Genomic DNA, 72089 nt, shown 5'->3' with positions numbered 1-72089 from the left:
TTACTTAACGATCAACTTTGAATGGCAGAATCTGAAAGCTCCTCTTAATATTGTGATTACATGCACTACATGCTTTCAAGATATTAGATTTTAGTTGTGATGAGCAGTGTTGTTTTTACAACACAAATAAATAATTTTGCAATCAAAGGGCTGTGGATAGCTCAAAAATGTTATTTTAAATGTATGCCAGTTTTAATCCTGTTCCCATATTTTCCCTTGTGTTTCTTCTTCTCCCTCCCTCCTTCCATAATCATCCACTATCAATTCAGTCCTTCTTTTATTTTTCCACTTAATAATTCATTATTGATACATACAATTTCCAACAAATTTTTCATCATTCATTAATTTTAATCTTTAAGAAATATCTCAGATTCCATGAATTTGTATAATATGTAACATGGAAATGCAAATCAGTTACTACAGGTTACCAAAATTTCACTGTGCCATTACTGTTGTTGTTAATCTTACATTTCATTTGTGTAATGTAGCCTTGATGGTTGTAATTTTACCGTTGGTTAACTGGAATGTAGCATTTTAAAAGTTAGCATCTTGGGGAACAATTTTTTGTTGGCCATTCCTTCCCTGCGTGATGCTCATCCTTGTTATGAGGGGACTTGGTGTTTGTGTTGTAATTATCATCTCATCATCATTTGGCTAGCGATGAAACTGGAAATGGAAAGTGTTGTGGTTGGCAAGAGAGCCAACCCGGTACTACTAGAGGAAGCCGAAAAGCACGCGTTTTAGCTCACGCAGGCTGGCGTGGGGTCTGGAACAGGACAAGGAAATTAGACTTAGCAAAATACGTACGTTGTGGCTGGAATACTTAACTTTAATCCATAAACAGTGAACATCGCTCTTGACGGTAGATGTTTTACAGTATCAATAGTAACTGGTAATGGCACCTTGCTAGGTCATAGCAAATGACGTAGCTGAAGGCTATGCTAACTATTGTCTCGGCAAATGAGAGCGTATTTTGTCAGTGAACCATCGCTAGCAAAGTCGGTTGAACAACTGGGGCGAGTGCTAGGAAGTGTGTCTAGACCTGCCATGTGGCGGCGCTTGGTCTGCAATCACTGATAGTGGCGACACGCGGGTCCGACGTATACTAACGGACCTCGGCCGATTTAAAGGCTACCACCTAGCAAGTGAGGTGTCTGGATTCCTCCCCCACAAATCAGCACACGGTTGTGGCATAAGGCGGCTGCCCACCGTGGGGAGGACCCCATGTTGACGTATGCGATGAAGTGGGGAGCCTAACTACAGGCGAGGCTGTGCCACCCGCACCCTGCCATTCGGACCGAGGGGAGCTAGGAAACGCCTGAAAACCTGCTCCAGGGTGCACGCCAACATGCGGTGTATGCGCACGTAGAGAGAGAGGAGGGGCTGAGGGGTTGACCTCCATCGGGCCGGGGCACGCGACGGGTGAAGACGACATATGGTCCAGAGCGGGCAAGAGTTCCATGGCGGAGGACAACTGGTCACGGGAAGTGATCGGCGGTGCGTGACCCAGGGAGGCGCCCGGCGGTTGCAGCGACGCATCCACTGCGGGCGTCGCCGGCGGGAGAACAGGCGGCGGCAGCGGCGCGTCGCCATGGGGCAAAATGGAAGGCAGCGTCAGTAACACCTGGGGCTGAGGCGAGCCAGTAGATGGGTCCCCAGGGCGCTGACCGGACGGCACCGTCGCTGAAAGCAGACGGGGAGCGGCAGATCCCGTGCGACGACAGAGGCGCAGCTGATTGAGATGCTGACGCACCTCACCAGAGGCCCCCAAAACCAGATACATAGGGCGGCCGAGGCAGCGAAGAATGCGCCCTTCGAGCCAACGCCGTGAACCTCAATAGTTGCGGTAGTAGACAAAGTCGCCTGGGGCAAAAGCAGGTGTCTGCCGCTGCACAGGAACCTGATGCGGCGGATGTAGCAAAGACATCAAGGTTCGATGAGGACGACCGTGGAGCAACTCAGCTGGCAAGCGATCATCTAGAGGCTGAGAGCGATACGAGGACAAAAAGAGCAATAACGTGTCCTCCCGAGAATGCGACTCTTTCAACTTCAACATCTGTGACTTGAAAGTCCTGACCAAACGTTCAGCGGCATCGTTTGACTGTGGCGAAAACGGCGCGGACATCAGATGTTGAATACCATTGGCCTTGCAGAATGACTGAAATTCTGCGGACATGATTTGTGGGCCATTGTCGGAAACAATAGTCTGTGGAAGAGCCTTCAATGCGAAAGATAGCAGATAACGCTTGGATGGTGGCAGATGATGTCGTGGAAGACGTCCAGACAACAAAAGGAAAATAACTGAATGAATCTACCACAACCAACCATCGAGCATTCCAGAATGGACCAGCAAAATCGATGTGTAGGCGTTGCCAAGGGGAAGTGGCTTTTGGCCATGCAAAGAAGTTCCGCAGTGGTGCTGAGTGTTGTTCGGCACACACCATGCAAGAAGAGCACATATTCGTAATCGCGGCATCGATTCCGAACCAAGTACAGTGCTGACGAGCAAGTTGTTTCGGTCTCACTATACCCCAATGTCCTTGGTGGAGAAGCTGTAAGACAGAGGACTGTAACGAACGTGGGACCACAACCCTGGACTGATCATTATCAGAACGCAACAGCAAAACACCATGTCGTACAAAAAGTCTCCTGGTGAGCAAAAAATCGGCGAACCAACGGATCCCCGATCCGTGACTTTGACCAGGGCCATTGCGTGGTAACAAAACGCAGAACGGTAGCAAGGACAGGGTCGGCAGCTGTGGCTGTAGCTACACGACGAAAATCAATTGGAAACGATTCGACCACGTCATCAGTTTCCGAATCAATGAACATGCAAGCAAGTTCAGAGGAATCGAATGCTCTATCCTCAGCAACAGGCAAACGGGACAAAGCATCGGCGTTTCCGTGCTTAGCAGTGGACCGATACAAGATATTGTAGCGGTACTGCGAGAGGAAAATTGACCAGCGAATGAATTTCTGCGCTGTACGTGGAGGTACAGGCTTGGTCGGATGAAAAAGCGATGTCAAAGGTTTGTGGTCTGTGATGATGGTAAAGTGACGACCATACAAGAAATCATGAAACTTTGTAACACCAAATACGAGAGCCAATGCTTCTTTCTCGATCTGTGAATAATTTCTTTGCACAGACGAGAGTAATTTGGACGCAAAGGCAATAACGCGATCGTGCGAACCATCTTTGTGCGCAAGCACAGCACCTATCCCGAAATCCGATGCATCCACCATCAACAAAAGGGGCTTCCGGGGATCAAATGGCGTAATGCAAGTATTGGAAAGCAACGCCGATTGCAACTGGCGAAAGGCGTGTTCGCATTCCGTCGTCCAGACGAACGGAACACCTTTACGGCGTAAGTGATGAAGCGGAGCTGAAATGGAAGAGGCATGTGGAACATATTTGTTATAGTAATTTATTTTTCCCAGCACACTCTGTAGCTACTTCAAATTCTGTGGCGAAGGCAAGTCTTGTATGGCACGGAGGTGCTCTGGACTGGGATGTATGCCTTGGGCATTGAGTACATGTCCCAGATAGGGTAAGTCACGAGCAAAAAACACATTTGTCCTTCCGCAAGCGAAGACCATTTTGTCGCAAGACCTGAAATAATGTTCTGAGATTGGCTAAATGTTCTTCTTCCATCTGTCTGGAGACCACAATATCGTCCAGATAGTTTGCTGCAGTAGGGACCGACGCACAAACAGTTTGTAGATATTGCTGAAACAATGCAGGGGCGGATGCACACCCGAATGGCAGTCATTTGAATCGATACAAACCAAGATGCGTGTTAACCACCAAAACGCGCTGGGATTCTTTGGCCACCGGTATTTGCAAGTACGCATCTGCGAGGTCCAACTTCGAAAAATATTTACCCGGGCACAGTTTGTCAAAAAGATCTTCTGGGCGGGGTAAAAGAAAAGTTGCAGTCACTAGTTGTGGATTCACTGTTGCCTTGAAGTCCACACAAAGTCTCAGTTTTCCGGAAGGTTTTTGCAAAATTACTAAGGGTGATGCCCAGAGAGAAGCCTGCACACGTTCATTGACACCTTGTAATTCCAAATCGTGTAATGCTTTTGCGACCTCATCACGCAATGCGTGGGGAACATTGCGCGCTCTGAAAAAAGTTCGGTTGCGCGTTTACTTTCAGTTCCAAATGTGCTTTATAGTTCTTAGCGCAACCGAGGCCCGGTGCAAAAATGTCTGCAAATTCTTCACATAGACGAGAAACACGGGCTGAAGGCACAGTCTGGTTCACTGATAGGACCTGATTTACTATAGACAAGTTAAACAACTGAAATAAATCGAAACCAAACAAGTTCACTGCAGCAGAATAACGAAGGACGTAAAATGACACAAGTTTTGTTTGTCCCTTGTATGTTGCAAGAAGGCTGCATTGTCATAACACAGGGATATGCTGACCTAAATAGGTACTTAACATTTGCGGCATGCAACGGAGGTGTGCCCAGCAGTTTGTAAGTGTCTTGATTGATCAGTGAAACTGCAGCTCCGGTATCAAGCTGGAATGATATCACTTTGCCGTTAATGTCAAAGTCCACAAAAAGTTTATTGTCCTGCTGACGACAAGAGCGACTGTCTCGTGCAACGTGAACTGACACTGGTACAAAATCACATGCGACTTGACGGGAGTTCCTGCGATGTCGACGCACACTATTTGTGGGACGAACACAGTCACTGTTAGAGAGAGTGGCACTGGGCGGAGTGGCATGAACTATATGTATTTCCATGGGCAAAGTTTCACGAGCCTGAGTATCCTTGGTTTGATTCCGATTCCGGCGCGAAGCAAAGGGCCTGGAATTGTTTTGAGCTCCCGATCTGAGCTGTTTCTGGCAAACACTTTGAACATGTCCTTTTTTATTACGGTAAAATCAAATAGCTTGGCGTGATGGACAATTCTCACGCGAATGTCTAGTAGCACACCGCGAGCATGATTTTAGCACTGCATTTGCTTGCCAGTGCAGTACACGTGGCTGAGAGTTTGGCGTCAGCGGCGCGGTCGGGCGCGATGACTGTTTACTGTTCCGTGCAGCTCGCCTGGCGGGCCGGTTAACCTGACACATGGGTGGCAAAGTTTCAAATGATTCCTGAGCAAAGTCAAGTGTGTACTGATCCAATATGTCCATCACTTGTTGAAGGGAGGGATTGACTAGTTTCAAAATCTGTTCCCGTATATGAACATCAGAAACGTTCTGCGCAATTGCATCACGCACCATAGTATCTGAATAAGGGAGTCCACATTGACACTCAAAAGCACAATCCCTAGTAAGACCTTGCAAAGTTGCAACCCACTCCCGATTAGTCTGACCTGCCATACATTTTGTACGAAAGAAGGTATACCTTTTCGCAACTACATTGACTGATTCTTTGAAATAGGCATCTAATGCAGACAAAATTTCGTCGTAGGACAGAGTTGCTACATCGCATCGGGGAAATAATTTGACTATCACATGGTACGTTTGTACCCCGATGGAGGAAAGGAGAAAAGGCTGCCGCTCGTTACTTTGAATTCTGTAGGCGGCGAGATGGAATCCAAATTTGCGTGACCACTCCGTCCAGCTTTCCAGTGCAGCATCAAAAGGACGAAAAGTTGGTGCAACTGCGTGTTGTGGCTGCGTTAGCGGTGGAGCGGTGGCTGCCGCATCGTTTTGCAGTGCACGTTGATCCTGGATGAGCTGTCCAAGTGCATCTAGTAAGGCCTGCGTCTGCTGATTCTGTAAGCGATAAAATTCGGACAGTACATCTGGAGATGGTGGCGAAGCCATTACACAAGTAAATCAAGGCAGTATAGTTACGAACGTGGTGTGGCCTCGTCACCAAATGTTGTGGGTTGGCAAGAGAGCCAATCCGGTACTACTAGAGGAAGCCGAAAGGCACGCGTTTTAGCTCATGCAGGCTGGCGTGAGGTCTGAAACAGGACAAGGAAATTAGACTTAGCAAAATACGTACGTTGTGGCTGGAATACTTAACTTTAATCCATAAACAGTGAACATCGCTCTTGACGGTACATGTTTTACAGTATCAATAGTAAATGGTAATGGTGCTTTGCTAGGTTGTAGCAAATGACGTAGCTGAAGGCTATGCTAACTATCGTCTTGGCAAATGAGAGCATATTTTGTCAGTGAACCATCGCTAGCAAAGTCGGTTGAACAACTGGGACGAGTGCTAGGAAGTGTCTCTAGACCTGCCGTGTGGCGGCGCTTGGTCTGCAATCACTGATAGTGGCAACACGCGGGTCTGACGTATACTAACGGACCGTGGCCGATTTAAAGGCTACCACCTAGCAAGTGTGGTGTCTGGCGGTGACACCATAGAAAGATTGGAACTTGTGTGGGTGGTGAGTCCCCATGAATCAGCATCATCATCGTCATCCCTGTTACGCAGTTTTACTCTTAGTAATGGACTTAGCAACATGCAAGTGCTCCCCATTTTCCAATATAATGACTGTATTGCACAAAATGTGTTTTAAAAATTTGTTTTATAAATTGTATTCTAAATTTCATGTTTTCTTTCTGATGTAAATATTTATACAACATAATTGTTTTATTACATTCTTGTCAACACTATACCATGGCCTTAGTGCCACCTAGTGGTTTATCGCACTTTGTATGATCCTATAAGTCAGTTTACACTCATCTGTTGTGAAGGAATGCTAACCACACACTATGTATCCATTTGGACAAGTTTCCACTCTCTCATAGTAACAACCTTAAGCATTTGGTACACTGAAAGCAATATCTGTACTTCCCATATTACAACTACACTTAATTGTTGAAAATTTAACATACCTTGTATTTCTACAGATACCAGTTATGTCTTTGTATTTTTTTAAATAACCTTTGATAAAGACTTAATGTAAAAATGCATAAGGCATATTGGAATAATAAAATTGTGGTCAAGACATCTCAATGCACTGAGTGCATCCAATGACCACTTTATCCCACAGAGCTTTTATGCATTATGTACTGAATTGTTTTATTGGTATCCTGGTATTGTTGTTCTTAATTGTACTTGTTTTTGTGTGTTGTGCAGATTTGGATAAGGGTTCTGCAATGGCAGAGTAGCAGACACTGGGTGTTTCTTAATAGGAGGCAATTAAGTTATTACTAAATCAAGTAGTCCAATTGTCAGCAGACAATGTGGAGATGCATAGGCAAATGATTGCTCTGAGAGAGGATAGGGTATCGTTCAATTTGGCCTCTCCATTGCTAGATTCTTCTGCCTCTAGTTTGGATACCCATTTTAAAGTAAGTGAATTGAGGATGGGTTGTCTTTCCTGAATGATCTGCTGGCAGTGGTGGAATCTTGTGTTTAGTTGGCTGATCACCTGTTGCAAATGGCTAAGTTATGGTTGGCAGGAGAATCAAAAGCATTTTTTAGATGTCATGAGTGTCTGAGGAATGTGCTTGCATTTGAACGACAAAACTACAGTCTCCTGCAATGCAATAAGAGGCAGCCTAGTGTGAGATTTCTTTGTGAGCAATTGAGAGGGGTATCACGGAAACAGAATGAGTCACTAGAGAGCTTCATGGACAAGATGTAGAAAATCAATGTGCATACTCGTGAACTGACAAAGAACAGTGATGTGAGTAAGATTATCCTTCAAAACGCAAAACATAGCACACTGGATACCTTACTGGCATGTCAAGTACAGTGTAGGCAGTTACCCTGAAATGCCTAAGTGCTTCTATGGAGATAGCTATGGAGCTGGAGGAAATAGACATAGCAACGGGGGTATGCAATAGACAGAGAGTTATCTTTGTTGACTTATCCCAGATAGCACAGTAAGCCGGTTTCAAACTTGTTTCCAGATGTAAAGTTCAAGTATATAAGCTTGATCAAAGCTGGAATATTCAGGCCTGTTAGTTGGATTCAAGCTCGAAACAAACATCAAAGTTGGCAGAGTTCAAGCTATATTTCAAGCTTGACTTATCAAGTTTGGCTCCAGCTGTATCCACACATGTGGAATACAGCCTGGTATTTACAGCTTGTTTTAAGCTATATAATTATTAATCTGAATTTATTGAACCTAATTAATTAAATAGATATCAGAATAAAATGGTGTGAAAAAAATTATTAGGACATGTATGTTTAAAATTTTTTATTTTCAAAGTGTTTAAAATTGTTTTATTTTAAAATTTAATTATTCTGAAGCCCCTCTGGCCCCAGCACACAGAACAGAGCAGGATCAAATATCCCTGACTTCTGCCAAAATAATGATCCTGTAACAGGTAAATGAAAATGTTAGTCATACCTAAACATAAAAAATGTAAAAAGTTGAAACTGATCAACCTAAATATAATTTATGCTCAAGATTAGCAAAATAACTTCAAACTCACTGATGTAGTAAGAATCATTAACTAGTACAAACATCACTGAATAAGCAGCTGCTTCTGGTGACTTCATTCCAAAGAGTTTTAAAGTAATTTGAAATAACTTTTTGTTTGAAATTTTTAAAGTAAAGATGACACTTGGGTAACATTGCGATGACTTCATGAAGAAGCCACACATCACTATTTCTAACAGTTTCAGGGCCATTTAACCTGAATTATAAAGAAACAATTACTTGAAATCATATACACCTCATACTGTAAGCTTATAAGGAATCTACTGTTTAGAAAAATGTAGACGTTTTATTCTATCCACAATTATTTTTTGGTGAGTAAAACTGAATCAAAATGAAATAAAAGATGAAATTGAAATGAATTTAAGAATTTACCAGTTCAGTGGAACTGAAATGTAAAAAAACAAAAAAAGGCAAAATTTAAAAAAGGTAAAATAACATTAAGTTTTAATTTATTGGTGCCACATACTAGAGAGCTAGTCTAAAATGACCTCTATTTGCTGAACAACTTGTAATATGTATTCTTAGCTGGTAATCCATTTCACTTTCATCCAGGCTCAATTCTTCTAAGGAAAAGAACATGATATTTCTTTACGTTACATAATAATATTTAACATTTTTAATATTAATGTACCACTAGAGAAAAATGTACCAAGTACCTGTAATACACTATATATCCTCTTCAGACCCGGTGTACCAGTAAGGCAGGAGATGCCACACACTTACCGAACTATTTTACAGTATAAAACAAACTTCACAACAGTCAACAATCGTTAACGCACGTCACGCAGGTAAAATGGCTGTAAACCTAGCAGAGTCAGTGCAAGGCTTATAAACGCTTGTGGCGCTTCCCGCGGATGACTATGGAAGCTATGCTGTGCGCGCATCTGCTTACAGCCTTCCAGGGAAATTACAGTTTATTTCAAGCTTGGGAAAATTATTTTAATTCAGGCTGAATTTTTACAGCTTGATGTAAACTGTGTAACAGGTTGATTTTTCAGTCTTGAATTTTCAACTGAACCTAAACTCAATATCCACCTTGAAATAAGCTGTGTAACAGGTTGATTTTTCAATCTTGAATTTTCAACTGAACCTAAACTCAGTATCCACCTTGAAATAAGCTTGAGTGCTAGCTGGGATGGTGTTTAGATGTGGAGTTTGGGTCATGTTGAGAGGCAGTGTCACCAACCACAATATGGGAAGAGTGGTGTGGTTGGGTGCCAACAGCAGGATTGTAGACATAGGAGGCAGAGTGGGAAACAATAAAATAGTCAGATGTTAAATGCAAACATGAACTCCAAGTCCATTAGGTGGCAATCCTAGTAAAAATCAGTGGAATGAAGATACATTCAAAAGTGGATGGTTGCTTAGTACAGGCTGTAGAGGGTAAGAAGCCTAGATTTTTGTTTGACCCAGGGGAGTATGTGGCAGTCGCAAGTCTGAATCTTGCAGCTTGAAAACAGTGAAACACGCCATGCTATGGATCACATTGGGTAGATGATAGCGATGTGAAGTCAATAGGTTCACCAATATTGAGTTTCCAGGTTAGGGCAGAACTTTTTCAAGAGTGTGTGAAAGTTGTGCCTCACATAGCTGAAGGGTCTTTGCAGTCCTAGGGCTAGACTTTCTGTTCAGTCACCATGCCAAAACAGTGACCTACAGTGATGCATGGTGAAGCACAGTGGACAATGTTCCACCTGGGGGAAACTGTCACCAGTGAAATGTTGTTACAAAGTTGTGTCATGAAGCACAAACCAGTTAAACTGTGGACAAAACTACTAAGTGAAGCACTGTGAAGTTGCTTTGTGTGAACATGGGATCAGGACTGCTTGTTAACGTGTTATGTGTAGTAAAGTCACTGGAGAAGAATGATGTATTGGGTGCATCACGTGTTTTATATGTGGAGTATCATACGCATACAAGAAACACACAGTGAGAGAATGATATTCATCAGTTTAGATAACTTCAGCATTGATGAGGTTAAGTTAACCAAAGGGTTGTTGTTACTGAATTTAGTCATTCTACAGAAGGATTATCTGGATACCACCATGTGTGGGCCATAATCATTAGCAGACCACAAATACATCTACATTACTGAAATTCAAGGACCTGTTTAATTCTCAGGGCCCATTACCAGCAATTCCCATAACATGGCAGAAAATTCTGACAGGGGATGATACACCTGTACACAAGAAAATGTATTTCATACCTCATAATTTATATCCAGTTAAGGAGAACTTCACTAACCAACAACTGAGTAATGGCATAATAGAAGAGAGCTGTAGCACTTGGAGAGCAGCTGTCATTGTTGAACAAAAAAAAAAAAAAGAAAAATTGTGGATGGCACAGGATGTACCGATTTTGATCAGCAAATGCCTTTTGGTTTTAAAAATGCACCAGCCATGTTTCAGCAGTTGTTGAAGGGAGTATTAAGGGGGTATGAACACGCAGCAAGACATTGGTTTCCTCAACAATGTTATTGTGTTTTCAAGGGATATCAAGGAGCATATACAGTGGGTAAGGGAAGTTTCTAAGCAGTTACTGAAGAAGGGTATAGAATTACAGTGGGCAATGGAATCTCAAGTCACATTTGAGAAGCTTAAATGGGCTTTGCGTCCAGTGTTGATCTTCCTGGATTATGAAAAGGAGTCTGTACTTTCATGTGATACTCCAAACTAGGCATTGGGGTGTATTTTGAGTCAAGCAATATTTATTGAGGAACATCCAGTTGCTTACCCCTCATGGCAGTTTAACAAAGCTGAGTATAAGCAACCCAAAACAGAGGAGGAGATGTTGAACTTTACATACAGGTTTAAATACTTCAGGTGCTATGTGTATAGAACAAAGTCCAAGGTAATAAGCACTCATGCAGCATTAAAGTAACTTTTGAGGTTGAAGGATCATTCAAGCAGACTGGCTGAGTTTGATTTTGAAGTGATTTGTAAACCACACAAGAAGCATGGGAATGTGGATGGTTTTAGCAGGAAGGTTTGGTTATGTGAGCACTAGGTCACAGCCTTTCAGAGTGGCAGACAGCATAAGCAGTTGAAGCAGACATCTAACTGTTTACAACAAAGCTGGAGTTCATTGTGTGTCATTGTTACGTAGGTCAGCTAAGTTGGGGCCACATATAGTAATGCCTACTGAGTTGAAAAAAGATGTATTGAAGGAAGAGCACAGTCATTTACTATCTGGGCATGGAGGTCATAGGGCAATTGATTAAAGAGTAGAAAAGCGTTGATGGTGGAAAATGAGTAAAAAGCACATAGACTAGTATTTAAGAAATTGTGTAGTGTGTGCACAATGGGAATGTTTCAGCCATTGGCAAGTATTATTATAAAGGTTACCAGAGGCAACCAAACCTATTGAGATTATTGGAATTATTATTTCAGGACCTTTTAGCCAAACATCAGTGGGAACCCACTATGTTCAGATGACTGCTGATCGTTTCTCACAATATACTGCAATGATTGCCATTCCTAATCAACAAGCAACTGTGATGGCACAAGCCTTGGTAAATAACTGGTTGCTGAAGTTTTGTCCCTGAGATGATAATTACAGACCACTCATCACATTTGATGAAGCAGTGAGTTCAGAAGCTATGGATTAGCCCAGTGCGTCTAAGGCTAACAGTAGAACAGAATGCATACATCATACTACTAGTAGGATGTTTAGCTACTATGGAGCACACAGTTCCAAAGTATACACCAGCACTTGTGTTTCTCCACATGAGCTGGTATGTGGGAGGAAGCTGACTTTGCCATTTGATATCATCAAACAGAAAATCAGGAGGAACAGGGAGCCGGTCCTCAAGGACATTGAAGAAAATAGGTTAATGTGTACAAAGGGTGAAGACCAGGAAAAGATAGGTAAACATACAAGGAAACTGCCAGAGTATAGAGTAGGGCAGTGAGTGATGCCATTAAGTCCTACCCTGAAGCTACAATTGCCAACTCAAACAACTCAAGTAAATAAAATTTATCTGGTATGTGACCAGATATTCAAAGTGTAAAATTCTCTGATGTTTTTGCCACTATTGCAAATGGTCTGAATGTTGGAGAATTTTACACATTGGCAGTGTAGTCACATACCCAGAAGAATTTTATTGACTGTGAAAATGGCCACAGAAATCAATTCTTACACAAATAACTACAGTTCACATCAAACAACTGCAACTATTTTGAGGTGATCTGGATTCCTTGTCATAAGTATCAGCACCAACTGTTAAGAAGAGAGAGGGATGAAATAGAAAGAGTGGAGATTATGGGGATACTGCACCATCTGTAAATCAGATACCATATGGGTTAAGGTCATGGAAGGAGAATGGAAATTATTGGGTATTATTTTATTATGTTTTTAAATTGGATGGTGTGTAAGATTATTTGAGGATATAACATGATTTTAGGTGTTATTGTTCTGCAGACAGGGAGGACAGTTAGTAATTGCATAACAGAGTGTAGTTATTTTGAAGCACATCATGCTGCTGCCAGACTATAGTTTCTTTCTGACTATCATTAATTATTAATCAAATATGCAACATATTTTTCCTTTTTTCCCCGATTAATTCAAGATCTGATATCAAAATGAGTTATACCCGATGACTGCAGAGATCAAGCCATAACTCTGTAATGTAAATCTGATTGTCTCTGAGTAGTTAGTTTACATATAGTACCTGGTTGGAAAATTTGGTTGAATGTTGGGAGTCATCAGTATAGGGACAACTTGATATTCATTGGCCAGAGAGGTTTGCACAGAGGACAGCTCATCCTGATATATGGAAGAACCTCACCACATGGTGCAAAGTGAGGCTCCAGAGGAACTGAGGAACTGGTCATGTAAGCCAGTAGTCAGCAGGCAAGTACTATTGCGTATATGGCTTCATAGTGGCATGGCCCACTGGCTTTTCAGAATAACTGAGGAGGCACCAGGTGGACAGGCATCATCAAATGGCTCTTAGAAATGAGTGCTAAAGAGAAAGATGGGATTGTACAGGATCTGCACATTTCTTTATGGGTGCCCAGTTCAGCTAAATCAGTCCATGGGGGGCTTGCTGACTGCAGGCCAAAACACTAATCATAAAAGAATGATGTTAGAGTGTTCAGCTAGATAAGACCATATTTGGCTCGTGAGCATTCAGAACTAGTATTTGGGAATGGAATGTCAGCCATGGTTTGTAAAGAGTAGGTTTGCCAATATTCTGCTAGCAGGGCATGGAGTTTGTTGCCTCTAGCACTACAGGAATTAGTGGGCAGAATAATGATTGATTAATATTTAAAAAGAATAGATTATGGGGACTGGGGACTGTTTTCTGAGATAAGCAAATGCGGGTCTGCTTGCTTAGGTTAGTGCAGAAACTTTTCTCAAGAGTGGGAGACTGTTGCTAAATAGTTAAGATTTTGCCATCTTGGAAATATAAGAGGCTGGTTGGATTTTAAATAAATTTGGTTGAAGGGGAGATGGCAAGTTTTGCTAGGTGTCCTATTGCAAGAACGACTGGAAAACTTTTATATTGGAGGAGGATTGTGTTTTGGTGGGGTTCCTGCAAACAACTGGAAGCAAAGAGGATTTTTCAATGACTTTGGAGGTGAGTAAGAATGAGCAGAAGACAAATCATCCACTGGCAGAGGTGTCATAGCAGCAGGAGGAGATGATAGCAACAACTGTCCAGTGATGCACAGATGGGAGCTGGTAAGGTAGGTTACTAGTCTGTCATGCACTTTGAACATAAACAGCTTAAACACCATGCACTCCTAATACTATTGGACGATCACCAAGAGCCATCTGTTCCAATGGCCAAATTCTCATGTCCAGACTGCAGTGCTTGGGTGGAACTTGGGCGTTGGCAATGCTGGAAACAGGCTCAGGGCTAACACCAGCGGGTGAAGCAGTGGGCATGGCTGGCGAGTATGCAGAAACTCTGCTGGACTCTTATACCCTTGGGTCTAGTTGTGTAAGAACTTAAAAATCAAGTTAAAGCATCATCTGCCACACTGTCACTGATGTATTTGATCATTTGAGATTTAAAAGTGTATACCAGGTGCTCAGCTTTAACTTAGATTATGGGTGAAAAGGTGGATGCTATTTGCAGCACAGAAAATATGGAAGGTTTGCAAATGAAATTGGAGACCACTGGGTTTCTAAGGTCTGGGGAAGGCCTCCAATGGAAAATTTTTTCAATAAGGCTGTAAAGGTACTTTCCCCTGTTTGGACCTGAGGCTCACTATATATGGGAAGCAGGAATATTTGTCCAAAGGTACACTGCCTTATCGGAGATACCTCCAGTACCAGGTGGGAGGGTTCGCGTGCCCCAGCAAAGTTGAGGGCTATGCCGGTGGTAGTGTGGCTATTGGCAGGGTCAACCAAACCCCACAGGCCTCAATGGAGGAGCCAGATGAACTGTGTCCCACCTAGGGAAGGTGGGTCTCTATAGGTGTGGTGAAGCCAACCCCCTAGGGGAGTAAACCCTGATATCAAATCCTGCTCCTCCAAGTTGGGGGTTGGGTCAATGGGCCAGCACCAAAATTTCATCCATTTTTGGTCTGGAGTTGATAAACATAAATCAACAAAAGCAGGAGTTTACATTCTAATTAACAAAGCTGTGAATGCCTACATCAAGGACTATGCATTTATATGTGAATGAATTGTCACTATTACCATCAGGTTATATGGCATTGAAACAGTTATAATAGGGGTGTATGCACCAAACAACAATGCAGCACAACAAACCAAAGATCATTTCTACCAGAAATTAGACCATCTACTCAACCAAGTCAAAAAGCACCAAGAAGTAACAATAGCAGGAGATTTTAATGTGAGGGTTGGCTCACAAGTAAATGATCCAGTAGTAGGAAGATACGGAGAAAATGTCATTAATAGTTCTGGAGAAAACCTTATAGAATTTTGTACCCAATATGACTTGAAAATTCTGAAAATCATTAAAATGGATGGACATATGATAAGAATGCCAGATCATCAGTGGCCAAAGAAAGTTTATAAATGGAAACCACCCAGCAGATGTAAGCGCGGAAGACTACGACGCTCTTGGACAGACCACATAAATGGAGTAATGGAACATTGTAGCATCAACAAGGAAAATGCGCTGGATAAAGAGGCTTGGTGGAGGATAACAGGAATAGAACAAGGTGTCATTATTAATTTTTGTATTCAATTAATCCTGCAATAATAATAATAGGTATATTTGCCAGCCACAATGAGCCAATTTGTTCCTTGAAAACGGCACATAAAATCCAAGTGGACCCATTTCCATGGGAGCGCAGGCATAAATCGTGGAGTAAAAGTCTTCTTATAGCCGTGTGTTGTTTGGTGCATCTGTTGCATGACTGAACCATCTTACCAGTATACACAGCGTCATGGCAGAAGCTTAGTCCTGAATACTCTCCAATGGTTGGAATGCAGAAGTCAAAGAATTTCATTCAATAATGAGAGGGTTATGGCCACACATGGTGAGGCATGTTTTGTGGCCAGCGGCACAACACTAGCAACCACAACCAGTCATTGCTGTAGCTGAAAATATTGGTAAAGGGGATCCACTTTCCAATGTGGTGACTTCTCCAGCCACCCTCACAAAATGTTGCAGTGCAAGTGTTGTAAGACAGGGTAAGGACCTGTGTCTGCATTATGCACTCACCCAGAATGGAAAATGTGCCAACTGTGAGCTGCGCTTACTCATTAAGGTAGAAATATAAAACCTCTTCTTTGTTGAATGATAGATCTCGACCCATCAGTATTTGCGTGTTTAAATGTGGCATGAAAATGAATTTGATAATGGTATCTGCTTAAGAAAAGTGCTCAGTGCTACAACATGTGAGATGTTTTATAAGGGAGCTGTGATGAGGAACCTAATATTGTAATGAGCAGCTTATGGTCATTTCAGATGAAACTTCATGCCAAACAAAAACAATGGAAATTTCGTGAGTGCATTCATAATGGCTAAAGCTTCTCTTTCAATTCGGGAATAATGCCTTTGGGCAGCCATAAATGTCCTGGAGGCATAAGCCATCAGTTGCTCAGTCCTGACAGAATATCAATGTGCCAGTACAGCCCCAGTCCCACAGTCTGAGACATCAGCTACAACTACCAACTTGGTGAATATGAAAGGTAGCTAAACAAGGGCTGAGTGAAAGAAAGTTTCAAAGTTTGAAATGCAATCCTACAATCCCATGTCCAAGCAAATGGGGTACCCTTTTTTTGTAGGTGAGTGATCTTTGAAGCATGCTGGATGAACTTACTGCAGTAGGAAACCTTCCAGAGAAAAAATAACAGTTCCTTGATGTTTTTCGGCTGAGGTGGCATTTTGATGATCATTGGTTTGATCCCTTCATGTGAAATTACAAGCCCAAATGTTCAAGGCTGAAAAAATTGAGATTTTTTTTGAGGTTAAATCTGCTTCTTGGAGTGTGTGGAACAACATACACAAATTCCTGAGATGTGCCTCTCTGGAAGGTCCAGTTACTATAAGTCATCAAGATAATTTATACAGCATGAGATATTTTGCATTAATTGCTCAAGAAATCTTTGAAATATGACAGAAACACTGGCAATCCTGAGTACTAAGTCCTTGTATTTAAAGAGACCATATGGTGTGTTGACCACCAGGAGCTGATGTGACTCTTCATCAAGTGGAAGCTACAAGTAGGCTAGGGGCAAGTCAGTTTTTGAGAAATATCTTCTTGAAGCCACTTCATAGTCATAGTTTTACAGGCAGTTTTTTAATGGCTATAAGTGATGAGATGATGTTTCAGATATCCAACTGTGTTAGTCAATCAAGTTCTTCTTTAACCAGTTTGTGGAGAGCTAGTGGAACAGGATGTGTTCTGCAAAAGCGAAGGTGAGCAGAAGGTTTTAGTTTGATGTGGGCTGTGAACCCTTTTGCACAACTAAGTCCAGTAGATGTTGGAATAATCCTTGCATAACGCCTCTAAGTCCTGAAAAGTCACTAAATTGTCAGTATCTGTGATAGTAAAACCAAATGATGTAAATGCATCTGAGCTGCTATCAACTACCAGATAAGTTATCTTTTGTACTTGGCATCATTAGTAAATTGACCATGGATAGGAATGGTTTCCTTGTTGTACTTTAGTAAGTGTCTAGTTGCTGGAGACAGAGAGGTACACCAATGTTCAAATACATTTGCATACTGAGAGGTGTAATGCCATTGCCAGTGTCTACCTATAGCCATACCGGTGATCATTGATGTGCACTGTGATAAACAATTTACTGGGTACAGAACTGCTGGCAACAATCAAGTTTATGTCTGCAGGCTCTTGTTACTGCTGACAAGACCGAATTGTGGAAGTCTGGCACAATACTACAATGTCTCCTGACTTCTTGAACTTGTAACAAGTCACTCAATGATGGCTGCAGTCTTTCCAGTAAATTTTTTTAGAAACATGCTGAGCAAAACGGAAGCAAATGATGCCTAAACTGTTTTCCTGCTGTGACAGCTTCACAGGCAGAGGCCTGTTTAAGGGCGGGTCACATTGCCACTACATCCACATCATGCTCGCTGTCCAGCATGCCAACACATGCAACATCTGCCCATGTTTCTAATTGCTGGGCTGCTGCACACAAAACTTCATAAGCCTTTACAAGGTCTAGAACTTGTTCAGGCGATGAATGGTCAAACTTTAAAGCTTGCTGTCTAACCTCCTAGTGAAGGACAGAATGGCATACTGAACCATAATGTCAGCATATGATTCATTATGTTTGGAAGAGACAAAATGACACTTTTCACTTAGGCCATGCAGTTACGTGGCCCATGTCCTGTATGTCTGATTAGGGTGTTTTTTTTTTACCCTCATAAATTTCTACACTAGACACAATAACATGCACATGTCGGTGGTGGTATGTGATTAGCAAATTGCACATTTCTTCAAATAGCAACTGAGAGAGTTCAGTCACTGGGATGAACTTACATAAAAGTCTATAAGTTTGCGGCTTGATCCAATACAAGGAGAGAACTTTTATGTGAAATGAAGGTTGAGGGGGAGAAAGGAAAGGGAAGGGAAGGAAATAATGGCATCCGCTGCACTGGGACTCTATGTGGAATCAGTGGCTCTGAGTGAAAATGTGTGCCAGACAGGGACTCAAACCCAGGATCTCCTGCTTACTGTGGCAGTGCATTAAGCACTGTGCCATCCACACACAGCATTTACTGCAAATGCACGGTCTCGGCATGCTCCCCAGCTGACTCACATTCCCACCTAGCACCACCTACGCACAGTCCCTGTCCATGTCCTCCATGCACACTAATCTTAGATTCCCATTGGTCGTCGAAGGCAAATGTGCACCTATACAGAAGGTTGTGGATTCATTGGCCATCAGGTTGAACTGATTATATGAATGTGTTGCTTGTGTTCTTTCAGACGTGTCAGAAAGAACAGACACCATACATTCATATAAGAGAGCTTTTATAGTGTTGCCATCCTTTAATTGGAAACTTTCAATATGTTGTTGGAGCCACTTTGCATGTGTGTCCTAGTCATCCGCTGATTCCTCTTGAGGTGGGAATGACGATGGTTGGGCCAAATGTGGCTGCTGCTGGCATTCAAGGCAATCAATCAGTTCTGACAAAACCCTTCCAACCATGGCAGTGTTTTCTTGCTCAATTTATTCCATCCATGACTGGCATCGCAGCAGGCTTTGAAGTACAGTTTCCACGGAAGTCATGTTATCCATGATCCACTGAGAAATTCGTGGCACTGATTCAGAACTGTGTAACTTCAAAGTGCCATTCGCTGATGGCACTCTTTATCATTTGTTCCAGGTTCTGTTGAAAGTACTGTTCGAAAAGGAGCTCACCAAATTCCTTTGTTGCTACTTGTGTAGTGATTACTACACAGGGGGACACACTGAAACAGTTAAACACTTGTTTATTGACAGCACAAATACAATAACAGGCAATACAATTGACCCAAAGACAGTACTCTCAAACAAGATCCTCTCATAGATTGTAGGCAGTCTAGTGCCGAGTATTAGAACATGATTTTTACAGTGTAGCAACTGAAGTGAAGTGAGGAACCTGAGCTGTGGCCCAAGCAAGTTAAAAAATGAACTGGATGACATGCTATCAATATTGGTGCATACAGCCTTCATTACAAACTCACAACGGGGGAACAGGTGCTCTTCCTGCTGGTTGGCTCCATGACAAACATAATGGGATAGCGGACAAGCCTCAATAATGTATTATGGTGCGAAGAAAGGTGGAAATGGTGAGATGCTGTCTGAGTGAAAACACGTAAACTGTGTGTAACTTCAAATGTCAGTTGGGACAAATGGCGTTAGCCTCTACTGGAGGCATCGTCACTGGTGGCCTTATTACCATCTGAACCGCAGTAATCTGTAGGCGTTATCGCACAGACTTTCCAAGTTTTGTCAAATTGATACTACAGTTGTTGTATGTAATTGAGCCTGTTTAAAGGTTTCATACTTTAATCTTCTTTTATCTCTAATTGTTCAGAATTTATGTTGTGCTAATATCAATTCATATTTTTTGTTACTGGCTGCACTTATGATTACAATGAATTTTGGTCAGTTTGGACAACCCTTTAATTTCAGTAGCTACATGGACACTGTATCCCCTAATTACTATCGATTTTTTGAAGGAGTGCTCCCAGGACTTATTTGTTGGACTCATAAATTTTCGAACCTTTCGATTGAGTGTTAGCTTCTCATTTCACTTCAGAGTCTGTGAGGAGCAGTCTATGTCACTATAGTGTTCAGCTGACATGGAAAGAAAGTATGATCGTCAAAAAACTGAAGATGCAAATAAAAACAGAAACTCAAAATGAGGAGAACAGTATGTGTTTCAAAGCTCTGAAAATGAGGTAGAATGAATTATTTATTTCATATTTTTCTTATGAGAAAATTTTTTGATGATATTAATTTTGTATGATGAGCAAACCATTTGATGAGAGTGGAAATACAACCCACCTGAAAACAAAATGATCGAACCAAAATCCTAATATCTCTCCTTAGCAAGATAATAAATTTTACATGTGTCTTCAGCATTTTTACATGTGTCTTTTGAAGGAATACTTGAACTCATTGTTTAAATAATGGTACTGAAATGTTGCTGCTTGAAGTATAATTGCCGGCACGTTAATGGAAACCTGGTGAAGACGCATGTGTTTTAGGAACATCTTTCCTATTGTCATCTTTGATTTAGGCTCATCATGTAGTATACTAATGGAGTATCTTCGAGATTTATAACCAGTGTTTCTGGCGGGTGTTCGGATGTTTACGTTTGAAGTTTGTAAACATGAAAATGATGAACTCGCGTGTGTTTTCCTTACTACGAGTCTGTGTAGGAACACGCGTTACTTGCAAAGGTAAATTTCTGTTTCGCATCAAATTCTCTCGTACGGAGTTGCTGATAAGAATTTGCGTTTAGTTTTTTTGGTTATCACAGTTCATAACGTGGTAAATAATTCACTTTTGCAACTTCTTGGTTTAAAGGAAATATTAGATGTTGCAGTACTTCAGGAAAAGAAAGATGGGATTTGCTGAGCGGCGTATGTTTGGAAAGAGACCCGATTATTACAGCTGATATGACGGACGTAGAGAAACGATTTTCGGAGTACTTGCAAACTATTGAGTTCGAGAACAGCATGAAAAGCGATCATGAAATACGTCACGAGCGAGACAGGTACTTTGCATGGAATATATTGACGTGTTTCAGTCACAGTAACACATTGCCGTATTAATTGTAAACAAACGTATCTGCACCTTTTAAAGAACATTGAGTATCTGTGTTGGCCCTTTTCAGTTGGATGAACTGCTTTAAATCACCTTGAAATTCTTCTTGCACGTAACTCTAAGTAAATATTAAAAATTAAAGTATAGCATGAAAAGGTGAACTGGTCATGTATTGTCATAACTTTTTGAATATTTTAGTGAGACTCTGTGTTCTTTTACTACGTTTTACAGTTGCCCTGAAAAGTAGCAGAAATAATTATATGTATAGCCTGAACGCATGGACAATAATTGCTCGTGAAAACCAATTCCATTTCAACATTGTTATTAAGTCATTTTTTTTTTAAATTTATTGTAAGTGTGCCAAATCTTCCTTGTATATTTATAACTTGCTGTGTGGAAGTAGCTACATCTTATGGATTATACATTGATCATAAAAATGCATGTAAGACATGGTTGCCGATTTACAAATATTTTGAATTTTGTTACTGTGAGGTCTGGTTTGATATAGCTCTCCAACCTTGTCTATCCTGTATAAGGTCCTTCATCTTTACATAACTGCTGCATCCTACATCCATTTGAACATGCTCGCTGCAGTCAAGCCTTAGCCTCCCACTACAATTGATTCTTCCCATTTCTCTTATAACCGAATTGACTATTTCTTGATGCCTCAGGACATGTCCTGTCAAACTATTTCTCCTTTTAGTCAAGTTGTGCCATAAATTTGTTTTCCTCCTGTTTTGATTCAGTACTGTATGTCTTTATTAGTTATCTATTCAGCTAGGCCTACCCATGTAATGTTATCTTTCACCTATAGAATTCATCATTTCATAATGTACTGAAGTATGCCAACTATAGGCCTATAATCTCTTAAAATATATCTTGTTGTAACTTTGAAATTAACTTCTGTAGAACACCTAGAAAAAAAAAATATTGGTGTATAGGTCTATAACTGAATTACAGTCTTTTGGCATTATTACTACTTTTATTATTGTTGTTTTAAATCAGGAAACAAGCTGAGCTGTTGAAAAAAGGTGATATTAAAGATGTAGACTTAGATCAGGTGGTGAAACAAACTGCCCAAGACTTTGAAGATGCATGCCAAGAAGAACTGAATAAATTTCAGTCTGCATCTAGGTTAACAGGTTAGTAAAAGAAAAGTGGCAGAAAATTTATATTGTGGACTTCTGTATAATAGAAAAAGTGAATAGTTTTCATTTAATTGTCTATTATAACCAACATTAATTATGCTATTCATTTGGTTACCGTAGTATTTCCTTGTGTTTTCTTTTTTTGGAGTCACCATTCTGTGAACAAACCTGCGTTGAACTTGAGTTTTGTAGATTTTCTCCATTAAGCAAAGCATTCCATATTTATTTAAAAAAATATTCAACATGTTTAAATGGAACATTAGAAGAAACTTAATTTATTGAGAGGTAAGGTTAAGTACTATAGGCCTATTTTCATCTCCCTCTTATGTCAATGCAGTGGCCATAAGTGAATAAATATCTGTCCGGTTTTGGCTCCTTTTAAAAACTGATATAAAACTTCTGTAATATAGAACTGGGCTGCATGAATGGTTTTCAAACTTTTTGGGCCAATGGCTCCCTTCATCTGAACATAGGCACCTTTGGCTCATTTTGCACACTAAATCCGTCTTGAAATGTGGGATAAAAATTTCTTTGTCAAATGTTGAAGTAACACACTTTGATCATCTTGTAATACTGTTACACTGAAGTCTTGCAACAAAGTCAGTGGGAAAAAATGAGCTTCCTTCTTCATATTCATTTCTTCAAATTTTGACACAAAATTGGAAGTTGCTACATGCATCTTTTTCTCCACATTCATTTGCAATGTATATTTCGTGTTGATGACTTCAAATGCTGAAAAACCTAGCTCATATAAGTAGGATGTTGCAGAAGGCATCCCAGCTTGTAGGTAGGGTCTTGTTCCCTACTTCCAGATACTCCTACTTCACTAAACTCCAAAACTCAGACAGTGATGAAGAAGTAAACTTCAATTTCAGTGTAGAATCTGGAGAAACATAATAGTCAGATTGCTCTCACTCTTCAGTGATGAATGTTGATGGAAGTTCTGCATTGAAAGCATCTGTGTTGCTGTTATGTTGATCAACTTGTTTTGAAAAGTACTTCAGAAAGTCATCACTGAGTTTGGTTAAATGACCCACAAACACAGGCTTCAATTCTTCACATAACTGAAAGTTACTGTCTGCTGAAACTGTGTGAAGAGTGGAGAAAGTGTAATGTACATATTTATCATCCACCATTTCTTCCACTGTAGTAGATGCTTTCTAAAAGCTGAAATTTTTTTGTGGAAGCTGCAGAATTCTCATTACCTTGAAGGGATACATTCAATGAATTAAGTTTTTCAAAGATGCCACAAAGATACGCCAGCACGAAAACGGTCACTGTCTGCGAACTTCTCATTAGTCAGATGTTTCTCTTGAACAATATTCCTTAAAGCCAACTAGAGTTGCTGTAGTAAATTAGGAAAATGTACTCAGTCCCCACATCAGTACACATTTGTTGTAAGTGGTTGTTATTTAATAAAGGTCAACACAGATCACAGAGGACAAACAACAATTAAAAATGTTGTGCATTCAACAAAACTAATCTTTATTATTACTGAATAAAAACAAATGACCTGCTTAGTATGATGAACTGAAATGTAACACACTGCCATAGCAACAACACCTTTTTTCTTCACCTCTAGATATCAGTACTGGTACACGCATTGTTCCTTCATTCAGAAAGCTAATAAACCAAATTATTATTTTTGTGGAACCACTGTGACACCATGATGTAAGGCTGCAACATCCCAGGGAGCCACAACACTCAATTTGAAAACTCCTGGCCAGCAGTATAAATACGTTTATTTTATTGAAGCAAGCTTATTTGAAATACTTGTGGTACTTTTCTATACCATCTTAGAACTAATTCATAGCACTGCCTCAACATATCATATTAATTGATCTATGCTTGTAACATAGAACAATATGCAGTAAGAACTATGAAAAATATACTGTTTTTAACTCAAGGTCTTTGTGTTTTACTTATAGGAAAAGTAAGTCAGTGAAAGAATTAGAGATTTCAGTATTCTCCCAGTTGAGATAAAAATGTGCTAGAAGTTATTGTTGAGAGATAGTTGTACAACACTTCAAGAGCACCATTAAGAAATACAATTTCTGGTATATCTTCAATAAAGTTTACTGGGTACTGTGGCACACGTTCTTAAGAGAGAGAAAAAGGATTGGTTGACTTTGTGTAAGTTAGTTTAAGTTAGATTAAGTAGTGTGTAAGCCTAGGGACCAACGACCTTAGCAGTTTGGTCCCTTAGGACCTTACCACCAACACCTGGCTCCTAAAGGCGATTTAATCATAGATCCTCAGGGCTGTCAAGCTTATAATGAGTCTTCTAACTCTGATTCAGATCATTGTTTGCAGTGATTGGTACTAGAGGATATGCACATTAGAAAAATGGAAAATGGACAGATGAGCTGTGAAAGTTCCTTCAAGCACATAAAGAATGTATTTAACTCATTCTTGAAATAAACTGAGATTCCGCAGCCTGCTGTAATATTTTTAGACAGACTGACTCTCCATTTGAGCAGATATTGCTGGAAAAACCACATCATATTTCCCACTTTACATCCCAATTCTGTACATATCTTACATCTGCTAGATGTAGCAGTCTTTGGACTAATGAAAAAAAAAAAAAAAAAAACTATTTCAGACATTGTGTTCTGACAACAAGAGGTTTAATATTTCAAAATCTGAGGTACCTGCTATTTTGTTACAAATTATTTCAGAATGTAAAATGGAGCAAATGTTCAAGCAGGCTTCAGAGCAACTAATTTGTTTCCATTTGATGCAAACAATGTGAATTATACCAATATAGTTGCTTGTCATATGCCAGCTTCAGCTACAGTCCAGTCAGCTCGCATTCGGGAGGATGACGGTTCGATCCCGTCTCCAGCCATCCTGATTTAGGTTTTCCGTGATTTCCCTAAATCGTTTCAGGCAAATGCCGGGATGGTTCCTTTGAAAGGGCACGGCCGATTTCCTTCCCAATCCTTCCCTAACCCGAGCTTGCGCTCCGTCTCTAATGACCTCGTTGTCGACGGGACGTTAAACACTAACCACCACCGTCCAGTCAGCTATGGAGCTTAAGATTCATTTTATGTATATGAAAAACAAATTGATGCTGTCCTTCTAGATGAGTTTAAAGTAACTGTGAGAAGGAATTTTGACTGGGGAGGAAATCTGGAGGCATTATTACTTTTAAAGTTCTAGAACAAAATAGCTGATGACGTAGAAACGCTTGCTGCTAGTGGTTTTCATGGTTCTTATTGTATAATTTACTATGTTACAAGCAAAGATAAATTGATATGAGATGTCCAGGAAATGCTACTAATTAATTTGATCAGAGTCTACAAGCTGAGGCCCTTTGATGACAATCCATCAAAGGAAATTTTACTACATGAAGATAGGCATAATGCTTCATCCATCCAGAGTCTTAGTACTATTCAGATATCTTCATCACATAGTAGCAGTTTACATAATAGTGATATTACTTGATGGCCCACCAAAAGTCTTTTTCCTTTCTAAACATCGGTGACTCTAAATAACACTTAACAGAATTTGGATACTTCAACATCTTTCCAAAATCTTTTGTCTTTGATGATATTCAGTCAACATAACCAAAATCAATAGCAATAATTTTTGGAAATGTTATTCATCACGGTGATCAGAATCTGAGCAACGAAGCACAAAGAGAAAGAAAGAACACACACCTAGTGTTGTGACTAGTGATGGAACATCATGAATTCAAGGAAAAAGAGAAGCAGGAGAGGAACAGAAAATATATGAAGGAGATAAAGTGAAAGAAAAACTATTGGCAGATTTTCATTCAAAAAGGTGTTAAACAAGAAACAGACTGCAATTAGCTGACAGGCAAACAAGTTCTTCGGAGTAAGCAGATTAGATGACAGCATAGAAGAAGAAAAGAATAAAATGCATGTTGTTGCTGTGGCCTTCAGTCCTGAGACTGGTTTGATGCAGCTCTCCATGCTACTCTATCCTGTGCAAGCTTCTTCATCTCCCAATACGTACTGTAGCCTACATCCTTCTGAATCTGTTTAGTGTATTCATCTCTTGGTCTCCCTCTACGATTTTTACCCTCCACGCTACCCTCCAATACTAAATTGGTGATCCCTTGATGCCTCAGAATATGTCCTACCAACCGATCGCTTCTTCTTGTCAAGTTGTGCCACGAACTCCTCTTCTCCCCAATCCTATTCAATACTTCCTCATTAGTTACGTGATCTACCCATCTAATCTTCAGCATTCTTCTGTAGCACCACATTTCAAAAGCTTCTATTCTCTTCTTGTCCAAACTATTTATTGTCTATGTTTCACTTCCATACATGGCTACACTCCATACAAATACTTTCAGAAACGACTTCCCGACATTTAAATCTATACTCGATGTTAACAAATTTCTCTTTTTCAGAAACGCTTTCCTTGCTATTGCCAGTCTACATTTTATATCCCCTCTACTTCGACCATCATCAGTTACTTTGCTCCCCAAATAGCAAAACTCCTTTACTACTTTAAGTGTCTCATTTCCTAATTTAATTCCCTCAGCATCGCCCAACTTAATTCGACTACATTCCATTATCCTTGTTTTGCTTTTGTTGATGTTCATCTTATATCCTCCTTTCAAGACACTGTCCATTCCATTCAACTGCTTTTCCAAGTCCTTTGCTGTCTCTGACAGAATTACAATGTCATCGGCGAACCTCAAAGTTTTTATTTCTTCTCCATGGATTTTAATACCTGCTCCAAATTTTTCTTTTGTTTCCTTTACTGCTTGCTCAATATACAGATTGAATAACATCGGGGAGAGGCTACAACCCTGACATACTCCCTTCCGAACCACTGCTTCCCTTTCATGTCCCTCGACTCTTATAACTGCCATCTGGTTTCTGTACAAATTGTAAATAGCCTTCCGCTCCCTGTATTTTACCCCTGCCACCTTCAGAATTTGAAAAAGAGTATTCCAGTCAACATTGTCAAAAGCTTTCTCCAAGTCTACAAATGCTAGAAACGTAGGTTTTCCTTTTCTTTATCTAGCTTCTAAGATAAGTCGCAGGGTCAGGTATTGCCTCACATGTTCCCATATTTCTACGGAATCCAAACTGATCTTCCCCGAGGTCGGCTTCTACCAGTTTTTCCATTCGTCTGTACAGAATTCGTGTTAGTATTTTGCAGCCGCGACTTAAAACTGATAGTTCGATAGTTTTCACATCTGGAATTACGAGGGCAGTTCAATAAGTAATGCAACACATTTTTTTTTTCTGAAACAGGGGTTGTTTTATTCAGCATTGAAATACACCAGGTTATTCCCCAATCTTTTAGCTACACAACACTATTTTTCAACGTAATCTCCATTCAATGCTACGGCCTTACGCCACCTTGAAATGAGGGCCAGTATGCCTGCACGGTACCATTCCACTGGTCGATGTCGGAGCCAACGTCGTACTGCATCAATAACTTCTTCATCATCCGCGTAGTGCATCCCACGGATTGCGTCCTTCATTGGGCCAAACATATGGAAATCCGACGGTGCGAGATCGGGGCTGTAGGGTGCATGAGGAAGAACAGTCCACTGAAGTTTTGTGAGCTCCTCTCGGGTGCAAAGACTTGTGTGAGGTCTTGCGTTGTCATGAAGAAGGAGAAGTTCGTTCTGATTTTTGTGCCTACGAACACGCTGAAGTCGTTTCTTCAATTTCTGAAGAGTAGCACAATACACTTCAGAGTTGATCGTTTGACCATGGGGAAGGACATCGAACAGAATAACCCCTTCAGCGTCCCAGAAGACTGTAACCATGACTTTACCGGCTGAGGGTATGGCTTTAAACTTTTTCTTGGTAGGGGAGTGGGTGTGGCGCCACTCCATTGATTGCCGTTTTGTTTCAGGTTCGAAGTGATGAACCCATGTTTCATCGCCTGTAACAATCTTTGACAAGAAATTGTCACCCTCAGCCACATGACGAGCAAGCAATTCTGCACAGATGGTTCTCCTTTGCTCTTTATGGTGTTCGGTTAGACAACGAGGGACCCAGCGGGAACAAACCTTTGAATATCTCAACTGGTGAACAATTGTGACAGCACTACCAATAGAGATGTCAAGTTGAGCACTGAGTTGTTTGATGGTGATCCGTCGATCATCTCGAACGAGTGTGTTCGCACGCTCCGCCATTGCAGGAGTCACAGGTGTGCACGGCTGGTCCGCACGCGGGAGATCAGACACTCTTGCTTGACCTTGCGGCGATGATGACACACGCTTTGCCCAACGACTCGCCATGCTTTTGTCCACTGCCAGATCACCGTAGACATTCTGCAAGCGCCTATGAATATCTGAGATGCCCTGGTTTTCCGCCAAAAGAAACTCGATCACTGCCCGTTGTTTGCAACGCACATCCGTTACAGACGCCATTTTAACAGCTCCGTACAGCGCTGCCACCTGTCGGAAGTCAATGAAACTATACGAGACGAAGCGGGAATGTTTGAAAATATTCCACATGAAATTTCCGGTTTTTTCAACCAAAATTGGCCGAGAAAAAAAATGTGTTGCATTACTTATTGAACTGCCCTCGTATTATATTCTTCTTGAAGTCTGAGGGTATTTCGCCTGTCTCATACATTTTGCTCACCTAATGGTAGAGTTTTGTCAGGACCGGCTCTCCCAAGGCTATCAGTAGTTCTAATGGAATGTTGTCTATGCCCGGGGCCTTGTTTCGACTTAGGTCTCTCAGTGCTCTATCAAATTCTTCACGCAGTATCATATCTCCCATTTCATCTTCATCTACATCCTGTTCCATTTCCATAATATTGTCCTCAAGAACATCACCCTTGTATAGTCCCTCTATATACTCCTTCCACCTTTCTGCTTTCCCTTCTTTGCTTAGAACTGGGTTTCCATCTGAGCCCTTGATATTCATACAAGTGGTTCTCTTTTCTCCAAAGGTCTCTTTAATTTTCCTGTAGGCAGTATCTATCTTACCCCTAGTGAGGTAAGCCTCTACATCCTTCCATTTGTCCTCTAGCCATGCCTGCTTAGCCATTTTGCATTTCCTGTCGATCTCATTTTTGAGACGCTTGTATTCCTTTTTGCCTTCTTCATTTACTGCATTTTTATATTTTCTCCTTTCATCTATTAAATTCAGTATTTCTTCTGTCATCCAAGGATTTCTACCAGCCCTCGTCTTTTTACCTACTTGATCCTCTGCTGCCTTCACCACTTCATCCCTCAAAGCTATCCATTCTTCTTCTTCTGCATTTCTTTACTCCATTCTTGTCAATTGTTCCTTTATGCTCTTCCTGAAACTCTCTACAACCTCTGGTTCTTTCAGTTTATTCAAGTCCCATCTCCTCAAATTCCCACCTTTTTGCAGTTTCTTCAGTTTTAATCTACAGTTCATAACCAATAGATTGTGGTCAGAGTCCACATCTGCCCCTGGAAATGTCCTACAGTTCAAAACCTGGTTCCTAAATCTCTGTCTTACCATTATATAATCTATCTGACACCTTCCATTATCTCCAGGCTTCTTCCATGTATACTACCTTGAACCAAGTGTTAGCTATGATTAAGTTGTGCTCTGTGCAAAATTCTACCAGGCCGCTTCCTCTCTCATTTCTTACCCCCAATCCATATTCACCTCCTATGTTTGTTTCTCTTCCTTCTCCTACTATCGAATTCCAGTCACCCATGACTATTAAATTTTCGTCTCCCTTCACTATCTGAATAATTTCTTTTATCTCATCATACATTTCTTCAATTTCTTCGTCATCTGCAGAGCTAGTTGGCATATAGACTTGTACTACTGTTGTAGGTGTGGGCCTCGTGTCTATCTTGGCCACAATAATGCGTTCACTATGCTGTTTGTAGTAGCTTACCCGAACTCCTATATTTTTTTTTTTTTTTATTCATTATTAAACCCACTCCTGCACTACCCCTATTTGATTTTGTATTTATATCGCTGTATTCGCCTGACCAAAAGTCTTGTTCCTCCTAAAATGCATGTTGTTGTTGTTGTTGTTGTTGTGGTCTTCAGTCCTGAGACTGGTTTGATGCAGCTCTCCATGCTACTCTATCCTGTGCAAGCTTCTTCATCTCCCAGTACCTACTGCAACCTACATCCTTCTGAATCTGCTTAGTGTATTCATATCTTGGTCTCCCTCTACGATTTTTACCCTCCACGCTGCCCTCCAATGCTAAATTTGTGATCCCTTGATGCCTCAAAACATGTCCTACCAACCGATCCCTTCTTCTAGTCAAGTTGTGCCACAAACTTCTCTTCTCCCCAATCCTATTCAATACCTCCTCATTAGTTACGTGATCTACCCACCTTATCTTCAGCATTCTTCTGTAGCACCACATTTCGAAAGCTTCTATTCTCTTCTTGTCCAAACTGGTTATCGTCCATGTTTCACTTCCATACATGGCTACACTCCATACAAATACTTTCAGAAATGACTTCCTGACACTTAAATCTATACTCGATGTTAACAAATTTCTCTTCTTCAGAAACGATTTCCTTGCCTTTGCCAGTCTACATTTTATATCCTCTCTACTTCGACCATCATCAGTTATTTTACTCCCTAAATAGCAAAACTCCTTTACTACTTTAAGTGTCTCATTTCCTAATCTAATCCCCTTAGCATGAGAAAGTGAAATTGTGTTCCAGTGGGAACTTGGAAATAGGGGTAACTGTTCTGGTAAAATTTTGTTCAGTTTGGGAGAGAACAACAAGACCTGCAATTTTTAAGTAGGTGGCTCTTAGTTTGGAAGTGGCATCTGATTCCGAATATGGAATTCAATGTCTAAAAAAGTTCTAATGCTCAGAAAATTCATTTTGATTACAATGAAAATGATTTTTCAACCATAAGAGCCAAAGAAATTTTAGGGAAACTGCCAGGACCAGTTTTGATGCAAGGAGTACAGCTACTAAAAACAAAGTTACCCAAATCTGTTGACACATGTGAGAAATAAACTTACCTAGAGGTTGATTTAAGTAGTTTGAAGGCCAGTGATTATCATATTTATTATTAATTGTTTTCTGATCCACTCAGTTCACTTTTAATTACTTTATTTGTGTTTATTATCTTTTTTGCTTGAATAAAGGTCAAATTACTTTGTAGAAAATAGATTCTATAATTATTAAAGCCCCAATTTTATTGTAATATGTAGTCTCCAAAAGTGAGGAAATGATTAGCCATAGCTAGGGTTAACATGGCGAATACTGGGGAAGTACACTAACTTAGAACACTTGATCCAACTTGATTGTAACATACAGATTTTGAAACAATAGACACTTTTTTTAAAGTAATACGTAAACTATTTTCGTATACTAAACATATTGTCTAAAATATATCATTCATTGAACAGTAATCTGTATTCAAACACACCTTGCCAAAAGGGGCAATTGTACGAACATACACTCCTGGAAATTGAAATAAGAACACCGTGAATTCATTGTCCCAGGAAGGGGAAACTTGATTGACACATTCTTGGGGTCAGATACATCACATGATCACACTGACAGAACCACAGGCACATAGACACAGGCAACAGAGCATGCACAATGTCGGCATTAGTACAGTGTGTATCCACCTTTCGCAGCAATGCAGGCTGCTATTCTCCCATGGAGACGATCGTAGAGATGCTGGATGTAGTCCTGTGGAACGGCTTGCCATGCCATTTCCACCTGGCGCCTCAGTTGGACCAGCGTTCGTGCTGGACGTGCAGACCGCGTGAGACGACGCTTCATCCAGTCCCAAACATGCTCAATGGGGGACAGATCCGGAGATCTTGCTGGCCAGGGTAGTTGACTTACACCTTCTAGAGCACGTTGGGTGGCACGGGATACATGCGGACGTGCATTGTCCTGTTGGAACAGCAAGTTCCCTTGGTCTAGGAATGGTAGAACGATGGGTTCGATGACGGTTTGGATGTACCGTGCACTATTCAGTGTCCCCTCGACGATCACCAGTGGTGTACGGCCAGTGTAGGAGATCGCTCCCCACACCATGATGCCGGGTGTTGGCCCTGTGTGCCTCGGTCGTATGCAGTCCTGATTGTGGCGCTCACCTGCACGGCGCCAAACACGCATACGACCATCATTGGCACCAAGGCAGAAGCGACTCTCATCGCTGAAGACGACACGTCTCCATTCGTCCCTCCATTCACGCCTGTCGCGACACCACTGGAGGCGGGCTGCACGATGTTGGGGCGTGAGCGGAAGATGGCCTAACGGTGTGCGGGACCGTAGCCCAGCATCATGGAGACGGTTGCGAATGGTCCTCGCCGATACCCCAGGAGCAACAGTGTCCCTAATTTGCTGGGAAGTGGCGGTGCGGTCCCCTACGGCACTGCGTAGGATCCTACGGTCTTGGCGTGCATCCGTGCGTCGCTGCGGTCCGGTCCCAGGTCGATGGGCACGTGCACCTTCCGCCGACCACTGGCGACAACATCGATGTACTGTGGAGACCTCACGCCCCACGTGTTGAGCAATTCGGCGGTACGTCCACCCGGCCTCCCGCATGCCCACTATACGCCCTCGCTCAAAGTCGGTCAACTGCACATACGGTTCACGTCCACGCTGTCGCGGCATGCTACCAGTGTTAAAGACTGCGATGGAGCTCCGTATGCCACGGCAAACTGGCTGACACCGACGGCGGCGGTGCACAAATGCTGCGCAGCTAGCGCCATTCGACGGCCAACACCGCGGTTCCTGGTGTGTCCGCTGTGCCGTGCGTGTGATCATTGCTTGTACAGCCCTCTCGCAGTGTCTGGAGCAAGTATGGTGGGTCTGACACACCGGTGTCAATGTGTTCTTTTTTCCATTTCCAGGAGTGTAGAAGTTGTGAATACTCGACATTTTAAAACCACTGTGTGTGATCCACTTCTGTAATCTCTGATTTAGGCTGCCTGTGGGAAAGCAGTAGTTGGAACTACAACCTCATTTATGGGCTTCGAGATGTTAGGCACCTCAGGAAAACTCACCCCAAACTGATATGGAATGTTTTGGGAGTCCCCTGTAGCTGGTCAGCACTTACTCAGTGGAAGATGAACAATTCCATTTTCAGAGTAGTTTGCAGTAAAGATTTTGCTACTTGTTAGGCAGTTTAATGTGCCTCAAATTCACTAACCTCATTATTGCACAGCTTACACTTTCATTCGTCTTAATGAAATTTTTAGTAACAGACTACTTATGTGCTTAAATAGAAGATCCATTCAGTCTGCTAGAAAGCAATAACTGTCTGATCTCAGTGCTTTTTGATCTTTTTACTAGTCTCTTTTGCATGATAAATTACTCTGAAAACTAGGTCTTTCTTTTCCTAGTTTCTTTCTCCCCCTCTCTCATGCCCTCCCTTATCATTGTCTTCAAAGAAAAGCTCTGTATTATACAAATTTTGGACCAAGAGTGTGAATGCCATCAGAATTCAGTTCTTGTCGCTCCAGTTTCTTTTTTCTTGTTGTTCCAGTTTCTTTTTCAATTCATTTGACTTGAGGAAATTTAAAATGGTTTCTTGTGCAAAGCATCTTTTTTTCCACATAGTTTATGAACTGTTGCAAACCACTACAGCACTTTACCTGTTGAGTGGGTCCAGGTATCACTATTTAATCCTTTGAGTCCCAGCAGTAAGAAAACCTAGATAATTTTTAAAAATTTACAAAATTAATGTTTATTATCATAGTGAGCAATGAATACAAGAAGGAATTGGTAAAAGTAAACAATCAGTAGTTTTATGAAGATGGTTTTACTTTTGAACCATCAGTGCATGCAATGAAAACTTTGTCCATCCATAATATCAAGGAGATGTTTGAAAGAAAATTTGCATTTTTTTAGACACAGTCCCACATATCGAAATTTCCAGAATAATGATACCTAAAACAAATCTTAAACCTAAATAATAAGCAAAAATAGGCCTAAAATTTAGTAGTTCTGTATCAACAGTACATACTGTCTCAGTAGTTTCATTTCAAAACCACTCATAAAAGCAATAGTACAGACTCAAATTTACATTACAGCAATTGTAGATATAGTTACTTTTGCTGTGAGTGATCACAGTAAGGTCACTGACAAAAAGCTCATATCACAAGCTCCTACAATCACGTAGCATATCTGCACCAACTATTGCACTGAACGTTATATCTGACTATTACTGTACATTATATTCCTAGACGTATCTCTGTATGCTACTAGATGTTTCTGTCTTGCAACAGCATTGGCAGTTTCCTGACAAAGGTACTGGTACTTCACAACAAACTTAATAAGATGGTGGTTTCAGGCAGAAACCATTGGTACTCAAAGGTTTGATGTAGATGATGGTAATGAATGCACAAGTTGTGTGATATTGTATTTCATATGTGGGAGAGAGAGAGAGAGAGAGAGAGAGAAGTTGGTTAGTTAGTTACATGTTCCTTGTAAACGTTATTATGTCTGACATATCAGCATAACAAACCTAAAGCCCATACTCAAAAAAAATTATGTGGCTACATGCTGCTCATTTACAGATTTTTTGCCGTATAAATGACTAATCAATTTTATTCAAGACTTCCTCAATGGTCTAGAATAAGCTATTAAGTCATTGTCAGCCCATAACACCCTACTCTTGGACAGGTAATGATAATGTTTTCCATCCTTGGAGTCAAACCAGTTACGTCTGGTCTAGCATCTGATGATCTTTATCACATGTCAATAACTGTTCCAGCCCTAGTGAATATTTTTGATGACCTCAGTGTCATTGGGGTCATTCAATTCCAAGTGACATAGGAGTTCAAGCTCAACCATCCTTCATTTTGTTGAAATTTTTACAGATTACACTTGATGGACCAGCAGAATATTTGCTAACTTTCGGCTCTGTCTGTAAGATTATTTAGCTACTAGAGTCATTTTCACAAGGGCTACTTCATTTGAAACTGCTGTTATGCTGTAAAATACTTGTTTGGCTGCCATTGTTGCTGTCCTAGTAGAGATAGGATCCTCTTACCTAGCAGAGATAGGATCCTGCTACCTATTATTCTGACACAACATTTTGTGCAGAATACAGACATAATGTAAATGGAAAGCAATGCTCATGGCACTATCTCTCTTCAGACTTATTGAAAAAATTTGTAGTGACAGTTTTCACCTAATGTTAACAAAGAGTAGATAATGATTAGAAGGTACTGGAAATGTGATCATTTGTCAGTGCCTTGTCTGCTTACCTGTCAGAAAATTAGATAATTATGCCTTATCTGTCAGAAGTTAAGAGGATTATGAACTTTCCTAGAAATGTATTCACTCTGTTGCCGGTCTCTGAACTTACCAAATATACCAAATTTTGCCGATCTTAAAACCACGTATTTCAAAATTCACAATTCTGATATTACAGTTATTGAAAATACTGATAAATGCATTTAAGGGTGTCAGAAACATTTTAATTATAATGTCATTTGCATTAAGATGTGCAAATTTGACTCAAATTGTGGTGTTTTATCAGTAACTGTACATTGTTAATTTAGTGTTAGATAACATTTACATTACTTTTTGTGGTTCAGGAGGGAAGCGCCAGACTGTATATCCAAAGGTCTGGGGCTTGATTCCTTGTCAATAATAGGATTTTTGCCTGTTGCTCCCAGTCTATCGTCTCTGGCACTGTTTGTTACTGTGGAAATTACAGAGCTGCAGTGTGGTTTGAAATTTATACTATAGATCTCCCTGTAATTGACTGAGTAAATAAGTCCTAAAGGTCAGAGAAAGGCAAGTGCATCCTATCTGCAATAGGCCAATGTCTGTTACAGCATGTGTGAAATAAGTGATAAGTGACAAAAAATAAAAAATCCCAGGACTGATGAGATCAAAACCATAGTCTGGCAGTTAACCATTGAAATACATTCAACTAATGGGAATGTTATCAGGCTCTAAATTAACCCAAAAATTTGAGCCAAATTTGTACTTCTTAAGGGTATATGGAATGAGTTTTTCGATGAAAAAATCGATTTTTGGGTAAATGCATTTTCGAAAAATTTAGACTCTCCCGTTTAATACTATGTATAAAATATTTGGATGACGTGAATAGAACTATTTTAAATAATTTTTAAAAATAATTTCGACACACGATGTTCCGCACCTTGTATATGAAACACGAAATATACCTGATATAGACAGCCTTGCCAGAGATATAATTGAGCACAAGAGAGTTAGCTTATCTGTTGGCTACACTGCTAGACAGTTGACAATAGATTCTGCACCATTTGTATTGTTTCCTTTGTGAGAACATCCATGTCATTGTTGTGAAAGTCGTATGTGGAGAAGTCATTGAGTTTTCTTTCCTTCAACATGCCAAGACCTAGTTTGAAGGTATTTAGAAAGCGTGTACATTGGCGCAAGAAAGTAAAGTGTACTAAAAATTCGTCTGATTCATCTTCATCAGTATCTGATGTCCCAGTAGCGACTAACCTCAACACTGGTAGTGATACATTGAGTGATGCTGCTGCCACTACATTGGAAATTGCTTCAAGAAGAAAACTAGCTGGAATTGAAGAAGAATACAAGAAACTAAATGCTGGGACTACAAAATATGAGGTAATTAACGTCTCTTTATTATCAGACGTTTTGGAGAACAATGTGTGCTGCAAACAATGTGGAAAATGTGGTGTTTCATTGAAAACAAACTTACATGTAGGACTTGCTTGTGAATAGGAGTTGATGTGCAGTTATTGCAAACACAGTGTTACTTTCTTCAATTCCTCACATGTTACTGCAGATACAGGTAAACTATACGATATAAACATTAGACTGGTTTATGGATTGCGGTGTATGGGAAAGGGCAGGGCTGCAGGTGCCATGTTGTGTGGTGTGATGAACCTTCCTCCTCCACCTTCAAAATTTAACAAACACATAATTGCAATAGGCTCTGCTATAGAAGATGTGGCACAGGAAAACATGAAAGATGCTTTTGAGGAAGCAGTTGTTGAAAATAATAATAGCAGAGACTTGTCCATAGCTTTTGATGGAAGCTGGCAGAAGAGAGGCCACACATCTCTGAATGGTGTAGTAACAGCTACAAGTGTGGACACTGGTAAGGTATTTGATGTGGCAATACTTTCCAAGCATTGCAGATGCAAGGAGAAAATGAAAACTAAACATGAAGAGGAGTGCATGGCAAATTACTATGGGTCAAGAGTTGTTATGGAAGTTGCTGGTGTAAGAAGTATTTATCAACGCTCAGTAAAATGGTACATCGTTAGATACATAAATTATCTTGGAGATGGTGACTCAAAGGCTTTCAAAGAAATTGAGGAACTGAGACCCTATGGTAACGATGTGAAAATTTCCAGACTGGAGTGTGTTGGCCATGTTCAGAAAAGGATGGGATCAAGACTTTGACGACTCAAGGCTAGCATAAAAGGCAAGAAATTGAGTGATGGAAAAACTTTAGATGGGAAAAATAGACTGACAGATGCTACAATAGATCATATTCAGAAGTGCTATGGTCTAGCAATAAGACAGAATACAGCAGATGCAGAATTAATGAGAAGAGCAGTCTGGGCTCTGTTTTTTCATACAGCTTCAAACAATGAGAATCCCCAACATGGGCTATGTCCAAAAGGAGACGATAGTTGGTGCAAGTACAACAGAGGCAAGGTAACTAAGAAAGAATACAATCACCCTCATCACCTGCCACTTGCCATAATGGATGAAATAAAACCAATATTCCGAGACCTCGCAGATATTAGGCTACTAAAGAAATGTCTTCATGGCCGGACTCAAAATCCAAATGAGTGTGTGAACCATGTGATATGGAATAGACTACCTAAAACTGTGTTTGTGGGTATAAACACACTTCACTTTGGCGTTTATGATGCTGTTTCATCAATCAGGGCAATATAACAAAGTGCAAAGTTCTGCAGAAGATGGGGCTCTGTGTAGGACTACGAACTGCCGCAGCTATGCTTTGTTTGGACAAGGAACGGCTCAGGTCTTCAGATAATGCCATAAAAGTATATTCAAAGATGGCTAGACAGCATAGCAGAGCCATCAAGAGGAAGCTGTTGGACGATTCTGATGATACAAGCTATGGTGTAGGCGTGTACTGAAGTAAAAACTTTGAAGCTAATTTCCCATAACTTTAGTTTTTTTGTGTATAAGGTGCATTTTCTCAGGGCCTATTTATAGTCGAAAGAAAGCAGGTGTTGACAGATGTGAAAATTACCGAACTATCAGTTTAATAAGTCACAGCTGCAAAATACTAACGCGAATTCTTTACAGACGAATGGAAAAACTGGTAGAAGCGGACCTCGGGGAAGATCAGTTTGGATTCCGTAGAAATGTTGGAACACGTGAGGCAATACTAACCTTACGACTTACGTTAGAAGAAAGATTAAGAAAAGGCAAACCTACGTTTCTACCATTTGTAGACTTAGAGAAAGCTTTTGACAATGTTAACTGGAATACTCTCTTTCAAATTCTGAAGGTGGCAGGGGTAAAATACAGGGAGCGAAAGGCTATTTACAATTTGTACAGAAACCAGATGGCAGTTATAAGAGTCGAGGGGCATGAAAGGGAAGCAGTGGTTGGGAAAGGAGTGAGACAGGGTTGTAGCCTCTCCCCGATGTTATTCAATCTGTATATTCAGCAAGCAGTAAAGGAAACAAAAGAAAAATTCGGAGTAGGTATTAAAATTCATGGAGAAGAAATAAAAACTTTGAGGTTCGCCAATGACATTGTAATTCTGTCAGAGACAGCAAAGGACTTGGAAGAGCAGTTGAACGGAATGGACAGTGTCTTGAAAGGAGGATATAAGACGAACATCAACAAAAGCAAAACGAAGATAATGGAATGTAGTCAAATTAAATCGGGTGATGCTGAGGGAATTAGATTAGGAAATGAGACACTTAAAGTAGTAAAGGAGTTTTGCTATTTAGGGAGTAAAATAACTGATGATGGTCGAAGTAGAGAGGATATAAAATGTAGACTGGCAATGGCAAGGAAATCGTTTCTGAAGAAGAGAAATTTGTTAATATCGAGTATAGATTTAAGTGTCAGGAAGTCGTTTCTGAAAGTATTTGTATGGAGTGTAGCCATGTATGGAAGTGAAACATGGACGATAACCAGTTTGGACAAGAAGAGAATAGAAGCTTTCGAAATGTTGTGCTACAGAAGAATGCTGAAGATAAGGTGGGTAGATCACGTAACTAATGAGGAGGTGTTGAATGGGATTGGGGAGAAGAGATGTTTGTGGCACAACTTGACTAGAAGAAGGGATCGGTTGGTAGGACATGTTTTGAGGCATCAAGGGATCACAAATTTAGCATTGGAGGGCAGTGTGGAGGGTAAAAATCGTAGGGGGAGACCAAGAGATCAATACACGAAGCAGATTCAGAAGGATGTAGGTTGCAGTAGGTACTGGGAGATGAAGAAGCTTGCACAGGATAGAGTAGCATGGAGAGCTGCATCAAACCAGTCTCAGGACTGAAGACCACAACAACAACATGAAATTTTCTGTAGTTGTTCCTTAAGACCTTCTAATATATCTGAATTAAAAGATATGTGGAATTATTTTGTATTAATGGATGTAAATTTTAAAATACTTGTTAAAATGTATAACTTTTTTAACATTTACAAAAAATAAAATATCTGAAAAACTATAAATTATTTTTTCAAAATTAATAATTCAGCATAAAAGCAGAACATATCTCTGCGTTCTGTGAAAAAATCAAGAGTGTTGTCCAAATAACAAATGAGAAAATGTTCCTAACTTTTAGCTCAATTTAACATTGTAAGCATAGGGCGTTCCGTATACCCTTAACCAAACAACATCAAAATTAAAATGCTCCTCATAGACCTAAATGCACTCTTTTTTGGTGGTATCAGCATTTATAAAATCAGTGGTGACTATTTTAAGACACATGCCGTTAATGGTAAGCAAAATTTCGTACATTTGGTATTTTTGGTAAATGTAGAGGCTGATGATAGTGGTTACATTTATAAGTAAGTTCATGATTCACTCATTTTATGACAGGAATGTTGACAAGGCATTGACAAATGATGATATTTCCTATACCTTTCACTAATTAGTTACTCCTGATTAAAATGTTGGGAAAATTGTCACTACAAAATTTTGTAGTAAGTTTTCCATGAACAATGCTTTATGATTTTCGTTTATATGATAGTGGAAAATCCTTTTATCTGATTTGCACAGCAGGACAAAAACAAGTGGTCTTGGTCCACTATTGCCCACATCGAAACTGAGTTTATTGTGCAGTTTCACTCCCTATGATTCTAGTAAAGCCAGCCAAGTACCCTTGAAGATAGTAGGAGCCCTTTTAATAGTTCATTGTTAGACATGGATACTTCACAACTTAATGAACTGAATATTTTGTGTATTTTGACGTCCAACACTTTGTACTGGAAGATTAGGTTTGGTGCAGTTTCATAACCCTCACCACATAGTCTCCACTTAGGTGCTTCTTTCTCTATATTCATCACATGTAGGTGTCTCTTAAAGTCCCATAGCCAGTCATTAACCCTGGAATGAATTTAATCTGCCTCCTGTTCAAGTTCAGGATTACAGAACTTCTCTTGAAACATGGCTTTCTCATCATTAGCTTACCATGTTTCTGTTTTCGACTGTATTTCAATATCCTACTTGCTGCTTCCTCAATCAGCTGCGTAATCTTGATTGTACCATCACCTTGACGATGATTAGCAAAGTTTCTGATCCAATAAAGGGAGTCATCACACCTGCCCTGGCCAGCTATGAGCATTTTAATAGCCATGGTAGCTTTCCCATGCTTTCCCATTGTCTGACAAGGGCATCATGGTATGCTGCTACAATCTCTGATCTCATTGCAGGGGCTGGTAGGTATTTCAGAGCTGCTTGTTTGTCGAAATAAATGTAGATGCTATGATCCTTGTAGCATGTTGTACATAAATTGAAATTGTCCTACACACACACACACACACACACACACACACACAGCAGATACAGAAAACCCTTGGTGGAATGTAAATAATTTAAAGTGTGAAGGAACAACTTACAAGTAGTAGAATCATTAAGTAGTTGAAAGGGACAGTCTTCTACACATAACTGAGCATCCCTAATATGCATTTGTTATTTCTGTATTCTGAAAAAAAAAAAAGTTTTCAGTATGGCAGGTTGCAAGGTTTATTAAATCAGAAAGAATGGCTTGCCAAACTTCAGAATTTTATAGACATCTGCAGTTTCGAAGAACGTGGCCCTTGCGAACAGGCTGAAGTACCTACATCAAATTACAGACGGAGACAAAAGCTGGCAGAACTTCATGTGGATCCCATGAATATGTTCTCTACAGGTTTCATCAAAATTGAAGATGATAGAGATGGGGAATGATCTATTATGGATCAAATTGCAACTTTAATTTTCTTTTCATTTGATTTATCTTCTGGCCAGACATCTCCCATTGCACTACTCTAACCATTCTTTTCTTATAATAATAGTGATTTGCTCATGGGTGTGTGGAACATTAAGTAAAATAAATATTTGTCCTCGAGATTCCTTACTCTATCATGCATTTCGACATTCAGTTTTCAGTCTTGTCTGTTGCATTACGTTTGTTGGAATTGGTGTAATTAATACTGATGGACTTAATAATTCTGATTAATCTGACACCAAAGGATTACGCTTGACAGGAAACCCTTTATTCAGTGAAAACAGGAAGCTAGTGAATTGTAATCCAGAGCAACAATACAGAATAAAAAAAAAGAACATGGAACATGAAAATCACAGGAATAAATCCAGAATAAGATTTGCACTCTGCAACGGAGTGTGCGCTGATATGAAACTTCCTGGCAGATTAAAACTGTGTGCCAGACTGGGACTTGAACTCGGGACCTTTGCCTTTCGCAGGCAAGTGCTCTACCAACTGAGCTACCCAAGCACGACTCACAACTCATCCTCACAGCTTTAATTCTGCCACTACCTTGTCTCCTACCTTCCAAACTTCACAGAAGCTCTTCTGTGAACCTTTCATGCTTGCCCGCAAAAGGCAAAGGTCCCGAGTTCGAGTCTCGGTCCGGCACACAGTTTTAATCTGCCAGGAAGTTTCACAGGAATAAATATTGCACATGGAGAATGGAGAATCACACATGGAAAAAAAAAAAAAAAAAAAAAAAAAAAAACACCAGCACCCCAGCCAATCGGACATAGAAGCCTCTGACAGCTGCAGTTCACTTATTACATGCAAAACACAGCGCCTTGATCAGCCTGTTAAGCTGTTTATAACTACCTCGACAGCCACAATTCATCTGTTACATCACACGACACTGCACATACACAGACTACGCGACACGTCATGCCTCCACACTAGCAGTTAACAGCTATCGTGTTGGACTCTGTATCAGCCCCATTGATTGAAGTGGAGAATTGGTATCAAGAAAACGGGCGGGGAACTGGACACAGCATCCAGAGTTCCTCATGTGGCCAGAGCATAGAAGTCAATGGGACTCATCACAGTGCTCACACATGAAAGACAGTCCGCCACAACATTACCGGTTACCAAAATGTGTCAGTCGTGAACTGGGCTACAAACTCTAGATGCTTGAATTGGCAAGGAGGGCAGTTGACACTTTCATGTTTGAATTCAAAGGTCATTCGTTTATGGTCCGTGAATATAAGGAACACTTGCACTTCAATTTTAGGGTGGAAGTATTTCACTGCTTCACATACTGCCAGGAGTTTGCGATTGTAGGCGCTCCACTTTCTCTGAAATGGTGACAGTTTTCAAAATAAGTATGTCAATGGTAGCCATGAACTGTCTGACCACTGCTGTAGCACCACGCCGATAGCCGTCTGGCTTGCATCCACCAGTACTGCTAGAGGTGCATTGAGCTTAGAATCAGCTAGAAGTGGTATGTCTGCCATGCTCTGTTTGGCGGCCTTGAAAGCAGAATACACAAACTCGGTCCACTGCACTGGGGAGTTGCCCTTCTACTGAGGACTAGTCAGTGCTGCAGTCAATGGTTCCTGCTGGTTTTTGATCTGATGTAAATATGAGGCCAAATATGCCTTTGTGTGGTTATCTGAGAGCACTGTCTCTACTTCCTTTTTTGTGTAGTAATTATCAAGTTGTGTTAGAATACTCATAGACGTCTTCAAATATCCAACTTCTGTAGTAAGATTTTTTTACTTTTTTTCTTAGATGTAGTTTAGTGACATACTTATTTAAGTGTGTTAAAATGTTCATATATTTGGCCTTTGTAGCAAGATTATTTAGTTTTTTTGTAAACATCGTATGGTGACTGCATCATAATAAATTAATGGATCAATTACATCTACGAGCCTCTGCCCTTCTATGTTTAAAAGAAATACAACGTTCATTTGTTTTAAGGATCTTACTCAATTCTGTTTCTAAATGCTTTTTGTTCGCTACAGCATGTTGCATGAGGCAGGTGGCAGTGATAAAGATTCAACGTACCAATGAACCGACAAATTCCTTGATTGTGATTGGCCTAGGTAACTGTAAAATTGTGTCCACTTTCTGTGTCGGAGATAGGGAGCCCATAGTAGAGATTGTGTGTCCCAAGAAGGTCACTTCAGATTGTCCAAAAACACACTTGGTGACATTCATCGTGACTCCACAATGCTCCAAACTCTTGAACACCTCTTGTAGATATTGTCGCTGTTGTTCTTCAGTCTCAGAGAACACTAGCACATTGTCCAGGTACGCAAAACAGAATGGGTGGCCTTGAATAACAGAGTCACTGAATCTTTGCCATGTCTGTGTTGAATTTCGTAATCTGAAGGTCATGCCCCATACACTCAAACAGACTGAATGGTGTCGTAATTGCAGTCTTTGGAATGTCCTCTTTAGCCACAGGTATCTGAGTATAGGCTGTAGCATAGTGTAAGATGTTGAATGTCATCGCACCATGTAATGCATAGTTGTGGTCTTTAGAAATGGCACTGTTCTCACATTCAGCACCCAGTAATCTCACACAGGTACCAGGCCTTACCTTCTTTTGGCACCAGATGTAAGGCAGAGGACTACACACTGTTCAATGGTCTAATAATGCTGTCTCACTGCATGCTGTCCAATTCAGCTTTTGCGGTTTCAATATGGCTCAGTGCTAAACATATACATTGGCACGACACTGATGGTCCAACTGCAGTCCTGATGCAATGCGTTGCATTGTGTTGAATGTGTTCAGGTGTACTGGGTGGTCTGATCGAATAAGGAAACTGCTTTAGTTAAATCAGTAATGCTGTCCACTAATTGGGCATTTGCCAATATCCGGAAAGTGGTTGTAACGTGCCAGGAGATATTCACTGATGGTGGTGTCTGTGATGTTTGCAACAGTGAAGTTCCATGTGAACATATGACATTGCCCTAACATCAGCTCCATTCTCTGTGTTTCATAGGTTGCAGTAGTCGAGTTATTGTCAGCTGTTAAACGGAAGACAGTTGGTTGCCTACAGCGATCCAACAAAGACTGGCAGAATACTGATGTTCAAACCAGTTTCTATAACAAATTTCAAGCCAGAATCTCTTTTGCTGATGAACAGCCACCTGGATGGTGACAGGCGCCTATGATTGACTGCTGCTGGTATTTCGGTGGAAGCACAGTGATGTACATTTTCATGCATTCTCGGCAAATCTGCAATGGTACCAACACAGAGGCTGCTTACCTTGCAGGGATGTAGTGTTGCTCAAAGACCAGTTCCTCCAATGTCTGCGGTAACACACTCTGTTGTTTTCTGTCAGTTTGTGCTGGTAATCTACTGCTTCATAATGTACCGGTATGCAATAAGTTCTCTGGCACTGTGACAGTGTTCACTTTACTGTGCAGATACCTCAGATATTGTGACGGCTTACGATCACCGGCGTCTTCTTGTGTAAGAAAAACTAATTCAGTCTTCCTGTGAAGCAGCGATTCTCCGTATTAGCTCTGCCTTGAGTTTCTTTTAGAAATGTCCCTCTGGGGTGCATTGAAAATTTCTTGCACTTTGGCGACGAAACGGTGGTCCAACTGGCTAACAACAAGTGTGAACTTCATGGTATCGGCTGTAATTCCAGCACAACAAAAACTTGCTTCCATAAGATGGGGTTATCAGGCCGAAACGATGCGAAGTGGACTGCTAGTCTTGATACAGTAAATTCTCCAGACATCTCCTGGGCTCAGTAGGGAAAACGGCTGTAGTTAAGTTCCTTCAGCATGAGTATCGTGTCAGAATCACCACTTACCAGGTTCGGTGTAATTAGAACGGATCAACTTAATCATTATTATTAATCAGACACCACAGGAGTAAGCTTCACAAGAAACTCTTTATTCACTGAAAACAGGAAGCTAATGAATTGTAACCCAAAGTGACAAAAAAAAAAGAAAAAAAGAAGAACATAGATAACTCAGAAATAAATATCTTGCAGGGAGAAATACACAAGCACACACAAAAAGTAAAAAAAAAACCATCCCCCCCTGTTGGCCAAGCGTCGGCTGAAGTGGAACTACCATAACAGCTGCGGTTCAGCTGTTACAACATGAGAACATTGCATGTACACACACTATGCAACACTTTACTTCTCCACACTAGTGAGCAGCAGCTGTCATGTCGGACACTATATGTTGTTTGTGCCTGGATATTATAACATTTTATTGATTTGAGTAGTTGCTACTTTCTCAGAATACAGAATTTTATCTCGTAGACTATTTTCCACTTAAAAAAAAAAATCAGATCAGTAAACTTCTCTATATTTTAACCATTCAGAGCAGCATCCACTGGCATAATTGTATTGTAGTCAACAAGAGTTCACATAGAAGGGCACCTTCATTGAATTGACTAAGTGTTAAAATTGAAGACAAGGCAAGAAAAAAAAATTTTTTTTTTCCCCAAAAAGTAAAACAAAAGGGAACCTGGCTAGCGATACAGGCTGCCAAAGGTGGCATGCAATTTTTGGTTAAATATACACATCAAAAAAAGTTTTGCATCTCCCTGGTTCCCAGAACTCCTGAAGATAGACATTGACAGTGGATATTGTATCAGACACAGTACCTTTGACTGTTCAGAGATGTCACTAAACCCGCCCAAAGATGTAAACAACGATGCATGAGCAGTACCTGTTAGACGGAGGGGTCTAACAGCAAAACAGTTCCAGCATTCCACCAGAAAGGAGATGCACGGCTCATGTTGTCTGTAGTTCAACCATGCCTAGGTGGTCACACATTGTTACTTTGTGCCAGAAAGGGCTCTCAACAGGGGAAGTGTCCAGGCATGTCGGAGTGAACCAAAGCGATGTTGTTCGGACATTGAGGAGATAGAGAGAGAGACAGGAACTGTTGATGACATGCCTCGCTCAGGCCACCCAAGGGCTACTACTGCAGTGGTTGACCGCTACCTGCAGACAGCAACACAACCATGCTGAATAATGCTTTTTGTGCAGCCACAGGATGTCGTGTTATGACTCAAACTCTGCACAATAGGCTGCATGATGCCCAACTCCACTCCCGATGTCCATGGTGAGGTCCACCTTTGCAACCACAACACCATGCAGCGCGATACAGCTGGGCCCAACAACATGCCGCATGGACCGCTCAGGATTGGTGCCATGTTCTCTTCACCGATGAGTGTTGCATAAGGCTTCAACCAGACAATTCTCGGAGACGTGTTTGGAGGCAACCTGGTCAGGCTGAATGCCTTAGACACACTGTCCAACGAGTGCAGCAAGGTGGAGATTCCCTGCTGTTTGGGCTGATGTATGCTGTTGGTGATCATGGAAGGTGCTGTAATGGCTGTATGGTACGTGATTGCCATCCTCCGACTGATAGTGCAACCATATCAGCAGCATATTGGCGTCTTCATGGACGACAGTTCACACACCCATGATGCACATCTTGTGAATGACTTCCTTCAGGATAACGACATCGCTCGACTAGTGCAGCCAGCATGTTCTCCAGACATGAACCCTATTGACTGTGCCTGGGATAGATTGAAAAGGGCTGTTCAGGGACGACGTGACACATCAACCACTCTTGAGGGATCTATGCCAAACTGCAGTTGAGGAGTGGGACAGTCTGGACTGAGAGTGCCTTAATGAACTTGTGGATAGTATGTCATGACGAATACAGTCATGCATCAATGCAAGAGGATGTGCTACTGGGTATAAGAGGTACCGGTGTGTACAGCAATCTGGACCACCACTTCTGAAGATCTCGCTGTATGGTGGTACAAACATGAGCAATAGAAAGGGCAGAAATGATGTTTATGTTGATCTCTGTTCCAATTTTCTGTACAGTTTCCGGAACTCTTGGAACTGAGGTGATGCAAAACTTTTTTTGATGTGTGTATTAAAATGCATTAGTTCTGTATTGGCTCAGAATATTCGTTTTTTGTTTTGGGTACCAAAGCAATGGGTCTGTTAAAACAAAGTGGCATTTTCTAATTTTGCTGGTAAATGTCTTTAAAATACATTTACATTCCCATCATTATTTTCTATTTGGAGAGTAATATGATGTATTGTATTTTGTACAGAATGACAATATCTCTTGAGAATGCCCTAGAACGCTGAAACTAGTCATGCACAAGTAAAATTAATACATTAAAAGTGGGAAACGCCATCTTGTTTCCAAATATTTTGTTACTTGTAATTTTATTTCAAAGATGATGCTCTGAGTAGTTTGGAAATGTTTTTCTCGAATAATCTCATTTCATTTTATTAAAGTTCAAAAATAATTCCTTCATAAAGTGCCATTTTTCCTGTTAATCATTATCAACAGTAAGAACAGAAAAGAACTCCCCTTTTCCATTTTAACAGTTTTTTAACCAGTGTTTGTGTTTTAACTTCCTTATCTAATGCCTTTATTACTATTATTTTATAAATCAAAATAACCAATCCCAGAAATTCAGAGAATTTTACAAGAACTGTATATCAAAGGCTACTACATATCTAGAAAAGGGAAACGCACCACCTTGTTCTGGAATATCTCACAAACATTCTTTAAATTAACCCTTGGACTAATATGGTGGAATAAAAACAATAAATCAAATAAAGTTTTATCTTGGTGAATAGAACCTTACAAAGTGTCAAAGTCTTTGAAACAGTATGGAAGCTTTGAGATAATTTCAGAACGTAACAGAATCTTCTAGAATAACCTGAAACCATCTGGATGATTCTGCATGTTTGGTCAAGTGTATAAAGGTGAGGATACATGGACTTACAGTTCACTTTCTTTTCCCCCCTGACTGGTTTGATGTGGCCCACCCCGAATTTTTTTCCTGTGCCAACCTCTTCATCTCATCTCAGTGTAGCACTTGCAACCTACATCCTCAATTATTTGCTGAATGTATTCTAATCTCTGTCTTCCTCTAAAGTTTTTACCATGTGCAGCTCCCTTTAGTACCATGTAACTTATTCCCTGATGCCTTAAAAGTTATCCTACCATCCTGTCTCTTCTTTTCCCTGTTTCCATATATTCCTTTCCTCACCGATTCTCAAGAGAACCTCCTCATTCCTTAACCTCTTGGCTCTTGTACATGTTATATATTTCCGATCTTTCCCTATAGCTTAACCCTATTTTTCGCAGAATTTCAAACATCTTCCACCAGTTTACATTGTTGGGCGATTTCTCCAGGTCGACAAACACTACAAAAGCATCTTGATTTTTCTTTGGTCTGGTGTCTTTTAACTTTTACTAAAGCCAAACTGATTATCATCTAACACATCTTCAGTTTTCTTTTGTATTCTTCTGTATATTATTCAATTATCAATAGACAAACTAAGGTGTCAGTTAACAAAATAATGTTGTATGTTAAACTCAATAAGCTTTTGTGAAAATGCTGCTCACCGATTTTTACTGTTTTATTTTATTTTTACGTGATTGCATTTGAAGTACACTACTGGCCATTAAAATTGCTACACCACAAAGATGACATGCTACAGACACAAAATTTAACTGACAGGAAGAAGATGCTGTGATATGCAAATGATTAGCTTTTCAGAACATTCACACAATGTTGGCGCCGGTGGCGACACCTACAACATGCTGACATGAGGAAATTTTCCAACCAATTTCTCATACACAAACAACAGTTTACCGGCATTGCCTGGTGAAACGTTGTTGTGATGCCTCGTGTAAGGAGGAGAAATGCTTACCATCATGTTTCCGACTTTAATAAAGGTCAGATTGTAACCTATCGCGATTGCAGTTTATCGTATCCCGACTTTGCTGCTCGAGTTGGTCAACATCCAATGACTGTTAGCAGAATATGGAATCGGTGGGTTCAGGAAGGTAATACAGAACGCCGTGCTGGATCCCAACGGCCTCATATCACTAGCAGTTGAAGGCGTCTTACCCGGATGGCTGCAATGGATCGTGCAGCCACGTCTCGATCCCCGAGTCAACAGATGGGGACGTTTGTAAGACAACAACCATCTGCATGAACAGTTCGACGACGTTTGCAGGAGCAGCTCAGACACCATGGCTGCGGTTACCCTTGACGCTGCATCACAGACAGGAGCGCCTGCGATGGTGTACTCAACGACGAACCTGGGTGCACGAATGGCAAAACGTCATTTTTTCGGATGAATCCATGTTCTGTTTACAGCATTATGATGGTCGCATCCGTGTTTGGCGACATCACGGTGAATGCGCATTGGAAGCATGTATTCGTCATCGCCATACTGGCGTATCACCCGGCACGATGGTATGGGGTGCCATTGGTTACACGTCTCGGTGACCTCTTGTTCGCATTGACGGCACTTTGAACAGTGGACGTTACATTTCAGATGTGTTACGACCTGTGGCTGCACCCTTCATTCGATCCCTGCGAAATCCTACATTTCAGCAGGATAATGCACGACCGCCTGTCGCAGGTCCTGTACGGGCCTTTCTGGATACAGAAAATGTTCGACTGCTGCCCTGATCAGCACATTCTTCAGATCTCTCACCAATAAAAACGTCAGGGTCAATGGTGGCCGAGCAACTGACTCATCACAATACGCCAGTCACTACTCTTGATGAACTGTGGTATTGTGTTGAAGCTGTATGGGCAGCTGTACCTGTACACACCATCCAAGCTCTGTTTGACTCAATGCCCAGGCATATCAAGACTGTTATTACGGCCAGAGTTGGTTGTTCTGGGTACTGATTTCTCAGGATCTATGCACCCAAATTGCGTGAAACTGTAATCACATGTCAGTACTAGTATAATATATTTGTCCAATGAATGCCCGTTAATCATCTGCATTTCTTCTTGGTGTAGCAATTTTAATGGCCATTAGTGTATGTTCTGCTAGAGAGTGAACCGTACTGATTATTTGCATGTTCATAAAAAGAGTGATGTATAACACTAGCAAAAAGTAAGACTGACTTTAGGTTGGGAGTACAAGTCCTGTTTCAAGTAAATATGATTCCAGTGAGAAAACTTCCTCGGTTCCAGATGCTTTGGCAGAATATCAATAATGACAGCAAGTGGACAAGTAATTTCCCATAGTATGGACAATATAGATTTTGTGTCTGCAAACGTGTATATTAAAAGGCCAGAGAATTTACTGATGGTTTCATCAAAACAAAGCTGACCAATCCCTTCAGAATAGAAGTTCTGTCTTCATAAGAAAATAAACCAAAATATCCTAGTACAGATTGTCAGGGATTTTCCTCAAACATCATTTCAGTTGTTCAGTTGCATGCATTGTACAGTGAAAAGGTGAAAGTTCTGTCAGTTATCCCAGTATCCACTTCGAAGAAAACTAGCTTGCACCAAATTTCACGTGCATTAAAACACGTGGTGTAAAAAGCAAGATGTGCCCAGATAGTTAGTTCCACACCTATTACTTATTACTAGAGATATTTGTGTATGTGTTTATTGCAAATTTTGAACTTCAAAATGGCTCTGAGCATTATGGGACTCAACTTCTGAGGTCATTAGTCTTTTGAACTTCACTTGGTAGCTTTTAAGAACTTGCTTGATCAGTGACATGACAAATGCGAAATCATTTGTAATATGTGATGTAGAGTCAGGTATCTGTTGGCTTCAGGAATGTGGACACTGCTCTTCCAGACATTTGGTTTGGAAAATATAACAAATGACTCTAAAGTTACATATGGAGGAGGTTAACTGCATTAACGGGACATGTATGTGAATTACTGTCAAAAAATTGATTCTCTGTATTTTTCTGAACTACAAAAAGTTTACTTCCAGGAAAATGGACGACAGAAAGTACCGTAATTAGAGGAATTTAAAAGTGTCTGCACACACCACGACATCTCCATGGTGCACAGTCAACTCTGTTAAAAATAAAGTTTTGCTCTCATTTGTTTCGTTTTTATGACGTTTCAGTACCTTAAGGGGCCCACACCCTGCGTATCTAACCCATGTTAATTTAGGCAAGTATTTGACCCATTCCTGAAAAAACTATTTGATGCAGGACCTTAATATTTGTACTGTATGTTACATGATGCTAATAGTGCCAACTGTACTAAAATCTAATTTATCCATTTTATAGTTATTAAGAAATACTTTTTGAAATTTATTAACAAAAAATATTAAGTTTTTTCGGCAGAAAATATTTTTTGTGAACTTCCTAATGGGGGAATATTAATGAATGTAGTACCAGAGGTAGCTTTTTATGTTATGCAGAGTCTCTGAAAATTTCATTCATTTATCTATGATAGTTTCTGATATGATGGAGCATATGTATGAAAATTTTAGTTTGTGGGAAATTGACTTTAAAGAAAAAGCTTTTGAAATTTGTTACTTACAGTTAATTAAAACTGTCCTGCTGCATATGATGGGTCTTCTTTGGCCTCTAGCAGGTCTTCCGGCTTCTTTTTCACCTTCCTGGATGTTTGTCTTGCTTTCTTGGCCATATTAGATGCAGACCTGTTTGCATTGGCTATCCTCATTTAATTGCAGTGTTGCAGCCCAGTGATCATATTTTCACCAGGATTAATTCCCAGCTTGTTCAGTACCCAACACATTCCAGTACTACCACAATTGAATGTAATAACAACATCATGAACTCCTAGTTTCATTGTATTTATGCCTACTAATACAGTTTTAGCAAGGCGGTTCCAAATTATGCTGTTGAAACATTCATTTGGGTTCTGTGTCTGCCCGTGCAGACATTTCCTTAGAAGGTCAGGATGAGCCAAGTCTCTGAAAATAGGTTTAACTGCAGTAATAACAGTAGCAGGAAGAGAATGCTGGTGAGAATAAGATTCTCCAGTTGCCTGAGCCCTATTGTATTTGCACCACAAATGTTCTCCTGATGGACACAATCCATGACATGGCTTATCATCAGTAGAGGACTTACGGGAGAATATGGCCCAAATATCTCTCTTCATTGCCTCCAAAGGTCCCGAGTTCGAGTCTCGGTCCAGCGCACAGTTTTAATCTGCCAGGAAGTTTCATATCAGCGAACACTCTGCTGTAGAGTGAAAATTCCATTATTTCTAAACTTGTTTCCTCTAAATTGTCGTTTCTTGAAAATGCCTTTATGTTTCATCATCTTCAGTAAACACAACTAAACACATGTAAACAAGCACTACAAATGTAATTATAACAACTACTCACAATCACACTTGAACAAAACTAACTTCGTGTTTGAAAGCATGTTGTTTATAAACAGCAGAAACAAAAAAGAGTACCGATCGTTGCATTCCAAGGATAGCCAACACAAAAAACCCTAACATGCAATGTGGGGGATATGTTGTGTTGTTACTGTGGTCTTCAGTCCTGAGACTGGTTTGATGCAACTCCTCCATCCCACTCTATCCTGTGCAAGCTTCTTCATCTCCCAGTACCTACTGCAATCTACATCCTTCTGAATCTGCTTAGTGTATTCACCTCATGGTCTCCCTCTATGGTTTTTACCCTCCACACTGCCCTCCAATACTAAATTGGTGATCCCCTGATGCCGGCCGGTGTGGCCGTGCGGTTAAAGGCGCTTCAGTCTGGAACCGCGTGACCGCTACGGTCGCAGGTTCGAATCCTGCCTCGGGCATGGATGTGTGTGATGTCCTTAGGTTAGTTAGGTTTAAGTAGTTCTAAGTTCTAGGGGACTGATGACCACAGATGTTAAGTCCCATAGTACTCAGAGCCATTTTGATCCCCTGATGCCTTAGAACATATCATACCAACCGATCCCTTCTTCTTGTCAAGTTGTGCCACAAACTCCTCTTCTCCCCAATTCTGTTCAATACCTCCTCATTAGTTATGTGATCTACCCATCTAATCTTCAGTATTCTTTTGTAGCACCACATTTCGAAAGCTTCTATTCTCTTCTTGTCCAAACTATTTATTGTCCATGTTTCGCTTCCATACATGGCTACACTCCATACAAATATTTTCAGAAACGACTTCCTGACACTTAAATCTATACTCGATGTTAACAAATTTCTCTTCTTCAGAAACACTTTTCTTGCCATTGCCAGTCTACATTGTATATCCTCTCTACTTCAACCATCATCAGTTATTTTGCTCCCCAAATAGCAAAACTCCTTTACTACTTTAAGTGTCTCATTTCCTAATCTAATTCCCTCAGCATCACCCGACTTAATTTGACTTCATTCTATTATCCTCATTTTGATTTTGTTGATGTTCATCTTGTATCCTCCTTTCAAGACATTTTCCATTCTGTCAAGTGCTCTTCCAAGTCCTTTGCTGTCTCTGACAGAATTACAATGTCATCGGCAAACTTCAAAGTTTTTATTTCTTCTCCATGGATTTTAATGCCTACTCCGAATTTTTATTTTGTTTCCTTTACTGCTTGCTCAACACACAGATTGAATAACATCGGGGAGAGGCTACAACCCTGTTATACTCCCTTCCGAACCACTGCTTCCCTTTCATGTCCCTCGACTCTTATAACTGCCATCTGGTTTCTGTACAAACTGTAAATAGCCTTTCGCTCCCTGTTTTTTACCCCTGCCACCTTCAGAATTTGAAAGAGTGTATTCCAGTTAACATTGTCAAAAGCTTTCTCTAAGTCTACAAATGCTAGAAACGCAGGTTTTCCTTTCCTTAATCTATTTTCTAAGATAAGTCGTAGGATCAGTATTGCCTCACGTGTTCCAATATTTCTACCAAATCCAAACTGATCTTTCCCGAGGTCGGCTTCTACCAGTTTTTCCAATCGTCTGTAAAGAATTCACGTTAGTATTTTGCAGCTGTGACTTATTTTAAAAAAATCTAAAATATATGCAGAAAAGTGGGTGATAGAAACATGGGCGTGGCACATAAACACATGTGGTAGGAAAATTCTCTTTAAATGTTTGAAAAAAAAATTTAAAATTTTTCAGTAAAATTCTTTGCAGAGTACTTAAATAAAACCTTAATCTATCAAAATATGATGAAAATTGAAAATCGATTTTTTTTTTTTTTTTTCCGATCTGAGCCGCTGTGTTGCCCCCTTATGTTGGCTAACCTGCAAAAGCTTTACAGTTGGTTATCTTTTCTGTATACAAAGAGTTTAGTCATTGTTTGTTGTTGTTTTGCCGTGAATATTTTGTTTACTGCAAAGTTACTGTGTGTGTGAGTTTCTTATTGTGTGCGTAAGTTTCTTATCCCACTTGAAAGAAATGGGAAAAGTCAATAAGTTCAGTGTTAAACAACGTAAATTTGATGGAAATCGTTTTGCCAAATGGATTAACTCTGCTAATACTGAAATACAGCGTGATACAACACTTGAATCAGCTTCAACTGCTCCAAGTGCTTTGAAGCTAAAACTGAAATATTTGGACAGTGGGCTTGACAGTATTAATGCCGATAATATAGAGATGCCATCTATTGATTCAGATTGTGTTATTGTTGAACTCTCAGCTCTATCTGAACTAATAAATAAAGCTTTGCAGTGTAAGAAATGTGGCAGTGGTGGTGTGAAGATAGTTGAGGAGGTATGTGCTGGAAGTGGTTGTGCATCAAAATTAAGAATTGTTTGTAATTTTGTGATTTATGTGAATGTGAATACACATGTGGCATAACTAAACAGAGAGTGTAAAACACAAATAATAAACTTGCATAGGGCAATGCTATAATGTGTATAGGCAAAGATTACAGAAGTGATCAAATTTCCTGTGCTCTTACAGGCTTACCTCCACCTACATGGTTTGACAGGTACAATAAAGTTATCCTACAGACTTTAGAAGAGGTAGCAAATGATATTATGAAAAATGCTGTTCAGGAAAGTGTAGACATGAATGACAGCAATACATGTATGTCTGCAGCTCTGGATGCCTCCTGGCAATGAAGAGGCCATAGTTCCCTAAATGGTATAGTGATGGCTACCTCTTTGGACAGTGGTAAAGTCATTGATGTGAAATGTATTACCAAATACTGTCATGGCTGTACTAGTGGAACTGAAAATCATAAATGTTTGATTAATTTTAGTGGTTATAGTGGACAGTTGGAATCGGAAGGTGTTCTGAAGATATTTCACAGGTCAGTGGAGAAATATGGTGTGGTGTATTCATCTTATGTAGGAGATTGAGGCTCAAAAGGGTACCAAAAAGTTTATGAACCCAAACCTTACACAGTCACAAAAATTTAAAAAATGGAATGTGTTGGATATATCCAGAAAAGGTTAGGTACAAGATTGAGGAACTTGGAGAGAAGTTTGAAAGGAAAGAAATTAGCTGATGGGGGAAGTGCATTAGTGGACATGATCAGCTTACAGACAAAGAAATAGGCAGGTTGCAGTATTATTATGGACAAGCTGTAAGACAAAATAAAAGTGGCCTTGAGGGAATGAAAAAGGCAGTACGGGCTACCTTCTTTCATAAATCCTCCACAGATTACAACCCATGTAATGCATTCTGCCCACCTGGCAGTGATTCATGGCGTGGCTACCAGAGGGCTCTTACTTAAGGTGAGACCTACAACTGTAAACATTCTTTGTCACTTGCTATAATTTAAGTTATAGAACCTATATATGAGGATCTTAGTGACACAAGATTGTTAGAGAAATGTTTACACGATAGGACTCAAAATCCAAATGGAAGTTTCAACAATTGTATATGGGAACAGATACCAAACACTGTTCTAACAGGACTAAATACTTTCAAATAGGTGTGCTAGATGCTGTTCTATGTTTCAATGATAGTGCAGTGTCAAGGCTTAATGTTATGGAACTGACGGGAGCACCTGGTGGATTAAATATGCATAGAACTCTAATAGCCATTGACCGAAGGACACTCTTCGAAGCAGAAAAATCAGTGTTGGAAGCCACCAAAGAAGCAGGAATAAGAAGAAGTAGTGTGAAAAAGAGAAGAACAATACAGAAAACAAGATGAATATGGACCTGGGATGCATAGTGCCATGCAAGTTCAATAGAAAAAGCAAGTTTTAAATTTAACTTGAATTTCCTAAAGTTAAATTATTTCATATTCTTGTACACTTTGGCTACTAACTATTAAAGATGGAGAGCTGAAATTTTGTATACTGTTTTAAAACATGCTTAACTAAAAAGTGGACTACTCTTGTGACTTAACTTTGAAAATAAAATGCTTTTTGAAGAAAAACCCTGAATTCATTTTCAAAATTTTTGATAAACATACTTAAAATTTTTTTGTACCACCTTTTCAATAGTCTGCTTTAAAGATGATAGTGTAAAGAACTTACAGGAAAAAAAAAACTTACAGCAAATAAACAGACTTTCTACTTTGTTTGTATTTTGAGTAATGTCTACCTATTGTATACATAAATAATTAGCATGATTTATTTCACTTGCAACAAAAAAATACAATTAAAAAAAATGTTAGAGCTAAAACTTTGGTTCGTACATAAAAATGTTCCCAAAAGACATCTTAAAAGATGGTAAGCACCGTAAGGGCTTATAAATCTTATTCTTTGAGTTACACGGTTTAGAAAACTGACAATTTTTTCAAAGTTTCCCCTAGTATTCACAGACCACCAGTCCCCTTAAGGAAACTGTTGCCATTCATACCTTCATTGACAAACTTGGAAATTGGACAGTGACAACCATAACACCTCAAAATCTGAAGAATTACAACAACAATATATCAAAGAAGAGAAGAGATGTGTACCACCTGGATATCTGTAGTTAGTGCTTCACTGAGACTTTGCTCAGAACTACTGTGGGATTCTGCACTAGGTAGCACAAGGGAATCACTAGAGTAATGACCAAGTTTCAGTTTTTGCAGGTCCAACACATTTTCAAAAGAAGACCCCCATTAGTTTTATTTTTAAAGGTCTGTCTTGGTCGTGTCATTTGTACAGTTCCCAAAAGCTTCTCACAAAGAGATAAAAGACAGTGCCAGGTAGATTCCACCTCAAACATGTTGTCAACTGTCAAGGCTTCAGTTAAATAATCATAGTCTTGTAAACTATCTTCCACTTATGTTCATGTTTAAATGTTTTGTTGTTTTGACTTTTTCACATTGAAGTATTTTTTACTTTACTAGGCTAGGAGCTTTCTATTGCTACCCTGTATATGTTTGATGTGGATTTCAAGTATTGATTTTATTTACATATAACTGGACAGTTGTTTTATTAGCAGCCACAATTTTTTCCATGTGGAGTAATTTTGATTAATGGCTACACATATCACATGTTAATTATAAAATTACGATATGGATTACTCATGGATTACAATTATTTGTGTAAGACAAGGCACTCCCAGACTATCACCAGTCTTACTTTGTGCCTAGCTTGACATTTATGCTTATTTCTTAAAAGACATAGTCGCCGTTGACTGCTTAAAATATGTATTGTTACTATTGCAATTTCGGCTTTATGGCCATTTTCAAGTAACACTGCAAAGTCACATTCTGTCAGAATATAAAACTATCTCACATTCTGACAGAATGTGACTTTGCAGTGTAACTTGAAAATGGCCATAAGGCCGAAATTGCGATAGTAACAATAAATATTTTAAACAGTCAACGGCGACTATGATGTCTTTTAAGAAATATTATATGACTGTGAATCCCAACCATGAGAAGTAAGTTATGCTTATGTCAGAATATTTTTATGGTCTGTATGGCTGATATGTTTGGCTGTTAGTGTTATTCCTATTATTATTATTATTATTATTATTATTATTCGTTATTTCTTATTTATTCCTAGGTTTTTTGTAGATTTAGCCTCAGATAATTGAACTCAGTTTGTCACAAACCTGTTTGTCAATTGGTAACCGGCTGAAGTTGGCAATAGCTGAGATCAGTAATTGCGTGAGTTATGTGATCAAGATGGACCTTTATAAACGGTGCCATAATGTGATCGTGAGCTCATTTACAGGTATTATCTTCAATTGATAGAAGACAAGTTTTTCAGTTTTAAGTGGTGCAGAGGACATGACTGAGCACATGCATTGTTGGCAACAAACAGAAAGTTTCAACAGCCGCATTCAGCAACATTCAGAATCATCACCTCTTCTGAATGTACACTAGTCACTCCAGAAATAACTATCAACTGTTTGAATTCACAAAGTCACATATGCCTGTGGAGTTGGTGTACAGGAGGCCTTATGATGAGGTCGTGCTGAAGCACCACAGTTCAAATTATAATGTATCCCAAATACATCTTAGCGAGCAAAGTGGAGCAGTGGTTAGCACTCTGACCTTGTATTCGGTAGGACGACAGTTGAAATCCGCGTCTGACCATTCTGATTTAGGTTTTCTGTTATTTCCATAAATTGCTTCAGGCAAATGCCATGATGGTTGTTTTGAAAGAGCATAGTCAATTTCCTGTCCCATACTTCCCTAATCTGAGCGAGTGCTCCGTCTCTAGTGACCTCATTGTCGACAGGACATTAAACACTAACCTCCTCCTCCTCTTTAGTGCAATATGCTGTTGATTTAACAAGAGTAATTAAGTCTCATACATCAATAGGTCTTGTCCTGTTGCTGAAAGAGGAAGGTGAAGGCTCCTGCTGGCAGAAAATAGAAGAATGGTATAGGTAAACTACCCCCATGAAGGCAAATCAATAGACACATATCGAGACAAAGTAATGGGCCAAATATATTGCATGTACATCTGAGAGCAAGCAAGAACAAATTTCATTTGTCCGACCAAAATCTCTGGAAAAGAAGGGGAATATTCAGATTCACAGTCTACAAAGATGTTTGTTTATTGCATGTTTGTATAAGTGTGACTGATAGATTGCTCAGGTTGAGGATATCAGTTGAGAGTTAAGTGAAACTGTCATGGACTTTTTCATCCCACCAGGATCTGCTGATGGGTGTTGGTTTCCAGCTGCAAGACACAACATTACCACCATTGTTTACATCTAATTTGCAATTTTTTGAAGGCTGTGGAAACTTCATTTCCCAAGGGCCAAATAGGAAGGCATCACTCGATATCAGGGGACAATAATGACTCAGTTTAACACATTTAACTTACTGAAGAAACAATTGACATTCTAAAAAGAGTTACTCCAAAATGCTGTTATCTAGAACCCACGTTTTGTAAAATTTGCATATATATTTTGGAATCTTTTGTCATGTTTGGAAGCAGATGTCAGTTAGATTCTTTAGAAAGAACAAAAATTCTGTACCAAATTTGACTACATTTTGATTTCACGAGAGAGTATGATAATGGGAACTGATTTAATGTATGCCAAAATTTTCAGTTTTTTTTTATATAAAACCTCTTAAATTGGATTAAGTGATTTGAGTGTCACAGAATATTGTTCTATGTGATACTGACCATTGGATTGGCTTTTGGGGAAATAAATATTTGAATTGCAATAAACAACTACAGCAAAAGAACCGAGGTGCACATTACCAAACTTAGAATATTTTCTTAATAAGAAAATTATTTCCATTTGAATTAAAAAAAGCAACAAAATATCTTGAACCAATACAGAGACGGAACATTTTAATATTTAATGCATGTGACCTATGTTACGAAGGTGCCATCTTTTAATGTTCTGTATCTCAGGCCAGAAATTGTTTTGGTCAAACAAGAAGTATGAGTTTATTAGTCCCTCCTGAATTTTATGATTGCTAAATTCAATAACATCTATGAATTTAAGATTTCTTCTTCACATGCTGAGTTTGTATGGACTGTACCAAAACTTTTATTTAAATGTGATAGGTTGTATTTGTTATGTGGAGTCATCCGCCTCTTTCTATAGGTAGAGGAGATACGGGTTCTTTGAAACTATACTGAATTGCTTAGTTTATGTGTTATCAGCACTAAAATGTCTGTACAGGAAAGTTGAATGATAAAAATCCATTTATATAAAACACCAGCCATGTATTGTGAAGGACAAGTAATTGCATGATTAAGAGTTTCACAGCCACATTTGACAAACATGATAAAACAACTGTCAGAGAATACTTCATACTTCTTCATACTAGTCAAGGACAATATTTTAATATTAGTAGTATGTGATTATAGATTTTTTCTTTCGTTACTTGAATGTCACATTTGATGATTAAGAAAAAATATTTTTTGAAAATAATGTGGTGAAATTATCAATTTTTGTTAATGAGTGTAGTATACTAAATTAAAATTTTTCCCACAGATGCAGATTGTAAAGGCAATAAGAAATCACTGGAACGTTGTTTATCAACAACTTTAATGCTTTTGGGACAAATGAAAATTGGTAATAGCCATGTGTGGGCATTTCCTCAAGGCGTGCGTGTTGAAGGTGAAACAATGCGACAGGTATTTTTACACATACAGTTCTCAGAAACATATTCAGTTTTAAATATATTAATAAATTGAAAATGAAATTAACATAACAGTACAAGATGACGATTAAAATACATTGAGGATAGGTAAGGCAACACTCACTAATGATGCTGGTAGATTTCCCATATAATTATTGAATAACTCCAAAATGAATGATAGGTATGAATTTAAGCAAAAGAGGGCAAAATTTTGCTGCACGAAAATCAATATTGTCTCCACATATCACACTCCATTACCTGTTTTGCCAAATTCCAATTATCGGACCATACAGTTTCATGAGTTCACGATATTTCAAGTGTAGTACATCAGTGTTACTGATTATAAAATATCATCACTTTGATAAAAATAATCTCACGCATATTTCTTGTAGAAATAACTTTACCTCACCCACAATGAAAGAGTAATGCAAACAAGAGAGATTGACAAAATTTGAAATTTTGAGGCTTTGGAGAACTTAAGTTCCTAGAGAAATGAACAAGGAAAATACTAGAGGCCTAATAACTGTGTTACATGCTAGTTTCATTGGTAGCTTACCAGATGAGATATGTGCTAAAACTTAAAATTTTGTTTTGTGTCAGGACTTCAACCTATTGTTTTATTGCTTTTAACCACACTTGTCTCTCCAGATTTTTGTGAGAACACTAAAGTTGTCATGCAACTAACCCAACATACCATGAAGATTACGATTTTATTTTTCTGAAAACTTATGTAACATAACTGTCATTGCATCTGTTTTTGTACAGTTCTATCACATACTTAAGAAAAATTAATCCAAATGTAAAGATACAAGGGTTGCAAATCAACTTGTTGTATGATTGTTTTTTAAAGCATTTTGAATGTTATGAAATTAAGCTTTTAATGCCAACAGACAGAAGTATAAGTTTTATGCTGATGTCATACAAAGCCTAGCATTGCATCAAGCACAACAGTGATGACAGGAACATATGGTTTCATTGTATGTTCCATGTTCATACTTTCTATCTGTAGTGGTACATCACAATTTTGTACAGTCCCATCTCTCATCCCCTACTCACACTTACCCATTGTTTTTTTACCATTTCTCTATCCATATTCTACACTCTCACCCCTGCATCTTCCTCCACCTCTTTCCATTCTATGAACAGGGGTGGCAGAAAGGGGTGGGGGTGGAGGGAGTGGGAGGTGCTGGTGGTAACATAAATAAAAAATATGGAAGATACAATTCCAATTGGTTACTGTTGTAAAGAGTTTCATCCCATTGAATATAGCTGGAATACTATATATGTAATGTTGTGCCATCTCTATATCACTGAAAATGGCATGTTCTTGCTTTATACTGTTCCTCACTTGTTATAGTTGGTAGTTGAAATATCTACTATTACATACTGATAAAGTATACTAAGATCTTTAATGGATGACCAGTCAGAGGACTTCGTAGTCCTAGATGGCATAGTAACGTATCATAATTGGATGTCACTAATACTCTCTGAGACTCAGCAGTATTCTGTTGGAGTATGTAGATCGTGTACTACTCTAGAAAGAGGAGGAGCTTTGACTGCAGCTTTTTATGGCTGTGCAATAATGCAGTAATGATGATTTCCGTTTCTGTAGTCTGGCTTAAAAACTGTGCCATTATGCCGATGCCTCTTCTTAAGTCTTTCTCTTCTTGTATATCCCGGCTTCTTCAGATCCCTTGTAAAGAGACATGATACAACAAGTTCCGCAGTGGTGCTGAACAATCACTGAAGTTACACAACAGTTAATAATTTAACTTTTGAAATTGCCAGTTTATTGGCATTTGTGGAAAGAAAAACACTCTCATGCAGTCAGCAAACTTTGTGTAACATTTTGTGTGTGTAATGGGCTTTACTACATCGCAAATCGTTCTAATGAATTAATTAAGCTGCTTTACAGTGTTGCTAGGCAACATAATCAATAAAGTGGTACGTGTCTCAATTTAAACTGGACCTCGATATTTTGAATAAACTTTCAGTTAATTTTTGTCAAAATCAGCACTTGTCTCAAAATTAATTTCCAACTTCGTGCTTTAAGTCCACACACATTTGCAACTATTGTACGTGATTTACTGGACAGCTCAATCACGCACTGATGTGTAACATATTTCAAACCGAGCATGCAGGTTTCAGTTTTCCCTAATGGGGTAAACGACTCTTTTTTTAATAACTTGATGTGTCTTATCTTACATAAAGTTTAAATGAAACTGGATTTACTCTCCATTCAGGTCAAGGTCACAAAATAAAATTTACCACACAGGTCAGCGAACTGTACACATGCACTTTTAGCACTCTTAAGTGATAACTCGTCTCAGAGTAAAAGCCGCACATAAATTCACACTTTTTTTATGCATACAAAATTCAAAACACCTTTATATTAAACAAATAAATTATGACATGTAATTACTAACTAAACATTTCCAATTCTGAATAAACTTCAAGAACTTGTATTTCATAATCAATAAAATTTTATTGCCTGAGAGAAACTATTAGTTTGCTAAAACGGATTCAGATTACAGTCAACTCGTGTCTAGACGATGACATCATGAATCGACTCCTGCTTGGAATAAATGAAATACCTGTACTGAAAAATACTGTCCATTGAGTAATTTACTGATTTTCATAACTAATTTGGTGCCCCTTCCATCGCTACACCATGTCAGATGAGGCCTTCTTGGTGTGTAGTTGGCAGACCTGTATGCTTTGATACTCTGTGGTATTATACATGAAATTCCCAGAAATGATTTCTTATTCTTAATTCATTCTTTCAGGCATACATTATAATGCGTAGGTTTTTCAGTACTGTTTTGAAACGCCTTGAATATAGTGCATAATATTATAATTTATCGTTGATAAACTGTGCATGAAGCTCAAAACAGTGAATTTTTTATGCAGAGAATTGGAACACGCAGTGTTAGAGAGAAAAGTGTAACCCTAAAATTTTGATTTATGGATGTGAACTTGTTCCACAAATGACAAATTGACTAGTCAAATGAAAACAAGACAGATGGAAAAAAGTAAGTAAAGTGCTTGTTTTTTCAAGTGTAATTGCAATAACTGTTACAACATTTATCCCACTTTGAGAAAATATGATCAATGCCTTCATGGAAAAATGTTTGTAGTTGCCTACGAAACTGTGATAGTACCCATGTGTGCACCTCTTCATCTGAAGCAAATCGTTGGCTGTGAATGTCTTTCTTTAGGGCTCCAAAAATATGGCAATTGCATGGGGAGAGATTAGGATTGTATGGAGGACATATAAAGGCTTTCCTGAGTAACTACTGCATTGTAGTCAAAACAGGATTTGCAGTATTTGGAGGCGGGGTGCAGGGGGGGAGAGCACATATTGCCAAGCTGCAAAAATTTCTTTAGTAAGCCCCCAACACATCCACTATAGAGTCCTGGTATCTCCCCATCTGATGTTTTAGGGGCCCTGAAATAAGACATTGATAGCTTCAGACAAAGAGATGCACGCCTGTGTACAATCATGGTTCTGTAGACAACTACAAGCATTTTTCTATGAAGGCATTGGCCATTTTATCTCGCAGTGGGAAAAATGTATTAACAGTTATGGTAATTACTTTTTAAATAATACACAGTTTTTTTACCTTTTTCTGTCTGTCGCCTTTTTATTTGACTGCCACTTATACTAAAGGTGGGCAAAATGTGTTTTGTAAATGAAGATCTTAGGAGAACAATAGCAAATGTAAGACCAGTGGGAATGATTCCAGAAATACACATGTGATGGGAAGAGCTCTTGGGAATGGGGAAGTAACCAGTGGTAGAGACATCTTAGAACTTTGGGGAAAGTTGATCATTTTACTTATTTTCAGTAAGAAACTAAAACTCATATTTATTAAAAAAAAAACACACACACACAGCACTTTGCTGTGCTGTTCAGTTACTAAATCAAAATATTTATCATTTTACTTGAAAATGTTTTCAAGTGTACTTAAAATGACTTGTTTATAAGACACTTAGGAAATTCTGAGAAAGTTATTTTTTTCCCCTTCTTGTTTTGTAGGCTGCAGAGCGAGTCCTTAAGGAAAGTTGCGGAAATAATTTGAGGGTTCAGTTCATTGGAAATGCTCCATGTGGATTCTATAAGTATAGGTACCCAACAGCAGTTCGCAATGAATCTGTTGGAGCTAAGGTAAGGTATTTGAAGTTTAACAAACCAGAATTTTGTTTGAAGAACAAGTAGGTAGTACATTAATAATGAAATAGTGTAATTTGTTTTATTACATGCAGGACATTTAGAACTCATCCATAAGGTTCTACTGATATATTCCCATGTAGTAGCGAGCGACTGTTGACACTGAAGCCCTAGCTCATACCACATCTTTAAGAAGGTGCTGTTTGTTTTGTCTTAGAACTATGTACCATGTGACTAAATAAGGGTTCCTACCTTTTTTCTCAGTCTGAAAAAGAAAGCAAACATTAAGTGTTCTTCCTTTTTGTATTCCATGAGGTCAAATTTCACTGTGTTGAGTCTGCATATTTAACTGATTTCATAATTTCTCCAGTAATTTTATTTGTGATTTCCCGTACATTTTAATACAATAACTTACGTTGTTGTAAATGCCCTTGGAAGGGGGGGGGAGGGGAGGAGGAGGAGGAGGTGGTTGCATGTAATATGAGGGGAATAAGAGGTTAATGACTTTAAATCATCATGCCATATCACTTGTAAAGTATTGGTGTGCTCCCTTTCATGAATCTGGTATTTAATCACTACATAATCAGAAAGTCGAGAGTAGGAAGACTTAATCATGGTAGACAAGCAATATCAATTTATTTACTGTACCATTTTAGCCCAGACAGAATATTACAAGCATTTGTCCTTTTGTGTTATTATTATTATTTCTCTGGGACCATTTAAAACCATGTTAAATCCTCTTACATTTGACATTGAGCTTTGCTTTCTTTGGAGCCCAGATTTCTTTCCTTCACTCTTTGTGAGTGGACTTCTTTACACACCTCCATCCAAGGGCAAATGTCTACTTTTTGGTTGCTCATCTTGGTGTAGCATGTTCGACGCTATGTTCTTACGGAAGCTATCTGTCTCACAGGTATTGTCAGGCTTTATTTGTGGGATTGGAGGTCTTCTCAGCATTTTTAAACAAGGGCATTGTTGTGGTTATGGGATTTGAATAAAAAAAAGTGGAGGATCTTCTTGATCAACCTGTTCCTTCCATTTGTTTGAGATGACTATCAAATTGCACACATTTTTTGGAGATTGAGTCTGTAATTTTTTGTATTTTGCCTTAAACTTCCTTATTGGATGTTTTGTGGTGGATACTATTCTTGTAATAGGATCCCATGATCATCATAATGATACTGCACTCTTTTCTCTCAAGTTCTTCAATGAGGCCTTTATTTGCATTTAGAGATAATGTTTCAGCTGCATACATAACTACTGGCTTCAGAACCATTTCACAGTGAAGTATCGTAGTGTTTAGTGAAAGATATTTTTTATTGTCAATATAGGTGACATTTGGTAGGTGTCTCAAGTTTATTTATTCATTCCTTTAGTGCTTCCTTGTCCAGTCCATTTTTCATGCATATCTCACACAGTTACTTAAATTTGTCTGCACAGCTAAAATTTTTCTTTTCTAATGTCTTCATATTTCATCTAAAGATGTTGGAGGCATCTCTGATGTTCGTTGTTAGTTCTGTGTTTTTTTTTTTTTTTTTTTTTTTTTTTTCCCAAATTATGTCTGCAGGCCAGTTCATTCGTTGGTTTCCTTTAACAGTTTGATTTGAATCCTAGCAGTTTATGTGTCGTCATTCTTGGATATAAGGTCCATTCGTTATGCAAAAAACTTTTTTTTTTTTCATGACCAAAACACCTCAGTGGGTTTTTTGTATTCAAATCTAACAAAGCTGAGTAAATTTTAAGTGATAACTCATCTACGAAAACTAGGCCTAAAGACAGTTTTTGTTTGATTTTGACAGTACTTTAATTTTACATTCCGAGGTTACGCCAGACAATTTGTACATTATTCTATACTTATAGCTTGCCATCTGCAACCAAATGATTTTAACATGAATTTTGTTGGTGAAAAGTTATAAATGAATACACTACACTCTGCACATGCACACTTTTGAACACATTAAAGGGACTTTATGAAAAGATAATGCAAACAGCTAAAAATTGTGTGCACTTACACACACACACACACACACACACACACACACACACACACAACCTACCTTGTCAGTAAAGTGCAGTGTACAGTGTACTAAAACTGAACACCTGTTTGCAGAAGAACGTTAGGAATGAAATAGGAACAAAATATTATGAGTCATCATCATCTTGGACAGTTTCCAGCCACTGGCTGGGTCTGTCGGGAACACAAGCCTCTCCATCGTGTTCTGTCTTTCCACCATTCCCCCTCTTCCACCTTCGTCCAGTTCTCTCCTCTCCTCTTCTCGTCACACATTCCTTCACTCCCTTCACCCATCTATCTCTTGGTCTTCCTCTGGGCCTCTTCCCCTCCAGTTGCAGATCAAACATCCTCTTTGGAATTCTTCCCTCATCCATTCTCTTCATGTGTCCATACCACTGCAGTCTTGATTTTTCTATCCTGTCCTGTACTGGTTCCTCCTTTAGTCTTTCCCTCACATACACATTTCACAATCTGTCTCATCTTGTTACACTCAACCTGCTCCTCTGGAACTTCATTTCACTAGCCTGTATTCTACTTTTGTCGCTTTTGTGCATTACCCATGTCTCACTTCCGTATGCCAATATGGGGACAAAGTATGTTCGGTATATAATTCCCTTGGATTTCTGTGGCACCTCCTTGCTCCAAATAAGCCCCCTAATGCATTTGTAGAACTGCCCTGCTTTTCTGCACCTTTCATTTATTTCCATTGCGTTTCCTCCCTTACTTTCAATCATGCTTTCCAGGTACTTGAAGTTCTCTACCACTTGTAGTTTTTCCCCTCCACAAGTTATATCCACATTATGAGTAATACTAGTAATTTAATACTGTTTAAGAAGCAGTTTAAAACATGAGAACTGTTTTCGGTTTTTGCAAACAGATTCGAAAGAAAAACTGTTATTACAATGATCACTAAAGATAATTTAATATAAAGCAAAAAAGATGTGGTCTAATCAAGATTTTTGTTATAGTTTGGAAAGACATTACATAACCTATATTACTTGAAAACATTTCTGCCTACGGGAGAGTTTTCATTTCTCATTTTGAGAAACTATTTTATTAATAAGAGGAGCCTTTCTAAGTCCTTAATGGGCCTACACACCACCTGCTGTTTGGGGCAAAACGGCATCATGCAAGGTTAAATGCTTACTGGCTAACGTTTATGATGTCATAAGAAAGGCAGCTTGGTCATTCAGCATGAACCAGTAAATATCTGTGCAACCAATATTTTGTAATCCCACGCATTACAGACAGAGTAAAGCAACAGCTCATTAAATCTTCAAATGGTACTTTCATTGCAATTTTAGATTCAGTTACTTCCTTTCCTGTCTTTGTAACTGAAAATCTGCCAACTTCGTTATCATGACTTACATGAGTTTTATATGAAGAAATCATTTATTCACTAGTAGAATACTATGAGAGTGTGTTTATTGGTAGTACCTATCATGTTTGAACTATTCTGCTTTGGTGTAACATTCATTTATTTTTTATTTATCACTTCTTTTAATCACTGGCAGTGATTTGTTAAAGTGGAGAATGTCATGTTGCGACATGGTACAGAGTCTCCATTGAACTGGATAAGCCAGTCTAAGGTTAAATTATTATCCTCTGTTATGTGTATTTAGTGTAAGTCTCACGTGCTTGGGAAATATTCAAAGATGGGACAATGCATGAGTATTTTGTAGGTGTCTCCTACGTAAATACCCTCAGAGCATGCCAAGTTACAAACCTGAAATTAGTTTCTTTTCTAGTTTGGGACTTCCACTTTTTAGAATGTTGTGCTGTCTAATCTCAAGGTGTCTATCTCCATAATAATCCCATATTACCGTCAATGTTATGAAATGTATTTCAGATGTAATTTACATCTGCAAACTGGGTATATCAGTTCTTTCACAGGCATTGTCTATTTTATGTGCTGAAAAAAACATGGCTTTTCAAATCAATATCATGGGCGCTTTTAGGACAAACAAAACTTGGTAGCTATAAGTAGTTTTGTGGATCCATTTAATATATAATGCAAGTGTTTGAAAACTTATGAATCTCTTTCAGTACTTTGCTATGAAAAGTATTCAGAATATTGCTGCTAGGAAGGGCCATGGTACTGTGAGCAAACTGCAGAGATTCAGAGACATCTGTCGGTTCATGCTGAATGACCAAGCTGCCTTTCTTATTATGCACCTTAGCCAATCAGCAGACTGAGTGGATTACCGAAACACGTAACAGGAAGCGACATTCACTCTAGCTTTGGAGCTCTTGCACTTTTTCTAGCTAAAGTACACACATTCACTCACAAATCATCAGATGCAGTCAACAAACACTGATGAGGGCACTTAAATCACTTCTTTAGAAGAACCGTGTGTCTAATTTTGCATTCCTTTTTCTCACTTATGTTAGCATAACAATTTTTTTATAACAACTCTATTTTCATATTCATCATGCATGAAAAAAATTTTTATGTTTTATTACATTTTGAAAAGTATATTATATGCCATTTTTCTCTGACAGGTGTTTTTCTTCAAAGCTCGGTACCTTTCTGGTGACGTCAAAACAAATAAGAATAAGTTAAATGATTTTCAGTGGCTCAATAATGATGAACTTCAGTCCATTTTGCACAGAGATTACTATCGCAGCATCAGTCAGTTTCTTGTAGTTTGATTAGAATGCGGAGAATGTGAATGGTTCTCATTTTACAGTATTTATTTTGTAAATATGTGTTTGATAATGTTTGTTTGTAAATAAAAGGATTTGGATACTGTTACATTGTGTTGTTAATAATGAGTGCTTTGTATATGATTCCTTCTTCATATGCACCATTTTAGATAATTTTGCAGTTTCCTTCTCCACATATTATATACTATATGCATTGAAGTATATTTATGAAAATACATACAAATGTCTAACTTTATGAAGCGGCATTTGAGTTTCATTTTGTTCATGTAGTGATCATATATTTTAGTGACGGGGATATGAACTGTCTGAAATATGTACTTATTATTTGGAAAGTGCTAATTATTTTCTTATAATGATTCCCCACTCCCAATTTGAATGTTGATGTAACTGTTTGTACCTATGAAGTGACTCAGACACATGAACAAATAGAACCTACAGTTGACGGAAACATTAATTTGTAAATCTTCCTTACTTTTTTGTATACTCAGTTTGTTCAACCAGCTTCAAAGAATTAAATACGGTTCAGGAATTAAGTAGCAAAGGTCCTCCCCACCCAACCACTTAAATGTTTTCTCCCAGAACAAGGGAACATTATTATGAAAACTGTGTATATGACATCAGAAAGCATGTAGGAACAAGATGGATGTGTACCACTGATGTCTGAAATGCCTAGAAAAGTCTAGAGGAAACCTTTGTCCAGAATTTAGTTGATGCTGGTGAAGTTTTATATCTTCCCTGTACAACTTTTCTATGGGTGTCTTTTTTTAGTCAGTATTATACAAATGAAAGTGAAGAATATTGTGTGATATGGCAGTAAATTTTCATCCTGTAGGATTTATTGCCTCTGAATTTAATTGGGTTCTGCTAGGGGCTGGCTGTATGGTTGGAAAATTGCTGCTGACCGTATATATAATAGCTTCTGCACTGTTGTCAATCAGATGATCAATAAAAACTCGTGAAACTGTGCTGATAAAAACTAACAGTTTCATACTTGTGTAATATCTTCAGTGAGATAGTTACTCAACAGGTCAGTGGATATTATTCCTTCATTAGCACATCAGAAATGAGGTAAGCATATCACTGAATGTCATTAAAGTATGTATATAACTTGACAAATGTAGCAATGTGGGAATGAGGTTACAAAACTCACTCTTCGATCGCCACATGAAGTAAGGGAGAAAGTAACTGTTTAATAGAAGAGAAATTAAATTCCAGTACACACAAGGAAAGGAAATGATGAAGCAATTGTATAATGATAGAAGCAATAAAAATTATTCTCACAATATTTGAAACTACAGAATGTCTCGAGGTCTGTTACTTGAATTTTTCGGGTGTAGAAAAACTTCTGTTTTTAGATGCTTAGATGCCAATACGTCATTCTCTCTCTCTCTCTCTCTCTCTCTCTCTCTCTCTCTCTCTCTCTCTCTCCCCCCCCCCCCCCCCCCTCCCTTTTGACAGTCTTCTGAAACATCTCATTGGTCCCTTGATGCCACTAGAGGTTTGATGAGGAACTCAGAGTATACTCTGTGTTTCACTATTGCTTATATAGTTTAGGTCACTAACTCTGCCACAACATACAACTTGAGGATTAAGATACTGTAGTCAAACTACTATAAGGTGAAAACTTAGAGAGTGAGCACATATTCTGGATAAAACAGCAACAGCAATAGCATACCTAAAACTCATGCTTTTTCATTTAACTATTAGCATTATTGCACTGCTCACATCTAAATATTCACCGAACTTCACACATTAACATTAAGATCACTCTGAGTGTACTTTCAATTTATTTTATAAAATGCTAAAATAACTGACATTTTGGTCATTTTACAGCAATCTACCCGAGACCATAGACTAATTTAGTTGGGAGGCATGGGAATGGGTGCTTAAGTTTGTTTGTGTGTGTGTGTGTTTGTGTGTGTGTGTGTGTGTGTGTGTGTGTGTGTGTGTGTGTGTTTTAAAATGAATACACCACCATTTTACTGTATTGTTTATTTAATTACAATCCAGGTCTCGGCATTTTATGCCATTTTCAGGTGATTGCTAAAAGCAAAAATTGCTTACAGTAAGACCATGTGAAATTTCAAAAGTTGTAAAATGGCTTAATTAATGTATGTAAATTAGTGTATAATTACGAAATACCAGTATGTACTTACAGTTTATGTCGTTAACATATTTTGCAGAACATCGAGCTCAAAATTGGCCATAAATTGAGAAAAATATTTACTCCCAACAAAATGCCAGATGTAAAATGATCATCTTGTAAAAAGATCAGTAAATACTAGTGAGTCGTAATTATAGCGAAATCAAAGAGTATGGGCAATAGAACAACTGAATACTAAAATTGGCAATAAACATGTATACAACAAATTGTCAACAACTGTAAGTGAACCCACATTAAGTTGGGTGAGGAACTTAAGTGTAAAAGAAGCAAAATAAAATAAAATTCAAAGACAATTAATCACTAAA

The 72089-nt window shown here is 39.2% G+C and overlaps 1 protein-coding gene across 1 annotated transcript; it reads left to right on the top strand.

Annotated features, from left to right (window-relative positions):
* Positions 1 to 20568: 20568 nt before the first annotated feature.
* On the top strand, positions 20569 to 69708 carry LOC126203161 (39S ribosomal protein L46, mitochondrial). Its single transcript, XM_049937402.1, has 6 exons — positions 20569 to 20719; positions 20847 to 21036; positions 22092 to 22228; positions 60621 to 60763; positions 64808 to 64936; positions 69456 to 69708. Exons 1-6 carry the CDS (start codon positions 20650 to 20652, stop codon positions 69603 to 69605), a joined length of 819 nt encoding a protein of 272 aa, XP_049793359.1. The 5' UTR covers positions 20569 to 20649; the 3' UTR covers positions 69606 to 69708.
* The last annotated feature ends 2381 nt before the right edge of the window (positions 69709 to 72089 follow it).

The sequence above is a fragment of the Schistocerca nitens genome, chromosome 9 (genome assembly GCF_023898315.1).
Source record: "Schistocerca nitens isolate TAMUIC-IGC-003100 chromosome 9, iqSchNite1.1, whole genome shotgun sequence".
NCBI lineage: Eukaryota > Metazoa > Arthropoda > Insecta > Orthoptera > Acrididae > Schistocerca > Schistocerca nitens.
Note: the sequence above shows the minus strand (reverse complement) of the source record. Positions and strands in the feature narration are given on the sequence as shown.

What these genes read in the sequence shown, in the direction of transcription:
- LOC126203161 (XM_049937402.1), top strand. Translation starts at nt 20,650, where the DNA reads ATGAAAATGATGAACTCGCGTGTGTTTTCCTTACTACGAGTCTGTGTA. An exon ending in GTCTGCATCTAGGTTAACAG is followed by an intron (nt 22,229 to 60,620) that starts GTTAGTAAAAGA and finishes TTTTTCCCACAG; the next exon opens with ATGCAGATTGTAAAGGCAAT. An exon ending in ATGAATCTGTTGGAGCTAAG is followed by an intron (nt 64,937 to 69,455) that starts GTAAGGTATTTG and finishes TTTCTCTGACAG; the next exon opens with GTGTTTTTCTTCAAAGCTCG.